The 72089-nt window shown below is 43.7% G+C and overlaps 1 protein-coding gene across 2 annotated transcripts; it reads left to right on the top strand.

Annotated features, from left to right (window-relative positions):
• The first annotated feature begins 16235 nt into the window (after window positions 1-16235).
• On the top strand, window positions 16236-68005 carry LOC147457879 (SWI/SNF complex component SNF12 homolog). 2 transcript variants are annotated; one of them, XR_015188158.1, is made up of 3 exons: window positions 16236-17840; window positions 67382-67521; window positions 67621-68005. XR_015188158.1 is itself a non-coding variant. In XM_086512656.1 (2 exons), the coding sequence occupies exons 1-2, from the start codon at window positions 16387-16389 to the stop codon at window positions 67455-67457; spliced, it is 1530 nt and encodes a 509-aa protein (XP_086368782.1). In that variant the 5' UTR covers window positions 16236-16386; the 3' UTR covers window positions 67458-68005. The 2 variants fall into 2 exon arrangements, 1 of the variants encoding a protein (XP_086368782.1); XM_086512656.1 differs by having other exon boundaries at window positions 67382-68005.
• Window positions 68006-72089: the final 4084 nt, after the last annotated feature.

The raw sequence follows: 72089 nt of genomic DNA, 5'->3' as shown, positions 1-72089 counted from the left end.
CGACGTGCAATGGTTCAAGATAATCATGGAGGGTCACAACGCTACTATGCGTAGAGGAGAGTCTGGTTTTCTTGAGGTGGATTCTACTAAGAAATGGACTGAACTAAGAGACACTTTCGTACTACTAGAGCATTGTGAACAAGTAAGTATGTAAATAGTTAACATCCCCCTTTTACAAGTTATGTGCTAAAAAGCTCTCATGTAAGTTATGTGGCTCTGGCAGGTAATATTTCATCCTACAAAGTCTACATCAAACTGGTGGTACGTCATAAAGGTGACTATTTTGCAAACAATGCGTCTTGTGGGTGACTATTTTGGGTCTATTATCTTCCCTTGCACTTTTTTTAAAAAGTGAATCAAGTACAATATGGTTGATGGGTGGCAGGGCATTCAATGCCCTGTCACCAAAAAAAAAATTCTCTCGGGCGTCGCTATAACCGTCGCTATTTATGGCTCTGTAGCGTCGCTATGAGCGTCGCTATAGACTTTTGTGTAAACGTCGCTATAAGCGTCGCTATGACCGTCGCTATGAGCATCTCTATGAGCGTCTCTATATAGCGACGCATATAGCGACGCTCTCGTAGCGACGGTTTTAGCGACGCCGGGGGTTATAAAAACCCAGTGTATTTCCATCGCTAACAGCGTCACAAGAGCACACAACCTCTTGTAGTGCATGTTGATTGCTGGCAAGCACTTGGAAGAAATTTCAGCTTTGAAGTCAAAGATGGCAAAATCGTTTGACATGAAAGACATGGGTGAGGCAAGTCATATACTTGGTATGTGCATTGAGAGAGACAGATCAAAGAAGTTGATTTGGTTATCTCAAACAGAGTATATTGACAAGGTTTTGCGACGTTTCAATATGGAGAAGGGAAAGGCATTGAGTGTTCCATTGCCACCATATGTGAAACTTAGCAAACAAGATTGTCCTTTGTCTGAGGAAGAAAAGACTGAAATGGATAAGATTCCATATGCGTCTACAGTGGGTAGTTTGATGTATGCAATGATTGCTACTCGCCCAGACATTGCATTTGCAGTGGGAGTAGTAAGTCGATACATGTCAAACCCAGGCAAGAAACATTGGGAGGCAGTGAAAGGAATATTGAGATACCTGAAAGCTACAAAGAGTATGCGTATATGCTATGGGAGTCAGGAGCTAAGTGTAAAGGGTTTTACAGACTCAGATTATGCAGGTGACTTAGACAACCGAAGGTCTACGTCAGGGTATGTCTTTACATTGGCTGGTGGAGCAGTATCATGGCGTTCTAGATTACAAGATTGTGTTACTCAGTCTACTACAAAGGCTGAATATGTTGCAGCATCAGAGGCATGCAAAGAATCAATTTGGCTTAATCGACTAGTAACAGATTTGGGAATCAAAGAAGAGATGCCTGTGTTATATTGTGATAGTCAAAGTGCTATACAATTGGCTCGCAATCCAGTTTATCACTCAAAGACAAAGCATGTGGATGTGAAGTATCATTTCATCAGGGAAATGCTCGAGGATAAGAAACTTCAGCTTGTCAAAGTTCACACCACAGAAAATCCTGCTGATCTACTTACAAAATTAAAGGACTTCCCTCAGAGAGCTTTGCGCATTTTCTCAAGCAGTTAGGTGTAGGGTAGTACATCACTTCTCTACATCTCTTGTATATTAGCTTGTATACTAGATTCTCTCACACTTAAAGTACCACATTGGACTTTAAGTGGGAGGTTGTTGGGGTATAAAGCCCAATGTGGTCGCCCAGGTAAGTGGGCGGGCCGCCAGGTATGTACACATATTCTTTGCAAAAACCTAATAAGAACTCACTATGCTCTACACATTACAGTAGAGCGAGTTCACCATATCGTCGTGCTCTTCTTCTCGCACTCTCTCTCGCGTCGCACTTCCGCTCGTACTCCTTCAATATCCACTACCACGCGTGGATGAGTTGTTCAACAAGCTCACTCATGCTCGTATTTTTACAAAGATAGACTTGCGGTCGGGCTATCACCAAGTACGTATTCAACTTGCTGATATACCCAAAATTGCATTTTGAACAAGGTTTGGACATTACGAGTTTTTGGTTATACCTTTTGGGTTAACCAATGCGCCCGCAACATTCATGACACTCATGGATAGTGTCTTGAGACCATACTTGGGCAAATTTGTTATCGTTTTTCTCGATGACATTCTCGTATATAGTGCTTCTGAGGAAGAGCACTTACAACATCTGAGGCAGGTGTTTGAATTGTTACGAACCAATCAATTCTATGCCAAAGAATCCAAGTGTGATTTTCTCAAGGAGGAAATTCCCTATCTTGGGCATGTTATCTCTACTGGGCTGCACATGGATCAATCCAAAGTGGATGCCATTCGACGGAGGTGGCCTTCTCCTAAAAATCTAGAAGAGTTACATTTTTTTTTGGGATTTGCAGGTTTTTATCGAAGGTGTTTATCGAAGGGCCGCTCAACAACATAGTTTTGATACACTCAAGGATTCATTAGCTACATCTCCTATTCTAGCTATTGTGGATTCTTTGAAGCCATTCATTTTGGAAACGGATGCCAAAAACCATGCTATTGGAGCAGTCCTTCTACAGGAGGGGAGGCCAATTGCATTTGAAAGCAAGAAGTTGTTGGAATTAAGGTTGTTGAGAAACGCACACAACTTGGAGAAGACGAAGGAAGCTCAAGGCACACAATGGAAAGTGTGTTACTTAGTATGCAATGGAAAGATAGATAGCCCTAGAGTGATGGGCGTATATACAATGCAGGGGGGGGAAAAACCTCCTAAAGAAGGAAAAAATGCCCCAATGGTCCTAATGTGTTCACACACATCACTACCACATGTATATGGTAACAAATCCCCCCTAGAGTGATACGGTGAACGAGAGCTGGCACATGAGTAAAGGGAAGTGCCATGCCCTAAGGACATGATCAGTCCACAAAGGGGAGTAAGCCCAAAGCTTTGTGGAAAGCTTCAAGCTTCTCACGAGACAATGCCTTTGTGAAAAGATCTGCAAGGTTGTCCTGTGTTGGCACATAAGCCAAGCTAATCTCTCATGTTGAGAGCCTCTCCCTAACATAGTGGTAATGCACCTCAATGTGCTTTGTGCGAGCATGAAAAACTGGGTTCCTCGCAACTGCCAATGCGCTCTAACTCTCAGTGTAGATAGTGTTGGCAGTGTCCTGTCCAACACCCAAATAGGCCTATAAGACGTCTGAGCCATACACACTCAACCGTAGCTGTGAAGATTGCCCTGTACTTAGCCTCACAACTCAAAGTGGCCACAATAGGTTGCTTCTTTGCTCAACCATGATATACATGAACTGCCAAGCATGAAACAAAAACCACTTGTGGACACTCGCGTGTCAAAACAGCCAGCCCAATCTGAGTCCGAAAAAGCATGTAAGTCTGGTAGCAATGACCCCCCCTTGGAATAAAACAAGCCAAGATGTAAAGTGCCACTAAGGTAGCGGAAAATCCTCTTGACAACCTGCTAATGCTTAGACCCTGGGCTATGCATAAATCTGCTGACCTGTGAGACTGCAAAGTGAATATCTGGCCTCATGTTGCATACATAAATGAGGCAGCCAACAGCAGTTTGGTAAAGAGTGACATCAACAGGATCGCCAACATCATGTAGACTCAACTTCAAACCTGTTTCCATGGGAGTGGCAATAGGTTTGCAATCCTCAAGTCCAAACTTACATAGCAATGTCTCTATGTAACTTTTTTGACACAAGGCAATACCACCATCACACTGCTTAAACTGTATACCCAAGTAATGATGAACAGCCCCAAATCTTTCATCTTGAGTAGCACTCAAATTAGCCTTAAATTCAGCAATATGTCTCTCATTTGATCAAGTGATCAGAAAATCATCGACATAAAGAACCACAATGAGAAGTACATCACCTTCACGCTTTACATACAATGTGCTTTCTATTGGATTGTTACGAAAGCCTCGTTTAAGCAAATGAGTGTCAGCTTTCTCATACCAAGCACGAGGAGATTGCTTCAACCCATACAAAGCCTTCTTACATCTGCACAGTTTGTCCTCTTGTCCTTTTATGACAAAACCACGAGGCTGCGTTACATAAACTTCCTCAAATATGTCACCATTCAAGAAAGCAGTAACAATGTCTGATGGATGTACATCCCAACCAAAATGAGCTGCCAATGCACATAGAAAACGCACCGTAGTCATACGACAAGTGGGAGAAAAATTCTCTTCATAATCTATGCCTTTTTGTTGTGCATAACCCTTTGCAACAAGTCGAGCCTTATGGCGATCAATCTCACCATCCGGCTTGCGTTTCAACTTGTAAACCTACTTCGTACCAATGGACTTTTTGCCAAGAGGCAAATCACATAAAATCCATGTGTCATTTTCTATAAGTGCATCATATTCTGATTGCATGGCAGCCATCCAATTTTCTGAATTATGTGCTTCATCAAAAGATAGAGGCTCCTCAACATCATGTAAGCTAGACACAGCCAAAGCATAACAATCTGATGCATAAGATGCATGGCGAGAGCCTGAACGAGTACGACTAGACAAAGGTGCATCCAATTTACTATCATGCAAAGTGTGCACCAGCCATTTTGGCATACCTCTAACCTGCTCATTTTCAGCCCTTTCCTCATCAAGTACATCATGTACATCTGCATCAGTAATAGGCTGATCTATAACATTTTCAAAAACCCCCATAGGTTGTACATTTGCCTCATTGGAACTTACATTTGTATTTCCACCACTAAAAAAAGGCAACAAAGTGCCATAAATGCCATATGAGCTTACATTGATGTCTCTAGTACATGACATCAAGGGCTGAACAGAATCTTCCACAAACACTACATCCCGTGAAAACAGAATACGCTTTGTTTGCGGATGATATAACCTGTAACCTTTGCTTTCATTACTATAACCAACAAAAATACATTTGACAGCCTTATCATCCAATTTTCTGCGTTGTGTTTGTGGCACCAAAGCATATGCCAAACAGCCAAAAACACGCATGTGCTCAATAGAAGGCTTTCTATCATGCCATGCTTCATATGGAGTAATAGACTGCAAAGCTTTCGTAGGACACCTGTAAAGTACATAAGTGGCACACATGATGGCCTCAAACCAAAAAGAATGCGGAAAAGCTTGACTTTTGACCATACATCGTGCCATTTCCGTCAATGACCTGTTTTTCCTCTAAGCAACACCACTTTGCTGAGGTGTATAAGGCACTGTACATTGGTGTTTTATCCCACTACTAGCCAGAAATGCATTAAATTCATGAGACATATACTCCCCCCCTCGATCGGAACGAAGGGTGCCCATAGTACATTTCGAGACATTTTCAGCCATAGCCAGAAATTGTTTGAAGCACATAAAACTTCGGACTTCGCTTTAAGGGGAAATACCCATGCATGCCTGGAGTAATCATCAATGAAAGTCACGAAGTAAAGGTGATTGCCCAAGGACGGAGTTTGCGTGGGCCCACAAACATCACTATGCACAAGGTGCAACCTGCATGTGACCCGACCTAAACCATCCTTTGGAAACTTAGAACGCTGCATCTTACCCAAAATACAGCCTTCACAAACATGTTTGACAGGTGCTTCAAGAGGCGGCAAAGAAGCAACCATATCAGATTTCAGCAAACACAGCAAACTGGCAAAATTCACATTACCAAAACGTGCATGCCAAAGTTTTGCATCTAAAATAGCCCTTGAATCTGCAACAGCATTTGCAAAATTTTATCCACACTTGTCATACAAAGTGAGCTTATACAGCCCACGACACAAAAGGCCAGATGCAACAATTTCATCACCAAAACTGAGATCATGAACTGTACATCTGTCATCCACAAATTTGACTACAAGTCCAAGTCTAGCAAGTGCGGATACAGACAAGAGATTCTTCTTGATCCCAGGTACATAAAGTGCATCAACAAGTGTGAAGGAACTACCATTTGCAGCAGTAAGTAGAATCTTTCCAACTCCCTGAACCGGATAAGAGGCATTGTTGGCACAAGTGACTGAATTCCCATGAGGGACATACTCGAGAGAGGTAAACAATTCACGATGTGAGGTAATGTGCTTTGTAGCACCACTGTCGAAATACCACACATGTGAATATGCAGCAACTGTCAAGCATGCATCATGGACAGCAGGATTGTAAGTGCACTCTGCGCTAAAAGCCCATTCTGCATCAACAGCAACACAGTCTCCTTTCACAGAAGACTCAACAATGGTTGCATTTGTAGTGGAACCAACATTTGCAGTGGAACCACCCTCTTTCTTCTTAGCCTCTTTGGCCTTCAACTTAGGACACGACTTGATCAAGTGATTATTAGGTTTACAATAATGGCAATGCATCTTCTTTTTGCCCTTATCACCAGAATTGCCAGACAAAGTGCTGCCAGCAGAAGCATTGGGAACAGAAATTTTGCCACTCGCAGCAGTACCATAAGAAGTGGTTGCATTGTTGTTACCACCCTTTCTTTGAGAAGCAATAATAGCCTGTTCAACTGCACACTTTCTAGTCCTATTTTTTCTGGAAAGTGACTCTTGCAACAGCAATGTGCATAATGCATCAAACTTGACAACTTCTGGATTTCCTTGGGTCATAAGTCTCCAAGTACTAGCAAAAGTCTGGTAAGAATCTGGTAAGGCATCAAGAACAATCTGCACAAGGGAACTGTTTGAAATGACTTCACCTGCAGAAATAAGCTGCTCATTGATATCCTTGACACTAGCAAGGAAAGTGTCCATAGCATCTTCCTTGACATGCATAATCTTCCGACTCCAGCTCTTTACGTAGTAAAGCAATTTTAGCCTCATTGCGACTTGCATAAAGACCTGCTAGAATATCCCAAGCCTGGTTTGCAGATTTTGCTGAACAAATGTGAGGAACAATGGTGCGCTTCACAGACAACGCAATCAATGCATGAGCCTACGCATCCTTTACATCCCAACGAGCTCTTCTGCCGTAGGCAAAACAACTCTAACAACAATCCTTGCAGCAAGACCTGCAACTTCCTCACATCGCCTACATCCTCAGAACGAGGATGTACATCAATGCCCTACACAATGTTCCAGACGCCCTTTGACACAAGAACATGTTGCATCATATAAGCCCACATAGGGTAGTTGTCCCCATCCAACCTGTCCTCAACAGCAAACATCTTGAACACATCTGTGTTGTTGTCAGCCATGGTAAATGCTGCACCTGATGTGAAAACTGCCTAAAAATAGGAGAAACAGAGCGGGAACAACACGTGCTATATAGCAAAAACCGTAGAAGACTGTAAGGCACCTGTTGTGCAAAAATTGGCACTGACAGAATTTCTGCACAAAATGATGAAATTGCCTGTGTAGAACTGTCTGTAGTGGAAATGAAGGCCGAAATGAGCCCGAATCAGAAATCTGAGCAGACTAAGCTCTACGAGCTTACCCGAAATATTTGTCGACCTGCGAACGCTTGCCAAACCTCACTGTAATCGGAGAAAGTGAGCAAGCGTGTGCTGGAGCAGTTGGCAACTAAGCCCGGGAGGACGTAACCTGCTCTGATACCACTTGTTGGAACTAGGGTTGCAGAGAAATGTACACAGCTTGGAGAAGACGAAGGAAGCTCAAGGCACACAATAGAGAGTGTGTTACTTAGTATGCAATGGAAAGATAGATAGCCTTGGAGTGATGGGCGTATATACAATGCACGGGGGGAAAAACCTCCTAAAGAGGGAAAAAATGCCCTGGCGGTCCTAATGTGTTTACACACATCACTACCACATGTATATGGTAACAGAAGCTTGATTCAGCACAACAAAATTATTCTGCTCATGAACGCAAACTCTACGCAATAGTGTCTGCCTTAAGGACATGGCGACATTATTTGTACGGTGCTCTGTTTGAGATTGTATTTGACCATGAAAGCATAAAATGGTTTATACAACAAACAAACTTGAAGGGTCGAAAGGCCAGGTGGGTTGAGATCCTTCAGGAGTATGACACAAAGCTCCGGTATTGTAAAGGACGATACAATGTGGTGGCTGATGCTTTTAGTCATATGCCTGAGATCAATTCCCGTTTGTTCACTTAACTTCGCGGTCAATTTTGGGTTTCTTTGAAGGGCAAATATAAGCATGATGACGCATACTTCAAAGTGTGGAGCCATGTGCAAATGAGGGATCCTTCTCATTTCAATGTTGGTAGTGTGTTGTTAACCTTCACAAACAGTTCTCCTCTGTCGAGTGATGAAGTGCAGCAATGGAAGAATTTTTTCATCGATAATGGGAACCTACTCCACAAGGGGAGAGTTTGTGTACCGACGGACACGGACATTCGATGCCAAATTCTTTATGAATGTCATGACAGTCCAAGTGCAGGGCACCCGGGTATTAAAAAGACTTAAGCTCTCGTACGACGACAGTTTTACTGCCAAGTTTACATGGCTTTGTTCAAGATTATGTCTTGCATTGCCAAAAATGTCAAGTTAACAAAGCAGAGCGCCTGAAGGCAGGAGGACTCTTACACCCTTTAGAGATTCCCAATGGAAAATGGCAAAGTATCTCTATGGATTTTATTGTGGATTTACCAACCGTTGTACGAGGTCAGGACTCAGTATGGGTGGTCGCAGACCGGTTGACTAAACTATGCAAGTTTATCCCAACCAAGTCGGCCATAAAGACTCCAAAATTAGCTAAGTTATTTGTGGACAATCTGTACAAGTTGTATGGCTTGCCAAGTAACATTGTGAGTGATCGTGATCCCATGTTTAACAGTCATTTTTGGAGATCTGTGTTTAAATGATTTGGTACACAACTCAACCTAAGTACAACAGATCATCTAGAAACGGATGGTCAAACTGAACGAGTTAACCAAGTGCTAGAGGATATGTTATGCGCATACATTAGCAAAAAACAAACAGACTGGGAAGAGTATCTACCTCTTCTTGAGTTTGCTTACAATAGTGCTAAGCCTGTCACGACTGGATTTAGTCATTTCATGCTCATGTATGGTTTTCAACCTAGGTCACCCTTTACGGTGGGGTTGGCACCCAAAAAACTCCAGCAGGTTAAAGATTTTCTCCAAGACCATATAGATATGTTGAAACTCACTCGCCAAAATGTCCGGCAAGCGCAGGATCGATATAAAAAGTATGCTGATGAGAGACGTCGACAAGTTACCTTTGAGGAAGGGAAAGAAGTGCTTTTGCGTGTGCCAGAGCATTCGGAAAGTCTGAAGACTGGGCCAACACCTAAATTGTCTCCAAGATTTGTGGACCTTTCAAGATACTCAAGCGAGTTGGTGATCGTGCCTACAAACTCTTGTTACCGACACACTCTCGTGTCCATCCAGTGTTTCATGTAAGCCATTTACGTAAATGATTACATGGGGACGACAATGTCATTGACCAACAAATTCTGGTCAATTTTGTTCAACCTTCTACCCCATCGCATGAACCTGAGAAAATTCTTGACTATCATGATTTACGTACGTGTCATCATGTACGTTGCCAAGCTTTAATCAAGTGGAAAGATTGACCTGAAGAAGGTGCCACTTAGGAAAACATTAGTGTTCTTAAGAAGAAGTTTCCCACTTTTGTTTTCGAGGACGAAAACACTAGGGGGGAGTAATGTCATGCAAAGGGCATACCCAGGGGAGGTCATGGACCCGGGCCAGTAGATGGCCGACTGCCAGTGTGGAACAAGGGATTCGATAGCCAAGGGTTATATAAGGGAGGTTGGGCGGTGAATTCAGCCATGGTAATTCCATGGGCTTCTCAATAATGCACATGCCGTAGAGTGTAAGATGCACCACTAGGCAAAGACAAACAAACATCTCTTGCACCCTCTATGTCACATGTTGAACCATCAACAAGTCGCACACAACCAAGTCTCCCACTAGAAAAAGTGCTAAACCACTCACTACATGGTGTGACGTGGAAAGCAACATCGCTATCTAGTAACCAATGTGGAGAAAGTGTGTTATCCATAGGCATATCTGCAAGAGGTACACTCGAGGCAAGCATAACGTCATCTTCAGTGACATAGACTGTCACTCGAACTACCTATGTAACCTGTGTCAAAGTCGTACCTGCATCACACATACATCTTCACTGTTGTCTCATACGTCTGAAACAACTGCGTCTAATGTGCTCTGTGTGACCGCAATGCCAACAACGCAAGTATCGGCAAGAACGAGACCGCCGTCCCTCAAAAGTCACCGTAGTGGACTCTACACTGTCCCACATATCTACAACCATAAGTGAATGGCTAAGAAACCAAAGTATGGCGAGAAAAATCTGGCAGAGTTTCCCTTGTAAATTGAGCAAAACCTCAAGTACAATCATGCCAAACCGGCAACAAAGTGGGAGGTAACTCGACCACTACACAATGATAAAAAACATGACCAAACGCATCAAAATTGACGCTCATATATGCATAAACCAACTCCACAATCTACACCTCTGCAAGCATAAACTGGGATAATCTGCTCAAATCGAGCATAAAGCGCATAACCGTATACGCAAGTCGAGAGCAAACTAGCTCAAAACACATCTCACTGCCTACAAAAATGTGAGAAAACCTGTGAAACTTGTGACTGCCTGACTATAGCCACACAAGCATACACAAATCCTCACTCTTGAGAGAGTGGGTACATGAACACCAAAGTGTGTCCAAACTGACAAAACCTGTCAAAATCTGTCAAAGTGAGAGTAAACATGTCAAAGTGGGAGTCTATCTCGACCACTAAACCATCAGAGAGGAAACTGCGAATACGCATAAACCATGGCGAGAATCTGGAAAAAATCCGGCAGAGTTTCTCCTAAAAACTGAGCAAAAACTCACCAAATACGCATGAAATAGACACTCAGTGTTTCAGTAGCAAAATCCACAAATGGCATACATAGCAGTGTCAAAATCGTGGCAAAATACCTCACTCGTGACCAAGTGGCTCAATGGATGTATACTTGTCCAAAAACACATGTAAACTTGCGAACCTGCTACGTGTGAGCTATTGGCTAGCTCAAAATCTATCCTTATAATGCATACATAGCTTGGGACTGTACCTAAACGTGCAAAAATTTCTCTCTAGTGCTCCACACAAGCTACACTGCAACCTAGAGCAAAACCATTGGAAAACTGACAACTACTACCTCATCGGTCGATAAACACATCGATCGAAAAAACCTGCCAAGAGCTGAGTGCGCTCTAGGAAACACCTGCTTCGGAATGAGCCGTCAAAGCCGTATCAACCGTCGAAGGCGAAAACTGGAGAAAACCGTCGAAGTCGAAAAGCCGCGCATGATCTTCAGAGCCGTCTTTCGCCGTCGAGCGAAAGTGCCAATGCTATGGACGCATGTGCTCGAAGTCGAGAAAATGCTCGATATCGACTTTCATTGTCTCGCCGGGAAAAAGTGCGCTAGTTGAATAGCCGCAAATCGGTGTCAAAATCAATGCATCGAGCTGTAAATGCGAAGCCGTAGAAGCAACGCCGAGACACAGAGAAAAAACGCCTAGATAGGTGTTGAAATCGATGCCAAATTCGAAGAGAAAAACGTTGTTGAAAGATGTAGGGGCAATGTCAGGGAAAGCCCGGGCTTACTTGTCCGTGGCGCCACACGTCTATTTGTATTTGTGTGTACGCTTGCTTCGGGAGCATACACGTCTGCTCTCATTGCCGCGGCCAAAAATACTTCGAAGTTCAAAGCTCGCTCTCTTTCTCTTTCTTTTCGTGCTCGATGACGGTGAGAGAATCTCTCTCTCTCTCTCTCTACCACGTGAATGCACCCTTGCACACAAAGGTAGATAAAAAATTCCAATTCTCTTCCTATGTTCCGTGTTGAATCTTGCTGCTGGGAGGCAACATGTGCGTGTGTATGTGTGTCTACACATACACAAGCTTGCATTTGCAATGCTTAATTGCTTATGGTTTGATTTTCCAAAGCCTGCATACGATTTGCTTCCTTCTTCCCTTGCTACATAGAACCTTTGAATCTATATTTTATATATACTATATATAATGCGCTTTAAACTTTCAAGGAAGGAGAGGGCCTCCTTGTGTCACTCTTTAGTTCACTTTTAAAAAAACCTTACAAAACATCTAATCAAAAATGCAAAAGTTAAGGGTAAGATTGTAAGAAATGATAGCCAACCTTACAAAACATCTAATCTAAAATGCAAAAGTAAAGTGTAAGATTGTTAGAAATGGCAGCATTAGCCTTTGCATAATGTAAGAAATGACAAGCTTTTTCAAATGTAAAGTCAAAATATTTTCTATTCTATATAGAATGAATGTTCTAGTTTGATTGCTCGTGACAAAAAAGGGATAATTTTAGTGGAGGCTTTGCTACTTAATGTGAATTTACTTTTTGAGGATATAACAAAAAGGGAGAACTTTAGTGGAGATTTTTCTATTTAATGAAAATTTAATTTTTGAAGATATATTTGGCTTTATATTTTCAAGAAGCTTATTTCAAAACCAAATATTGATATTTTTTAGAAATTTTTGGAAGTGTATTTCTTTAAAGAGCTTGAGAAAAAGAAAAAAACTCACGACCATCGGCTTGGGGCTGTCTTGCTTTGAGAACATGCATGACATGTAAATATCGGGGTCGTTATCCACTTTATTGAGAGAGAGAGAGAGAGAGAGAGAGAGAGAGAGAGAGAGAGACCACGGCATTGCCTGTGTGTGTGCCATTTATACTTTTCATTTCAAAAACATGAGAAAAAGGAGTTTGCTTCTCTTTTTGTAATGTCCACTTGGGATCGTCACTTCAACTAGAGCGGCAATTTGTCAAATACTATGCCACGATGACAAGTCGTTTGTGTATGCACACATGAGCTCCAGGTAAACTGCTCTCCACCGAACATGTGTGTGTGTGTGTGTGTGTGTGTGAGAGAGAGAGAGAGAGAGAGAGAGAGAGAGAGAGAGAGAGAGAGAGAGGTTTTGGGAGGGGGGGGGAGGCACGAGGGGAGCATAAAAATTTTGAATGGCATAGTTACTATATTGGACCAATAGGAAGATGCCTCAAGACCTATGTGTGTGTATGTGTGTGTGTGTACATACATATATATGTATATGTGTGTGTACGTACTATGTGTACATATAGATATATATGTACACACACACACAAACACATATGTATGGATGTGTGCATGTGTGTGTGTGTGTGTGTGTGTGTCTCCCTTGATTAGGTTAGGTCCCCCCCCCCCCGCCCCGACTCTCTCTCCCTCTCTCTCAAACCCTCCATAACCTTTTGGCACCTGCCCTTTTGTAGCCAAAATGGCCTTCACTTTGTTGATGTATCTAGAATGCACATCTCCCATCCATTAAGATGCACACTAGAAGTACTAATAATCTCTAAAATCTCCAATTTTAGAGAATTTTTTTGAATATTTTTACATGCTTTACTTTCTATTATCTCGGTTTGAGACCAATTAAATTAAACTCTCAACCCCTAAGCTCAGGTAAAACCTTCTTCAAACACTACTCGCAAGAAGCCATCGTGTTGCATAGCTTAAATCACACACACACACACACACACACACACACACACACACAATGTTCACCGAAATAAATAATTGAGTGACAAATACTATCAAATGAGATTTGAGAGGGAGAGAGATAATGGAGAGAAAGAGAGAGAGAAGAAGAAGAAGAAGAAGACAAGAGACCTAAAAAATATAGCCAACGAGTCTTGATTCTGGAACGCAAGTGCTTACATGCTTGCATACTTCTCAAGGAGGGAGAGGGGGTGGGATTTTTAATATTGTAGAAACAAACACAATGATCTCTATATATATGTTTATATGTGTGTGTATATATATACATACATGTATGTGTGTGTATTTACACACACACACACACACACACACACACACACACACATATATATATATATATATATATATATATATATATATATATAGAGAGCGAGAGAGAGAGAGAGAGAGAGAGAGAGAGAGAGAGAGAGAGAGAGAGCTTTCTACTCTTAGAATAGACACAATGTTTACTTTGCCGCAGCAACACACGGGTCACATACTAGTATTAAACAGAGCACTGGAAATTTCGCCAAAATGCAAGTTGCTACCCCTTTGCTTGGTTGTGCTCACGACTCCAAGATGCTGCACACTTTCCCCCTCTTAGCTAAGCCTTGAATGCCTAGTAGGGCTGCCAATTTCTTTTTGGGATGATTTCTCTTTGTGTCGACTTGCGGATCTTGGCTTTTGGTCGGCGGTGTTAATTGCTTGACAACTACTCCCAATCTAACTAGCTTGGAGTCGATTTTGCTACTAATTTTTTCTTTATTAGCCAAGACTTTGCTTGCCGACTTGACTTCCCCCAATACCAAGCTTTTCCTTGCCTAATTTGTTGTAGAGTGCTCGCTTGCAATTTGTCTACTACCGAGACAATTTTGGGCTGCTATTGAGTGTGTGTGGGCACACACACAACCTCCCATGCCTAAGTTGCTTGCTCAAGTCCCCTGCTACCGACTCTACCCCAATTTTGTTGCCCCAAACCTTGATTGCAATTCTCCTGCTCTGCTGCTGCTGCAGCCCGATTCGGCTGAGCCTTGCCTTGCACACAAGCCTTCAAGGCTTTCTTCTACTTGCAATTTCTCGACTGGATTGCATTCCTGCTCGAATTTCCTTGCCTTGAAGCTCCAAATGCTTTCCTTGCTCTGTGAGGGTTTTTTCCATTTCTCTGCAGATCCAATTTCTATAGAGATGCCAAAGCTTGTTCAAGCTTCCAAAAAGCTTACCCAAGAGAGGCTGCGTGTGCTAGGGTGCCGAGATCCGCGATCTCGCCCGATCCATACTCGATCCGCCCCGAATCACTCTGATCCGGTGCCGCAAAGCGCCGTACTCCGTTGCCGCCAAAAGACCACCGCCACCGCCTAGCCGTAGCTTTGATACCACTTGCGAGTGCGTGCGTGCGGGAAAGGGGAGAAGCACAAGCCGACGTGGGTGGAGCAGCCTCAGGAAGAAGATGGTGAGGAGCTCCTTATTCTCATGTATATGAAGAATAAGGGTATGTACACATGTAGACGGGCGGCGGGGCACTGGATGTCCGAGCGGGCAAAAGACGGAGCCCTTTTACCCCAACAATACTTATGTATGGTTTTTAATTTTCTTTAGGGCACAACCATGCGAGCACATAATGCAAATTTTAATTGTTATCAACATTAGCTAACTCCCAAATTTTCCAATTTTGCCCGGTTTGAAGAGCTGAGAAACTCTATAAAGACTCTTGGATGATCCTATGACACGAACTCAGATAAACTACTAGCTGTTCATTGGTACGTAGCACATTCAACGATCATTTATAAGGGCACCAAGAGTGCATCCTCACAAATTCTTACTAAGAATTTGTGAAAATGATATGCAAACATAAGACTCTTTCTCAAAAGTCTTTTTTTCATCATAATATCATTACAAGCACAAACTATGAATAGGTTTAAGGTCACCAAAATGTTGCACATGAGTCCTTGATCGACATAGCCCTATTTGCAACATAGATAAACCCAAAAAGTGCATTGAAGAAGGCTCTTTCAAGCGATGTCAACGTTTTTGCCTCCGCTAGAGAATGCGAGTTTTTTTGACAAGAAGGCATGGTTGCTTTAGGCACGACTCTTGAAGCAAATGGTAGTGTGTGAGGTTTGGACCAATGGCTTTGCTAATCATTGTGCTCCATGAAAGCTTTACTAAACCAAGAAGCCAAGTTGCCTTTGTATGTCTATTGGGGGAGGATTAGTCTTATTGTTAAACCTAGTGGTGCTTTTACCCTACCATGTCTAGATATTTACATGAGGGGATCAATGGATGGGAACTCCACGTGCGGTCCTCGAGGTAATCTTTGCCGTAGATGGCTTGTTAAAACTAAACCCGGGCAGGCCCCTGTCTAGGTTTAGTTTTATGTCAGTCCATGTTTATCGTTTATAACATTAAGTAAAATGACAATCCTTTCACATGCACGCGAACGAGCGACGTGGTTAGCCCAAACCTCAAAAGGTGTTGTGGCATTAGGTCGTGGGTTCTAGTCCATGTTCCTCAACAAAGCCACCATCTTTTTTGGGGGGCCTGTCCACCTCGGAATACCTGTCGGTCCCCCTCCACCGTCGATCCCCGTCCGAGTGTTACTTAGTGCCATGGCTCAAGAGGACCATTCCCAAGTAAACATGGCACACCACTTTAACATAGTTTAACGTAGCTACTAGCCACTAAGGTCCCAATACGTGATGTAAGTAGTAGTATGTGGCTTTAATATTTCGTTTCGCCTTCTGCTTAAAACCTGTCGTCGCAGGTACAATGTCAAGCAGGCGATCAAACGGACGATGCGTTTAGGGTTTGCAGACTGGTAATGGAACAAAATTATTCAGCTTGACTCGAGTAGTACGATGATGGCATCTTCGCTACAAATGCAACAACAACATCAGCAGCAGCAGCAGCAGTTACAACAACAGCAACAGCAACAGCAACAGCAACAGCCACAGCCACAGCAGCAGCAGCCGCCATTACAGCTGCAACCTCAGCAATATCCCTCACCTTCCCAAGGTACGCCGCCCCAGCCTTCCACAGGAGTAGGGACTCCAGGAACTTTAAAACGTGGTTTACAGCCTAAACTCCCGCCACCTCGTGTGCCACTGCAGCCTAATCCTGCACCCACTGGCTCCCTTCCAACTGGTGCCCCCCCCCAATCTTCCTTCAAGAGCGCAGAGCTTACCCCTGCGGCACGGCGAAAAGCCCCCAACAACAAACGCAGGGCGCCCGAGAAGCAACTTCCTGACCGTGTTGCAGCTCTCCTCCCAGAATCTGCCCTTTACTCTCAGCTCCTCGAATTTGAAGCCCGTGTTGATGCCACTCTAGCCCGCAAGAAAATAGACATTCAAGAGGCCATAAAAAACCCACCCAGAGTCCAGAGGACTCTTCGCATTTATGTCTTCAACACTTTTACTAACCAGAATACTAACCCTAGTCCCAGTCAGGGAGAGGCCCCTTCATGGACATTAAGAATTATAGGCAGGATTCTTGAAGATGGCATTGATCCAGATGTGCAGGCGGCCTCTAAGCCAAATCCATCCATGCCCAAGTTCTCTTCTTTCTTTCGTCGCATTACTGTTCAGCTGGATCCTACCCTCTATCCCGAAAACCCTCAGATTGTGTGGGATGGAGCACGAGCATCTGCACATGTTGAAGGGTTTGAGATTAAGCGGAAGGGTGACAAGGAGTTCACAGCAACCATAAGGCTGGAAATGAACTATTCTCCTGAGAAATACAAGCTTTCTCCTGCTCTGACTGACCTTCTTCGCATCGAAGTGGATACAAGACCACGCATTATTGCAGCTCTTTGGCAGTATATCAAAGTGAAAAAGCTACAGGATGCTGCAGATCCATCTATGATCATTTGTGACCCACCTTTGCAAAGGATATTTGGAGAAGAAAGATTCAAGATCTCCTTGGTCTCTCAGAAGCTGAGCCAGCATCTGCAGCCTCCTCAACCCATTCATCTGGAGCATAATGTTAAGGTGTCGGGTCACAGTCCAGCAGGTAAGGCTTGCTATGATGTTGCAGTGGACGTGCCTATCCCCTTGCAAAAGGAGATGAATGCATTCCTAGCAAACCTAGAGAGGCATAAGGACATTGATATGTATGATGAGACTATACGCACAGCCATAAAGAAAATTCACGAGCATCGTCGCAGAAGAGCTTTCTTTCTTGGTTTCAGTCAGTCTCCTGTAGACTTCATCAACACTTTAATAGCCTCACAGAGTAGAGATTTAAAGGTTGTTGCAGGTGAGGCCAGCCGCAATGCCGAGCGGGAGCGCCGTTCAGACTTTTACAACCAGCCATGGTATCAACCTGAATCTTTTGTAGAAAAATAAAAGTTCATGGATAAGGAAGACTGTCAAAGCTTTTTTTGTCTTAGTGTTGAGTTCTTTTCAGTTTCTAGATTTGTACTATTTATAACCTTTTAAGCAGTGATCAGGTTTTTCTTTGGGTATTGGTTTTGTTGGAGTTTCAGTGGTGGCTCTGGTTTCTTCTAGGAGTAGATTAGGGAGTGAAGGCTGTTTTGCGGGCTGTAGCCTGTGCTGGGCCTAATATGAGGTAGACATACTCGCACAAGCCGGTTGAGCCATGCCCAGCGGCTAGGGATAGTGTGATGATCCGATACCTGCATAGACTGATGATGTGGAATTATACTGATGTTGACATGGCATTGTCGACGGATTGTTGACATTGCATGTATGGACGATGAAGTTGCAACATGTATGGACCTTATGATGTGGCTTCTTCACGATGTGGCAGTGTGCTGACATGGCAGCCAGCCACACCCACATGTTTTTCCCCAAGTTGGCTTTATTTTTAATACATAAATTGCTTTCGCCACTGAAGTTACATATAGCAAAGTTTTTCAAGTTGCGTTTTGGGCTCTAGCCTCTAGGAGGTATAAGGTGGCTAGGCAGCTAGTTTTAACTATATAATATATTATGTGAGTGGGCTCGCAGGGATTGTAAAAATAGGTGCTCCTTTAATAAAACACAAATACCGCTAAGAGTGCTTGACTTGTGGGCCTATCTGTCCACGAAAGGAATTCTCTTTCTATGGTCTTGGGCATAGTTGTAACTATATATTGTAAGTGTCTCAGAGAGTGATTGTTAAAATAGGTGCTCCTTTAATAAAACACAAATATCGCCAAGGGTCCTTGACTTGTGGGCTTGTCTCTCTATGATCTTGGGTATAGGTCTCTACAGAATTGAGGTCGTGTTTCAAGTTCAAGTTCTCTGTTTCTGTACGATTGAGGTGAGTTTCTAGAAAATTTTTAGATATGCATTGCCTTTCACATGGTGCCAACCGGCTGAGGACGGAATCAGAGCACCTCAGTTTTCTTGTTCTCATGGGAAGAGTGATCTCTGATGGAGGCCCATCTAATTTGACTTCTACAGAGGGCACTTGAGGATTTCCTCAAAGTCCTCTAAATGATTAGGTTTGCGTGATAATCTCCATATTCAAAATGTCACAAAGTGATGACGTGGCATGACCCCCGGGACAGAGGATGCTGATGTGGATAGCAGTACTGATTTTTGCAGATTGCACAGACATGCTGGCGTGGCAGCAGTTTGGACCTCCGCTTTTTGGGTTGACATGCCACGTGGTAGGCTGTATGGATTTCCGCGATTTTAGTTGGTTGCTTTTTGGGCCAATAGCTTTTGAGTTGGCAGCTTTTCATGTGATTGCTTTTGATTTTAAGGCCAAGGGCCTTTAAATATGAACCTAGGCCACTCTTCCCCTTAGTTAGCTGACGAGCTTCTGAGCAGAGAGGGCCCGCAGGAGTTATAACTTTACTGAAGCATTAAGATAAAAATAAATACCGAAAGGAGCTCGAGATTTTAGGGCCAATACCTCTGGGCACGAAATTACACCGGGTTGTATTGACTCTATTTTCTTTGAAGTGTGATAAAGTTGTGAAGTATATTAAGTGATTCTCTCGTGTGTCGTATCAGATTAACGGCTTGGGGTGCCTAAGTCTATAACAGTGGTATCAGAGCTGCGGGCGTGTGCTTTTCTCAAAGCATATTGGTCCTCCAAAGTTTACTGGAAATTCCATTAAAGAATCTTCGCGTCCCGACCCGGGTCTTATTAGCCACTATAACCCTTACTTCATCGCGTATCGGGCACGCTCCCGTCTTCATCGCTCTATATTACAAGGCATAAGCCATAAAGAATGTCACAAACCAATGACGTGGCATGACCACCCGGATAGGACCTGAGGACATGTACGAAATCTCAAAAATTGTGCTAACTGTTGATGTGGCAGATTGTAGGGATTTCCGCGAATTGCACTAAGAATTGATGACGTGGCTGACTGTACGGATTTCCACAAATTGATGACGTGGCAGACTATGGATTTCCACAAATTGCGATGATTGCTTTTGGCAGTTGCTTTTGGGACCAATTGCTCTCGGGACCAATTTGCTTTTGAGTTTTAATTGCTTTTGGGGCATCCCTTGTAAGAATAAATGGACCCTTTGGGGCCTCACTCTACAGAGTATCTGGATGCAGAGTCTTAGAGCAGAGGTCCCGCGGGTGTTGTACTTTGCTCAAGCATTAATATAAAAATAAATACCGGAAGGGGCGCCAAAGTTTGCGGCCAATACCTATGGGCATGGAACTACGTCGGATTGTGTCGATTAAATCGAACTGTGATTTAAAGTTAAGTATTTTAAGGGATTCTCTTTTATTAGCCACTCCCACCCTTCATCGCGCATCGAGCGTGCTCCCGTCTTCATTGCTCTGTCTTACAAGGCATATGTCACGAGGACGTGGCAATTGCTAACCTTAGTTGTTGGTTTCTTCCAATGATTTTTGTTTAATTTTTGAGACCCTCTTTTTGAAGTTGCAAATGGTCGGACATTGTATGGCCAATGTGAATGATAGTTTCATCCGCAAAAGGGAAGGTGGTCGGCACTGGAACTTGTATAGTAAAAGGATGTCTAGACTCTATGCTCAAATCAAGATCATGTAGGTCCCCCTGTTGCACTTAGCAAGCTGGTGGATACTAGGAACTCAATAAAGGCATAGTGCCGAGGTTGGGTCACCAAAGGAAAGTACCAGATAGCTGGGCTACATTGCATTTTTGGATGCGGTCCCAGTGGGGATAGATGACTAGTGGGAATCCAACGGAAGCATCCCCTAAAATTTAGGGAACTGTTATTTTGGACTATAAAATTTGTTCGCGTCATTACCTCCGGAATGACAAGGGCAACATTTTAGAATTCTGTTGCAAAGTCAATTGGGCAACCAGTCGGGAGATTTTTAAGTGGCAAGTGTCACAAATGGGTGACCTGGCATGGCTTGGCTATGGGCAGTAGATACACACCCTGGCTGGCCGGAAAACAGTCCCAAAAATTACGCTGCAGGGCTGACGTGGCAGTGTACGGACCTCCGTGATTTGCGACGCATATTGCGGTAGGCTGCTGACGTAGTAGTGTACGGACCTCCTTGATTTGCGGCACATATTGCGGCAGGTTGCTGACGTGGCTGAGCGTACGGAATTCCGCTTTTTGCGCTGAGTCTGTACGGAAAAGCAAGCTGAAAATCACGCAAGGCTTATTGGAAGCTTTTTGGGCATTGCTTTATTTCTGAAGAGCTTTTTATTGAGAGCTTTTGGGGCTCTGCTTTTGGGCATCCCTTATAACCTTCAAATAAGTGGGTTGGGCTCTCAAAACTCTGAGCATCTGGACGCAGAGTCTGAGAGTGAGACCCCTCCCACTCCCTTGTACTTTGAGCATAGATTAATACGAAAAGAAATACCGATGTTAGGTTAAGCGGAAATGAATGTTGAACTTTGCTCAAGATGAGTGCTCCGAACTGTGCTCAAGGTTCCTTTTACTTTCGGAAGGTAGAGCCTTCTGTTCCTTTAGTGAGAGAGTGCAATAGACACAAACAAAGTGAATGGACACTGTGAATGAAGGTGCTGAGATTGAGAGATAGAGAGAGAAGAGAATACGACACCGGGAAGTTGTCAAACCCTCCTCCAAGGGCCCCACTCTCGATGGCGAGAGTGGTCCACTATTGATTGCACAATCTGGTACAATATGCTGATGCAAATCTAAGTGATGCTATGCCGATGTCGACGGGTGGACGACGAGGACGATGCTAAGGCTGAAAACTGAGTCTGACGGCTGAAAATCGATGGATTTGATGGCTATTTTGGACGGCTATCGATGGCTGAAATCGCTGTCCAAATGGGGCTGGAAACGTTGGCTAAGGGTTGCTGAAAACGTTGATTATGGGTTGCTGAAACGCTGGTATGCTGAGGCTGAAAACGCTGGTTTTCTGAAGTTGAAAACGTTGGTCTACTGAAGCTGAAAACGCTACTAATGTGTTGGCGTTTTGGTTGAAGAAAACACTGGGAATCTGCTCGGGGTTCTTGTTGAGGAAATGCCAAGGCTGAAGGTTTGAAAACGCTGATGCTTGCTGGAGAGAAAACGCCAGCTTGGTTGGGGAGGTCTTGCTTGAGAAGGGTCTTCAGAGGCCTGTTGCACTTGAGTGCTTGATGCTCTCCTTCTTCTTCTGCTAGATAGTGCTAGCCTTGGGTTGCTTATATATTATCTTAGCAAAATTGCCCTACCTAGTTTCCAACAAAAGTCACTTAATAAATAAGTGAAAAATGTCAAAAAATAGGGAAAATAGGTTTAAATGCACTGGAAAATTCCCTTGATGGATTCTGATGAGAATGCTGATGATCATGCTGTGTGCAACCGGAGAATATGCATCTAATCTAAGTGACTAGTCATGCACGGTCTGCGAATAGACTCACAAAAGTGCCAGATCACTTCCTATTCTAGACTGAGTTGACGGAACTGAACCCTGGTCATGCTGTAGCTTGTCCACGGACACATAGGGTTGGATGTGTCACATGACAACCGAAAGGGGCGCCAATCTTTGGGGTCAATATCTCTAGGCACGGAACTCGGCCGGGCCGTGTCGAATCAATTGTGAACTGTAAACTGTTTTGAAGTGAATCTCTGCTGTGTCGCGGTTAAATCTTGACTTTGAGTATCCAAGTTTGTTACAGTGGTATCAGAGCACGGCCGATTTCTCTTCTACCGGGAAATCCGATCCTTTTCTCGCGACACTTATGGATTCAAACAGAGATCAATCGACTTCCTCTGCATCTGGGGATGCGTGAAGAGATCACGAAGAAGATTCTCACGAGGAGTACGGCCCCCCTTGGCCTACTTAGGCGGAGATTGAAGAGATGGAGCGTCGGTTGACGATGCGACAAAGATGATCAATCTTGCGAAGGACCCGAAATTTGCCAAATTTTTGACTTAAGACATCCTTCGATGAAGTGCACTCTCAATGGCGTAAGGCCACAAAACCACCCCTCAAAACGGCACTCAAGAAACCTCCTACTTCGAGGATGTTTACAGAGCAAGAATCAGAAGAGGTGGTTGATACACGAATTACCCAGCTTTTTGATGCGAACAACAAAGCCAAAAAGCATGACAAAGAGCAGAGGAAAGGAACTGACTTCCCGGGTTATTTGGGTCGTCAATCTACTTTTGCTCGGTAAGAAAGCAGAAAAAGCATGTCAGATTTGAAGGAGTATCCACTTCTTCTTCTTCTTCTTCTTCTTCTTCTTCTTGTGACAGTTCTTCTAGCTCTTCTGACTCGAGCGAAGAAGACAGGAAAGATAAAAAGCGAAGCAAAAAGCAAAGCTTCGGAAAGGGCTCCTAAGTTTCGCCCAGTTTCTTACAGCTCTAAAGAGGACCTTCAGATAGTTCGGGACTTCAATGATCACAGATTTTATGCAAAGAAGAAGAATTTCTATAAAGCCAATCAGTATGACTTTCTCGAGGATAAAAGCAAGAAAGTTTAAGAATTTAAAGAAGGTGGACAGTCAATTAAATTTGACACTTTTTCTGGATTCTGAGATGCTTCGAGGGCTTTGGCCTTTATACAGCAGTTTGATATAGCTTTCTCTGGTGGGCATTACTCAGAGCACTCCAAGATTCAGAGGGCTACCTCTTACTTCAAGGGGAATGTTCGAACATGGTGGTCCACTCTTCTACTGAACAAGAAAGCGCCAATTAAATGGCTGAAATTTAAAAGGCTTTTTGTTTCTTCTTGGTTGACTCGGGACTCGGGAGTACGAACGCGACATACGACCTGCTTGGAACCATCTCCGGATGACCAAGAAAGATACTTTGGACGCATATTGCGAGAGATTTTGGAGCTCTTTTCTACCCGCTTCTTCATTTAAGAAGATCTCGTTTAAAGAACAGTTTGAGCGGTTTAGCTGCGGACTTCCTACGGAGATCCGAGATCACTGCTTAGAGCATAGAGCAAAAGTCAGATTCTATTCAAGACCTGATGAGTCATGCGAAACGGGGCTTTGTCATACACTCAGGTAGTTTGACGTACCCCACATAAGAGATCATGACTCAGAAAACAGAACAGACTTCTAAAACTGAAAGTAGAAAGAAGAAGAGTCCCCAAGATCAAAAAGATAAGGATGCATGACCCCGGCTCACTCTTCGGGAGAGAGCCAACTACATCAAAGAGGGGAAGTGTTTTACATGCGGGGAACCTGGGCATATCTCCGCGAAGTGCCCTAAAACAGAAAGAACAAGATGAAGAAAGGCTAGAAAATTCGAAAGTAGCTGAGGAACGTGGACGAAAAGGCAAGATGAAAGTAGGATTGGTTTCAGATTGACCCAAGCACGATTGATGAGAGTACATAACTTTGCCGAGCTTGGGGCAAAGTGAAAGATCAAGAAGACCTGATTTTCTTTGATGGAGGAGCCAAGGCCAACTTCATTTCACCTGAATTGGTGGCGCGGCTCGAGATTACACCCGATCGGATGGGACCACAAGCAGAGGCAGCTGTAGCGGCACCCGACAGGGACGTAGCCATTACACCTGTCATTGGCAAACTTTGGTTGCATTGTCGGGAGTATTTGGGGCACGAGGACTTCTACATAATACCCTTGGGAGGTTGTGATGTCCTCCTAGGAATTCCGTGGCACCATAAGAACAACGCCGTGGTCGACTATCGAGCGAGAAAAGCGACTTTGACTACAGAAAAGGGCCGAACCATTGTACTTGATGTAAAACTTAAGGGTGAGTCTGTCCCTATTGTATCGGCTTTGGCCGTTTCAAAATTAATGGAATCCAGTCTCTTTGTTTACTTGATCTTTTTGAAAGAGTTGAATGATGATCATAGGACAAATATGTCTGATCTAGGAAGAACGCCAAGATTTTCTCCACACTCATGCCGATTGCTTTTTTGAGGGCCTGCTAGGCGAGTTGCCACCAGCTCGTCCTAAGGATCTTGAAGAATGTGCATTGACTACAGAGCTCTCAATAAAATCACCATCAAGAATAGATTTTCGATTCCTAGGATCGATGATATTCTAGACTGACTATAGGGATCCTCTTGTCTCAGCAGGATCGATTTGAAGAGCGGATATCATTAGATCCGAATCTCGCCTGGAGATGTCTACAAGACAGCTTTTCGGACGGCCTTCGGTTTATTCGAGTTTTTGGTGATGCCTTTTGGGCTTACCAATGCGCACCATCGACCTTTAACCGAATGATGGATAGGATTTTGAGAGAGTACAGATCTTTTGTGGACACTTTCTTTGATGACATTATTGTCTTCTCCAAGGATGAGGCAGAACATAGAGAACATCTGCTATAGGTCTTTTAGGCATTGCGGGATCACAAGTCGGTGATCAATGCAAAGAAGAGTGAATTTTTTAAGAAAGGCAGAATTGGCTCGTGAACGCGAAGAAAGAAAAACAGAACGGGATCGCGAGCACAAAGAAAGAATGGCAGCCATAGAGCGTGTGCGCGAGCAAGCGTGCTTGGCGGCCGTAAAGAATGGCAGCCTAAGAGCGTGAGCACGAGCAAGCGCGCTTGGCGGCCGCAAAAAGAATAGCCGAATTGGATCGTGAGCGCGAAGAAAGACTGTTAGAGCGTGAAGTGTAGAGAGGCCAACACATGCAAAAGTTGGTCGCACTATTTTCTAATGTGCAGGCGAAGATTGAAAAGAATCAGGAGAAGGAGTCTCTCTTAGTCTCTTCTTCTCCAAAGCACGACACACATGGTTTGCATGATAATGATAAGCATGATGACTTGCATGATCAAGATGTGATTATTCACGAGCATGATGATTTGCAAGAAGAAACTGTGATTGTTCACATGGATGATGGATTAGTTGATACTTTGTCTAGTGAAACTAACCTCATTGCAGATTCAATCAATCACGAAGAACCGATCGTGGCTCTCTAGTCGAGGTCCAAAGAACCCCCACATGAAGTATTCTGTGTTCGAATGATTAGTCAACAAGCATTGTTCGAGTGTTTCATTCGTGATGCTTTTCTGTATTTTAGTCACCGTCCTTATGTGATCCCTTTTGATAGGCATGACATATTGTATGATGAGCATGATTCACTCATGAATGAGCACGGATGTATGCGGATTACTCATGAAAAGATGAAATGTTTGCATTCAAGGAATTCACATTCCATGTCTCTTCCCTGGCATGACACAATATCAGAAAAAGCACAAGAAGGATTGAGCATCACGCATCGGCATTTCCATGGTGATTTGCCATAGTTGATAGATTTAGATAAAAAAGACCAGTTTTGAATCCATTGTTTGCGTGTGTTTGATGAACGGTTTGGCACTCTGTCTCTATGTTCATCTACATTGCATGCATAATCTTTTAGGAAGACTAGAATTTGTCTTTAGGAGTTCAAGGTATTTTTACCCATTGGAAGTTTGTAATCCTCACGAAAGCTTCTTTGAAATTAGCATCTTGCTCTCGGAACGTTTCTTCAGGAAGGAATAGCTTATCTTCTTCTGATCGTGATGCTCTTAGAAAATTTCATTGTGATTTTGTAATTTCTTATGTAGTGCTCTAATAACTTTGTTGTTACGTGCAAAAAGTTCTATTTAGAATGCTTGTTAGGTGAAGTAAACTCTCATACTTACAATGATTGTGATCTTCCAATGCAAGAGGTTATCTTGAAACATCAAGACTTTTGTAAGTCTTTTGGTTTCAAGTGCCAGCCTAAATCACCTTTTTTATATACCGTTTGGAAGTTCCACAAGAACCCTATGAAGCTTAGATTTATAGCTGCTTCTTGTAACACCTCTTTAATCGAGGTTTCCAAATGGCTTAGTTATTGTTTCAAAGCCATTTTACCTAGCGTAAATGGATTGTGGAAAAATATGCTAAAGGAAGCAGATGTACCTACTGATTCAAGTTGGATTTTAAATGATTCAGTAGGTGTGATTCCTGTTTTAAAGTTTTTGAACTCTTCAAGAAGCCTTAAGGAGAAATCTTCTCCTTTATGTCTCCAAACTTTTGACTTTACAACGCTATACACGAAGCTAAATTTGGAGGACCTTAAATTTAGAGTCAAGTCTCTTATTTCAAAAGTTTTTGCATACAAGCTTGAGAAGGATAGGTACAAGGCATTGCTAGTAGAAAAGTCAGCCTTGAACTTCACTTCTTATGGCTGAAAAATAAGAATGTAGATGTAGACAAAGGAAGAAAGAGATTCACTAGGATTGTAGATGACATTGACATCATATCTTGGTTAGATTTTCTTTTGGACAATTTATATATAACCACCAGCGATTCTTTTCAAGCAAACAATTGGTATCCCTATGGGTACCAATTGTGCTGTTTTTCTTGCTCATTTCTATCTTTTTACTTATGAGTTTGATTTTATGGAGCGTCTTGTCCTTGCTAACACTTGCCCAATAATTTTTGCACTAGTTATGCAATGTAAGATGCTTTGTAGATGATCTTTTTGTCCCTCACTTTCCTTCTTTTCAAGATTTTATGTACTTGAATTCGAGTTCTTTAGGCGGAGGAATTTATCCCAAGCAGTTTCGTGAACTTAACTGTACCACAAATAGTGATTGTTGTGCCTTTTTAGACCTTAAGATTTTTCAGACTCCCTTGGGATTAGAACCAGAATATGCCAATCTAAAAATCATCCGTATGCCTCACATTTCTTCGAACATTACTCTTTTAGCTAAGTACGGTGTCATTTGCTCTCAACTATTTAGATTTTCTCGGCTTTGTTCTAGTAAATCTACTTTTGTCGTTCAATCTTGCCATCTTATTTCTTTACTAGTTGAAAAAGGATACTCATTCAAAAGAATCATGAAAAACATTCGTTCATTTTTGCATCGTAGTAAGTTTATTTTTAATGTTTCTTCCTTTGGAATATTCAAGATAATCAGTAAATTCAATAGAAGTGGGGAGCTAAAAAGCCCACTTATTGTTTGACTTAATAACACCTTATCTTGTTGTTTTGATCTTTAGCGCTTCTAGTAGTTTTAATATAGCTTGACAAATGCTTGCCTTTATCATGGCTGAGTATGCCCATCACCTCCGGAGGGTGATAGAAACTCAGCTCGTTGGTTTTGTAGAGTACGTTCAAAGCATGAATGACCTCTATATAAACCTGCACCTACTCTTGGGCACTGACGACGTGAGTAGGGATGTCATAGCTGTTGTCCAAGCTATGCATGATAAAGGTGATAATCTTAATCTTCCTGTTTGGACAAGCAGCGAAGTTGAGATCACATATTGTCAAGTTTGGTTCTTTGCTCTTGGTAGGTTTGTAGTAGTATTCATTTTTCGATTTCGTATTTAGCTTACCGGAGGACTTAAGAATGTGTTTCGTTAGAAGTTGTTGTGTGAAGTTTGTTTTTTAGGATTAAGTTTTTAAGATGTCTTATCCTTTTTTTTTTGCTTGAAGTTGAGTACTTCGTTCTTTTAGGCCAAGAACGTTGCGTCAACTTATTTTACACATGCCTTTTCTAAAAACAAATTTAAGGTAATAATGTTTTGTTTTATCTAGTTTTGTTTCGTAGCAAACGAAGTGATTTAGTTTGTTTGTTTGTTTGTTTCTGTTTTTCTTTTCTTTTCTTGTGCCCCTTGCTTTTATAGTTTTAATGAGTGCTTTATTCCCTCTTATAATTCGTGAGTTTAGACTATTCTGAACTTATGAAGGTATACAGTCACTTTACATGGAATGGGTATGTTCATGTTTTTGTGTTAAAAGTGGTTACAGGAATTTTCATCCTCTGAGATTCTTGAAGAAGGTAGACGCATGACTATAGACAAAGGAGAACGTAGAATGGCGTCTCTGGTCACGAATGAGCTCAGACCCTTTGAGCTCAAACCCTAAACCAGGAGAACGTGGAATGGCGTCTCTGCTCGCGAATGAGCTCAGACCCTTTAAACTCAACTTCTCTTCCCTAAATCAAATTTTCATACAATTTTTCCCCAAAGGTTCAGGGGCTTGGATACATGGTAATGTGTACATTCCGCAACGCCGGTTGGGCGAAGCCAGGACAATTGCTTTGAAGACCCTCGCCTGAACGTTGGGGTCCATCTCAAATAAAAGCCTACCGGTAATTGTTGGAGGTGACTTCAACATGAAGACGGGCACTGAAGAAGTGGCTACTGAGATGCGGAAGAGGATTCGAGAGCTTGAAGGGTCGAGGCTGGAACCTCACGTACCATTCCAGGTGGGGGAAGGGGTGGTATTGGTGAATCCACTTGAGCTATTGTCATCGATGACACAATGTTTTCCGACCATCTAGGTATCATTTCTACGGAGAACATACGGAGAACAAATAGGCATCTGGTAGATCATCGTCTACCCTTTAGGTGATTCTCCTGAAACAATCCTTGACAAATGATCTGCTCGTTGATGTGTAGTGCCCTTTTTTACAACCACAGTGAAATCAAATTCGTGAAGAATGATGAACCATCTCACTATTCTCCTTGTGCTGCATGGCTTGTTGACCAAATATAACAAAGCTTGGTGGTCCACAAAGAACACAAACTTGTTGGCTAATAGGTAATGTCTATACTTTTTAACGGCATAGATTATTCCTAATCCTCCTCTTTTGGTGGTGGTGTAGTTCTTTTCTGCCATGTTCAATTGTCGGCTAGCATAAGAAATAGGAAATCAATTTTCCCATCTCTTGGTTGAGCTAGTATTGTGTCAATCCCCAAGAAGGGCGATTTGACCAACAATGATAACTATCGCGGGATCGCGTTAATGTCCGTTGCCATGAAAATCCTCACTACGGTCGTGATTAGGCGGATCACTAAGATACTTGAAAAGAGGAACTTCTTCAACCCTGGCCAAGCAGGATTCCGTACTTATGAGGAATACATAGGGCAAGTTGCATGTCTGAAGGAGATCGTGAAACTCCGTCGTAAGAATGGGAAACCAACCCATGCGGCCTACATTGATTTCAAGAAGGCGTGCGACACAGTACCGCACGAGGCGTTGCTCCTAAAGCTCGCTGCGGTTGGCCTGCAAGATCGAGCACTTAGATTTTTCTAAGCACTCTTTTGGTCCACCTTCGTTAAAGTCCGACACGTGTATCAACTGTCGGATTCGATTCTGGTGCAACGGGGAGTCCGCCAAGGATTCCCAGGATCACCCTGTCTATTCAATATACATATCAACGATATTTTAGACGCAGATGGGGAAACATGGGGCCTGGAAGTACCTAACCTCCTCAAGAGAATTAAAGGACACCTTTTTGCTGACGACCTGGTTCTACTTGTTGACTCTCCTAAAAGCCTACAAACGAGCCTTGACAAGGTAAGTGAATGGGCAAAGACCTGGGGCATGACCTTTGGAATTAATAAATGCATGGTCAGATGGTCACGGTGTTCCACGGAGACCTGCAGGATCCTCATTGCAGGATCTCTCTATGAGGATCTTTATTCTGGGTGGTGAGATGGTTGCAGTAGGTGAAACGTACAAATACCTTGGCATCGATGTAGACTCGACCTTTTCCATTGAACGCATCGTCAAGGACGAGCGGACAAGGGGAGGAAAGCCTATTCGCATGTCAGCACCTGCTGGCAAACCGAGCCATCCCAATATGGTCTTGACTGACTGTTTTTAAGGCGTGCGTGTATCCAGTGATTTGTTATGGCGCGGAAATTATGGGTGCCCACGATCATCGTGTCCTTCACTCTCTGCAGCGCCTCGTCGCCATCGGGATGCGAATGTTACTCGGAAAGGGAGCAAGGTCAACCTCTGTAGGGACGGCAACTCTCCATCACGAGTTTAACATACCACCCGTACCTGCCTTTTGTGGGGGACAACTAGCAAGGGCTTTTGACAAGTACAGCTTGGTTTCATCTACCTGGATAGGCTCCTTGGTAATCAAGAAGCCTAAGAACCAATCGTTCAAGAAGTGGACTTGGACGACAAAAACCCAAAATTGGATGAATAAATATATCCCAGCGGCTGACTTTAGCTTAGTTCGCTACCACCATGGGACAAGTGGGACGAGAGGCATTCGTGCGTGGCGTTGGAGCCCTATAAGACGGCCGACTTTGAACTAACTCGTGGATACTTGCTGCAGCTCAATAGGAGCACTATAGTGAATAGGAAAGAGGAGAGAATGCTGGCTCTCGCGAGAGTAGGTGGGCTCAAACTGGCTGACAATTATATGCACGGACACAGCATTTGTACGTTGTGCTCCCAGTTAGAGGGTCGTTCGCTTTCGCATTTGCTGATGAATTGTTCGGCGGTTGATGACTCTAGGGGGCGTTGGCTAAACCGATTCAACTCCACCTTCAACGCTATCGACCCTTCGTTGGACCCTGACTAAAGGACCGTTATCCTCCTTGGTGGGGAGGCTCGCGGGAAGCGGATGCCCTTCTGGGTACGCCGTGATCCGCACTCGAGGGACGGAAGCACAGGGCACGTGCTTGTGGCGCAGCTCCTCGGTGAAGTTATACCCCAGTACTTGGGTGCTTTGCATAGGCGGATGGGGAGATAATACTCCCCTTCCTATGCTGTTATTTTGAATCCGATCCCTTTCGGGGGAAATGACGTAATTCTCCCAAAGCGAAGCCAGATGAGCTACAAGAGCGTCCAAGTACCATCCCCCCCTCGGGAGGGTCAACTTCACCCAAAAGGGGTTGGCAGGTGCAAAAGGGAGACACCACCAACCTCAGCGGACGCCACCTGTGAGCCGACGCCCTTCCAAGCGGGTATGGCATTTCCTAGGGGAAAACCGTCCGGTTACAAAGGCAATTTAGTGAGGTGAGCGATAAGTTACCTGGAGGAGCCAACTCCAAAGGGAAGACCGAAGCAAGTCCCACATTACCTGGGCCTCTGAACAAAGGTACTTGGTCGCCGTCACGCCCATATCAAGTTGGCGAAATGGGTCTCTCAAGGGAATAGTCATGTGTAATAGACTTGGACACTCCAAGCCAAGAATCAATCACCACAGCACCAAATAACCACTTCAAAACAATTCACAGATCACAGTAGATTTGCACTGGCCCGACGGAGTTCCGTGCCTAGAGATATTGGCCCCAAAGACTGGCGCCCCTTCAGTATTTCTTTATGTATTAAAATCAATGTCAGAATACAAAGAGCGGTTAGGGTTTAACTCTCAGACTCTGCGTCCAAATGCTCTGAGAAGTGAGGCTCTGACCGCGAATATAAAGATTACAAGGGATGCCCAAAAGCAGAGCTCAAAAGCTTTCAGTTCAAAAGCAGTCTCTCTCTCTCTCAAGAGAGAAAGCAAAATAAAGCAAATTCTCTCTCTCTCTCTCTCTCTCTCTCTCTCTCTCTCTCTCTCTCTCTCAATTTCCCTTGCGTAGCCAAAAGCATGCCAAAAATTGCGTCGCTTGCTTTTTTGGTCAAACCCGCAAATTCCGCAAATTCCGTACACTGCTGCCACGTGACATTGGCGCCTGCTTTTAGGGTTCCAACCACTTAGGGTTTGAGCTATCAGTTAGGGTTAGGGTTTCCAAAAATTAGGGTTTCTACTTTCGGTAGCCACGTCATCACTTTGTGACATATCCCCCTCTTGAAAGCATTGTAATCGACCGCGATTATGCCTGCAAAACCGATAGAAGCCATAAACCGTCTTAGCAGACACCGAGTTTTAGTACGTAGGAACACATACTAGCACATGTACCAAATCGACAGTCACATCAGAGGACATCATAGGACATCACATGAAATTCAACATTCATATCTTAGACCATGATTTATCGGCAATGTAGCTAGTAATCTCATCTAGATCCAATCGGGACCTCATCTATATCTGATTGACTAACCCCTATTCCAACCATGTCTATTCGAGATCAATTAGACCAAAATGTTGCAGTCATTTTGTCTATCAATTCTTGCACTTAAAAGAAGTCCAGAACAAATCAGTGTCATAATCAGGAATTCCATTTCATTAAAGTCAACAGCAGAATATTGTCAGCTTTCAGTATCCCTGAAGCTCAAAGAGACTTCAGTGACTCTAGTATCTAAATCAAGGCATCTGTTGACATAGGAGCGGAGTGACTCCCCTCTTGTGTATCCCACTGCACGAGATCTCCGGCCAAGCTGAATTCTGGGTTCCGTTTGGAGTAGATTATGCTAAACCAAAAGTATCGAGGTAAAGTTTCACAATCTGAAAAGTATCTGCTAGGTCCTCCTCCTCCATCCACTTCGCATTCAATGCAGGATAGTTCTTGAACTTAACCAAGAACCGCCTTCGGACTTTACCTTTATTCTTTGTATCCTTATGTGCCAAAATCTGTTCAAGAACAAGGATCTCCTCGTTTTCTTCCACCTCGGGTTGCTCATCAGGCTCCCCATCCTCAGGCACATCACCCTTAAAAGGTTTCAAGAGACTCACATGGAATGCATTTTTGAATCCTCCAAGTATCAGGCAGTTTCAATCAGAAGGAGACATCATTTATCTTTTCAGTGATCTGGAAAGGTCCGTAGTATCGCATACTAAGCTTTGGAAAAAGCCTCTCCTTTCCCTTTTTCTTTTGTAGGCGTGCCTTCTCAAAATGTAAAAGCACCCAATCATCCTCCTTCAATTTCAAGTCGCGACGATGGCGATCCGCTGCCTTTTTCTGTCGTTCTTGAGACTTCTGCAAAGTCTCGCGAACCTTGGCAAAAGTCGTATCCAAATCTCGCGTATATTCATCCGCTTCAAAGATCTTACCTTTCATGCTCAGGGAGGGTGGAACCTTCGCAGCACCTTCAACAATCTCAAATGGCGCCTTCCCCGTCGAAGAGTGTACCATGTTATTGTAGGCAAATTCGACCAAAGGTAAGTACTTTTCCCATTGAGTCTTTTGATCAGAGATATAAGACTTCAATAAATCTAGAACCACTGAATTTGCAATCTCAGATCGCCCATCAATCTGCGGGTGGAACGATGACGAGAACTGCAACCGCGTGTCAATGTTCTCCCGAATTGCCTTCTAAAACAAACTCGTAAATTTGGGGTCCCTGTCGGAGACAATTGTCTTAGGCATGCCATGTAATCCGAACATCTGGGCCACAAATAGTCTCGCTAAGCGATCCTGCTTGACTGTTTTCTTCACTGGAATGAAATGAGCATGTTTGCTAAATTTGTCAATAATAGTTTAGATACCATTGTGACCACTTTGTGTTCTCGTGAGATCAAAAATGAAATCCATCGCAATACTTTCCCAGGGGCGGTTGGGTATGGATAAAGGCTGTAACAATCCCTATGCCTTATGCCTGTCAAACTTGACCTTCTGGCATACTAAGCAACTGCGCACAAACTCTTCCACATCCTTTTTGAGTCTCGGCCAAAAGAAGCATCTTTCTACCCCCTTCATGGTGGTAGCAATGCCGCGATAACCCATAAAAGGTGGACAGTGGCATTCAGTCATAACCTTTTCCCTCAACGGCTGTGTAATGCACAACATTGTCTTTTTCATCAAGTAGCCTTCCCGAAAGGAGTATCCAGCTACTGTCTCCCCATCTCGTATCCGTGTGAAAATATATGCAAAATCTGTATCTCTGGCATACTGATCGACCATATCCTCGAAGCTCCTATGATGTATCACGGAAATAGGCAGAACCAACGGTTTCCGAGACAAAGCATCTGCCACCACATTCTTCTGTCCCTGCACATGAACAATCTAGAAGTGAAACTGTGACAAGATGTTCGCCCACCGCATCTGCTTTTCTGAAAGCTGCTTCCGTGACAAGAAGTATCGCAAACTCTGATGGTCTGTAAAGACAGTAAAATCCGCTTCGAGTAGGTAATGCCGCCACTGAGTAAGAGCATGGATAACCGCCAAAAGCTCTTTCTCATAAATCTGTGCTGTCATCTCCGCCCTAGAGAACAATCGGCTCTCGTAAGCAATGACATGGCCTTCTTGCATCAAGACCGCACCCAGACTACGACCAGAAGCATCACAATATACTTCGAATGACTTCTGCAAGTCTGACAAAGTCAAAACTAGTCCCGTAGTCAATTTCTCTTTCAATGTCTGAAAGGCAGTAACCTCTGTGGATCGAAAGGGACTCCTTTCTGTGTCAAGACATGCAAAGGGGAAGCAACCTCTGCAAACTTTCGTATGAACCGCTTGTAGTACGAACACAGTCCCAAGAAGCTTCTAACTTCATGGACATTCTTCAAATCGGGCCAATTACGGATATTCTCTATCTTGGCCGGGTCCATTTGCACTCTTGTTGCTGCTGAGCCAATGTGTCCCAAAAAGTGTATCTCTGGTAGGAAAAATTCACTTTTCTTTGCATTAATCACTAACTTGTGATCTCGTAATGCCTGAAAGACCTGAAGCAGATGATCTTTGTGTTTTGCTTCATTCTTGGAGAAAACAATGATGTCGTCAAAGAAAGTGCCAACAAATAGCCTGTACTCTTGAAAAATCATGTCCGTCATCCGGTTAAATGTCGCAGGAGCATTGGTTAAGTCAAAAGGCATCACCAAAAACTCAAATAACCCAAAAGTCGTCCGAAAAGCTGTCTTGCAGACGTCTCCCGGCGCGACTCGGATATGATGATATCCACTGTTCAAGTCAATCCTGCTAAAGCACGAGGATCCTTGTAACCTGTCGAGTATATCATCGATCCTAGGAATCGGAAATCTGTTCTTGATGGTGATTTTGTTGAGAGCTCTATAATCAATGCACATTCTCCAAGATCGGTCTTTCTTCAAAACCAACAACACTGGAGAGCAATACAGTGAAGTACTAGGTTGGACAAGACCCTTTTCCAAGAGGTCTTTCACTTGGTTTATAATCTCTTCATTCTGTGCTTGGCTCACACGGGAAGGTGGACGGTTCAGTGCTGTGCTTTCAGGTATCAGATCAATGGTATGATCTTTAGGACGAGCAGGTGGTAACTCTCCTGGTAGGCCCTTTGACAAGCAATCGGCGTGAGAGTGGAGAAAATCTTGGCGTTCTTTATCAAGTTTCGACATATTTGTCCTATCCTTATCGTTCAATTCTTTCCTAAAGATCGAGTAAACAAACAGACTGGATTTCATTAATTTTGAAATGGCCGAAGCCGATACAATAGGGACAGACTCGCCCTTCAGTTTAATATCAAGTACAATTGTTCGCTGTAACAGACTTGGACACTCCAAGTCAAGAATCAACCGCGACAGCACCAAATAACCACTTCAAAACAATTCACAGATCACAATATATTTGCATTGGCTCGGCGGAGATCCGTGCCTAGAGATATTGGCCCCAAAGACTGGCGCCCCTTTCGGTATTTCTTTTTATATTAATCAGATCAAAGTACAAGAGAGTGGCTAGGGTTTCACTCTCAGACTATGCCTCCAGATGCTCTGAGAAGTGAAGCCCTCCCCACTTATTTAAAAGTACAAGGGATGCCCAAAAGCAGAGCCCCAAAAAGCTTCAAAATCAAAAGCATCTACTCTCTCTCTCTCTCTCTCTCTCTCTCTCTCTCTCTCAGAGTCTAATTAATAAGCAAGTTCTCCCCCTCTCTCTTGCTATTGACGTAGAAAAAGCAAGAAAACTGCCAACCCAAAATCCGTTGCAATTTCCGCCGCAAATTACGGAAATCCGTATTGTTGCTCCCACGTGGCACCCCTGACAGAAATTAGGGTAGGGTTTCAACCGGAATTTAGGTTTTGTTGCAAATTAGGGTTTCTGGCAGTTTTTAGGGTTTGCAAGGATTTTAGGGTTTCTCCATAGCCACGTCATCACTTTGTGACATACCAGGCCACTGCGACATAAGGTCATGGAAGAGAGTCATGTCCCACCGTATGCAGGGCATCGTGGCATTGATGCAACAGTTAAAGCGGTAGAGACGTTCTTCTATTGGCCTACCTTGAGGAGAGATGTGGATGCCTTTGTGCGAGCATGCATAGTTTGCCAAAAGGTCAAGTTTGACAGGCAAAAGGCACCAGGGTACCACTGCCGATTCCGGATAAGCCATGGGAAAGCATTGCTATGGACTTTATCTTTGATCTTCTAAGGACACCAACAGGGAATGATGGTATATGGACCATTATCTGCAGGTTTAGGAAGTAGGCCCATTTTATCCCTGTCAGGAAGAAGATAAAATCTGATCAGATGGCACGCTTGTTCATGTACAATGTGTTTAAGTACCATGGTATGCCACAATCGATTATCAGTGATCGTGATCCTCGCATGACCAGTTTGTTCTAGAGAGGATTGTTTGAGAACATGGGTACTACGCTCAAGTTCTCGTCTTCGTTTCATCCACAAACTGATGGACAGTCAGAAGAGGCCAATTCTACTGTCTTAGATCTGCTGAAATGCTATGTGTCAGATAATAAGGGCAAGTGGGAACAGTATTTGCCTATGCTTGAGTATGCGTACAATAATACGGTGCATTCGTCTACTGGCAAAGTACCTTTTGAAATTGTTGAAGGCGGCAAAAAGGTTCCTCCCATTTTGCACACAAAGGACAAGATCTTTGAGGCAGATCTATATGTTGAGAACATGGATGAGATGTATAAGAAGATTAAAGTTGCCTTGGAGAAGACTCAGGCAAAATAGAAAAAGGCTTCTGATCGTCACAGTCGTGAATTGCTACTATCACATGATGATTGGGTTCTCTTAAGGTTCGAAAAGGCAAGGTTAAAGAAGATGAAGAGCAAGGAACGGCTGTTTCCTAAGCTCAGCATGCGTTACTATGGGCCTTTTCAAGTGCTTGACAAGATCAGCGATGTGGCTTACAGGTTGAAATTGCCTGATGCATGGAAGATTCATAATGCGTTTCACGTGAGTCTTCTAAGACCCTTCGTGGGTGATGTGCCAGAAGATATGCCAGTTGAGAATCAACCAGAAGTTGAGGAACTTGATGAAATCCTGGTACCTGAGCAAGTTTTGGCACATAAGGACAGAAAAGTTAAAGGACAAGTTGCAAGACGCTATTTGGTGAAGTTCAAGAACTATCCACCTATGGATGCAAAGTGGATGGAAGAGCATGAACTGTCAGAGTCACCAAATGTATTGCAGCTTTACCTTGAAGCCTTTGGGTTACAGCCTACTTATGTCCCAACCCAACGTTTGCTAAGGAGGGGTAATGATAGAGCTAGTACATCAAATGTACATATGAATTCAGTGCCATAGATGGAAATGGCAAAAGTATGAAGGCCTTATTAAGTCATTTGTATCTATCTTGCGGATACATGCGATGATAAAAGAGTGTTAATAGCACAAGATCATCAGTGCCGTGTATTTATGGTATGCAATCGAGGACGTTTGCGATTTCAAGAGGGGGGTATGTCACGAGGACGTGGCAGTTATTAACCATGTCGCAGAGATGTGGCAACTGCTAACCTTGGTTGTTGGTTTCTTTCCAATGGGGTTTATTTTATTTGTTTTGAGACCCTCTTTTTGAAGTAGCAAACGGTCGGACATTGTATGGCCAATGTGAACGGTAGATTCACCCGCAGACGGGAAGTGGTCGGCACTGGAATTCGTATGGTAAGAGGATGTCTAGGCTCAGAGCAAGATCATATAGGTCCCCCCGTCGCACTTAGCAAGTTGGTGGATACTAGGAAGTGAACTCAATTAAGGCGTAAAGTCAAGGTGGGACTACCAACAAAAAGTATCCGACAGTTGGGCCACATTGCACTTTTGGACGCGGTCCCAATGAGGATAGATGGTCAGAAGACCAGTGGGAGCCCAACGGAAGCATCTCCTAAAATTTAGGGAACTGCTATTTTGGGCCGTGAAATGTGTTCGCGTCATTACCTCCGGTATGACTAGGGGAACACTTTATAACTCTGCCGCGAAGTCAACTGACGCGTCGGTTGGGATATTTTTAAGCGGCGAACCCGAAACGGGAAAATGCTTGTAAATGCGCCAAGTGTCACAGTTTCATGCACTTTCCTCTTGCAGAAGAAGTGGCGCTGAATTTTATGTTGGGAGAGGCCTCATTTCAGCTTTTGTCACAGGTTAAGAGCTATGGAGTGCTTCCTTTCCCTCTCATGTACAATGTGGTGCTAGGAGTGATGCCCTGCACACTACACACTGCTCTCTCTCTCCCCTACGTGCAGTTATGTGATGCCCCACAAGAGGGCTCCTCATTTGACTGATGTACAGTTGTGTGGGTTCATGCTTTTGTGCTGAGGCAAGAGCCTCCTTGAGCAGGAACAGGGGTAGGTAGTTGCTGCTCCAAAGCAGGCACTGGTGAGGGTCATAACCTCATCATACAGGTGCAAAATCAGCGCTGTGTATGCGCTGTAAATTCACTGTTTTTCAGCCATACGGACGCCAGGACCATTGGGAATCGTGCCACATTGGCAGAGGACAGTTAGGGGACAGTTTGGGGTTGAAAACAGGGCAAAAACCAGTAAATACAGCGTGCTGAATTTACTGTTTTTGGGCAGGAAACAGAGGGTATACAACAGTGCAAGCGAGTTCCAGTAGGGGAATTGGTTTCGCGCAAGTTTTGGGGTTGTTATGTTGCCGAAATTTGGCCAAATCAAATGGTATCTAGGTGGATACACGTGAAGGATTCCCAGGACCTTACCTTGCAATTTACCCTCCTAAAGAATAAAGAAATACCGAAAGGGGCGCCAATTTTGGGGCCTACAGGTTGTCGGTGTGTGCTCGGAGCATTCTAGCTTCCGAGCCGTGTGTGTGATTAAGTGTTAATTCCCATTACAGGTTCTCTTTGCAAAATGCTCTGTGTGTGTGTATAAAGTAAAGAATTTCGGGTGAAAGCCAACGCCTACCGCCATACGGGCCGGTTTCACATGTCATGTAATCTGAAAATCTGGGCCACAAACAGTCTTGCTAAATGATCAGGCTTGACTGTTTTCTTCACTGGAATGAAATGAGCCTGTTTGCTAAATCTGTCAATAACAGTCCAGATACCATCGTGACCACTTTGTGTTCTCGGGAGATCAAAAATGAAATCCATCGCTATACTTTCCCAGGGGCAGGTGGGTATGGGTAAAGGCTGTAACAATCCTTGTGCCTTATGCCTGTCAAACTTGACCTTCTAGCATACCAAGCAACTGCGCACAAACTCTTTCACATCCTTCTTGAGTCTCGGCCAAAAGAAGTATCTCTCTACCCCTTTCATGGTGGTAGCAATGCCGCCGTGACCTGTAAAAGGTGGACAGTGGCATTCAGTCATAACCTTTTCTCTCAACAGCTGTGTAACGCACAACATTGTCTTTTTCATCAAGTAGCCTTCCCGAAAGGAGTATCCAGCTACTGTCTCCCCATCCTGTATCCGTGTGAAAATATCTGCAGAATCTGTATCTGTGGCATACTGATCGACCATATCCTCGAAAATCCTATGATGTATCGCGGAAATAGCTAGAACCAACGGTTTCCGAGACAAAGCATCTGCCACCACATTCTTCTGTCCCTGCACATAGACAATCTGGAAGTGGAACTGTGACAAGATGTTCGCCCACCGCATCTGCTTTTCCGAAAGCTGCTTCTGTGACAAGAAGTAGCGCAAACTCTGATGGTCTGTAAAGACAGTAAAATCCGCTCCGAGTAGGTAATGCCGCCACTGAGTAAGAGCATGGATAACCGCCAAAAGCTCTTTCTCATAAATCTGTGCTGTCATCTCCGGCCTAGAGAACATGCCTAGAGAACAAACGGCTCTTGTAAGCTATGACATGGCCTTGCATCAAGACCGCACCCAGACTACGACCACAAGCATGACAATATACTTCAAATGACTTCTGCAAGTCCGGTTGAAACAAACGAGAAGACAGGATCTCCCGGTCACACGGACCGCCTACAGATGCGCGTCGGACAAACCACCGGACCATAGCCACCATCTGGCAGCTCCCCCGTGCTGGGGCCAGCGTCCGAGGACATAGGCGTGCACCTGTAAGACCGAGCGTCCCATACCACCCGGCCTCACTTCCTCGAGGTGACCTCGCGCACTCCTAGCCTCGGGGGCTAAATAATGGCCAGCCACACTGGCCGTGTTCACGCTACGTCTGCCCGGACACTGGACGCCTATCCCGACGGCATCTGGGCTAGATCCCCTCTCCTGTGAGAGCGGGACATGACATACTTCCCCCCTTAAGAACCATTGATGTCCTCATCAATGAAGTGGGGATACTGAGCCTTCAAAGCTCTAACCCAAGTAGCAAACCTTTCAGATTGACCCTTCCATTTAATAAAGTACTCGTCATAAGCCTTGTGGCGAGAATGACGTGTACGATGATCCAAAACTGCTTCTGGTTCTCAAGGAATATACTCAGTTTGCATATCTTGCCATACATTTTCCTCGATAGGCACCACAACGTCGGCTTCGCCCAATTTCACTTTAAGGCGGCTGACATGAAAGACTTGATGTATACTAACATCCGAAGGAAGAGCCAGTTTGTAGGCAACTTGGCCAATTTTCTTTGTGATCAAGAACGGACCACAATATCTAGCTGAAAGCTTATAATGCTTTCCTGTTCGCATAGTCTTGGAATCCTTGGGTATCTTTAGATAAACCCATTGTCCCACATCTAGAGTCCTTGGAGACCTCTTTTGATTAGCATAAGTAGTGACTCGATCACGAGCCGTTCTTATGCTATCCTTGGCCAATTCGAGCTTTCCTGCATGTCATACAGGAAATCATGAGCTTGGCGTTCCTTGACTTTCTCTAAGCCAATGGCAATTGGGGATTTAGGCTCAAATCCATACATCAGCATGAACGGGCTAAATCCAGTAGCAGAATGCTTGCTACTATTATAGGCAAACTCTAAGTGTGGGAGATACCTTTCCCAATCAGATTGCCTGTGAGAGACATAGGCTCGCAACATGTCCTCTAAGGTCTGATTCATCCTCTCAGTTTGTCCGTTGGACTCTGGATGGTCAGAAGACGACATACTCAGCTTCGTCTGAAGATGAGCGAACACATCTCGCCAAAATCGGCCAGTGAACTTAGTATCTCGATCACTGACGATGTCCTCTGGGAGACCATACAACTTATAAAGCTGATCGACAAATAAAACCGCCAACTCATGGCTTTTTACTGTCGACTTCGTTGGTATAAACTTCGCCATTTTTGTGAGTCTATCGACCACAACCCAAATAGCGTCATTGCCCCGACTAGTATTTGGCAAACCAACGATGAAGTCCATGGAAATACTTTGCCACTTGGCATCTGGAATTTCCAATGGGTGTAGCAGGCCAGCTTTCCTAAGGCGCTCTGCCTTATTGACTTGACACTGAGCGCATCTCTTCACATAGCTCTCTATGTAAGAGCGCATCCTTGGCCAATAGAAATATCGCATCGTGGCATTCGCACAAAATCCTTTGTCGAATCTCATCGATTTTCGACACGCAGACTTTACCATTTCTGAACGATAGTCCACGTCTAGTGGAATATTGTTGCTGTCTCGTCTCTCCAGCACGACTCACTTGGGTCTCCAAACCACCCAAGCCTGTATGCGAGTCATGCCCCGCTTCGACCTCGTTCCATATCTTGCCAAAATGGCCATCAGAACGACATAGCCCTCGGAGAGAGAGATAGAAATCCGTTGAGATTTCAACCATAGACAAGGCATTGACCTCAGGAATCCTGCTGAGCGCATCGGCAACTCGATTGCTGGATCCTTTTCTATAACGGATCCCAAAGTCAAACTCTTGCATAAGCTCAACCCATCTAGCCTTCCGGCCTCTGAGATCACCCTAATCACAGATATAGCGCAAGGAATGATGATCTGTCCATGCAATGAACGTAGAGCCATACAAGTAGTGCCGCCATTTTCTCAGGGCATGGACTACGGCGTAAAGCTCCTTTTCATACGTTGGATAACTCATCTCAGCGTCAGAAAGCTTCTTACTTTCAAACGCAACTGGACGTCCATCCTGGTATAATGCCGCACCAATAGCATAATCGCTAGCATCCGTTTCAACCACAAACGGTTTGCTAGGATCCACAATCTGCAATATTGGCGCAGTAGTCAGTCACCAAGTGCTTTAGTGTCCGAAAGCTGTCGTCGAGACGCTCATTCCAGACAACAGGTGTAACAGACTTGGACACTCCAAGTCAAGAATCAATTGCGACAGCACCAAATAACCACTTCAAAACAATTCACAGATCACAATAGATTTGCACTGGCCCGGCGGAGTTCCGTGCCTAGAGATATTGGCCCCAAAGACTGACGCCCCTTTCGGTTTTTCTTTTTATATTAATCAATCATCAAAGTACAAGAGAGCGGTTAGGGTTTCACTCTTAGACTCTGCGTCCAGATGCTCTGAGAAGTGAGGCCCTCACCACTAATTTAAAGGTCACAAGGGATGCCCAAAAGCAGAGCCCCAAAAGCTTTTAAAATCAAAAGCATCAGTTCTCTCTCTCTCTTAGAGAGTCTTTTCTCTTTTTTTTATAAAAAAAAAGCAAAAGCAAAATTCGCGTCGCTCATCATTTTCCAAAAAAATAAATAAATAAATTTTTTTTTTTAATAATCCGCCTCCGCGATTTCCAGAATTTAGGGTTTTGGGCAAAAATTAGGGTTTGCAGGAATTTTAGGGTTTTTGGCAGAAATTAGGGTTTTTGCTGTCCGCCACGTCATCACTTTGTGACAACAGGGGGATTACCTTTACGACGAGGACCCGAAGTCTTCGGCCCTTTGACCCCTCCTTTTAAAAGTTGCGTAAGCGGAGCAGCAACTTTAGAGTAATCCTTGATAAACTTGTGAAAGAATCCAGTAAAGCCTAAAAAGGACTTTACTTGGCGTACATTCTTCAGAATGGGCCAATTTCGCACTTTATCTAACTTTTCAGGGTCGATGCGAATTCCATTGCGAGTAATGATGTGACCCAAGTACAGAAGCTCTTTCTTAAAGAATTCACACTTAGAAGCCTTAGCGTAAAGCTTCTCAATTCTCAATACATTGAGAACAGTACGTATATACACTAGGTGCTCAGATAAACTTCGGCTGTAGATCAAGATATCATCGAGAAATACAACAACGAAGTTGCCTGAAAATGGTCTTAGCAGATCATTCATCATCTGCTGAAACCATTCATCATCGGCTGTAGATCAAGATATCATCGAGAAATACAACAACGAAGTTGCCTAAAAATGGTCTTAGCAGATCATTCATCATCTGCTGAAACGTAGCTAGAGCATTGGTCAAACCAAAAGGCAAGACCAAAAACTCGTAGTGACCATAACGCGTATGGAAGCCTGTCTTAGGAACATCTTCCAGTTTGATCCGTATCTGATGATAGCCTGATCGCAAGTCTATCTTCGTAAAATACAACGCTCCATGGAGCCAATCTATCAGATCGTCCATGCCCGGGAGCGAATACTTGTTCTTGATAGGGAGCTTATTCAACCCCTTGTAATCCACGCAGAAGCGCATAGTGTTATCCTTCTTTCGAGAAAGTAGCACTGGCGCTCCCCACGGGGATTTGCTAGGCCGAACAAAACCCCTGTCGAGATAATCCTTCAGCTGTTGCGCTGAATCTCGTTCTCCTCGGTTTTACTAAACCGATAGGGTTGCTTTGAGAAGGGCTGACTACCAGCCACCAACTCAATGCCATGATCTACTCCTCTCGAAGGCGGCAAGCCAGGAGGTAGATCATCAGGAAAAACATCCTTGAAATCAGTCATGATTTCTCGGATAAGGTTGGATTCGTCGGAATCCCCAAGTTCAATAGAAGAACATGAAACATTTTTACGAAATTCAGTGACAGAAGTACCAAGCACTAATGAATCAAACCAAGTAGATGGTACACATTGATAAAAGTCAACATCAGAAGACTTTATTTCTTTATACATTCCAAAGCAGTAACAACTGGTATTGCAAAACCATTATTTACAGACTTCTGATTACAAAGCGACACAGATACATGAGGCATGTTCTGCTTAACAAAAACAAGAGAGTGATGTACATAGTCTATATACAATGAGTCTTGTTTATCATAAAACCATGGAATTCCTAAAATAACATCTGCTCTATCCAAGCGCATGATGTGGAAATCCAGGTTCTCTTTGTAATCAGCCAGCTCGAGCGACAAGTCTGGAACCATCCGATTCCATACATCCGTATCCACGCCACGAGCCATCTTCACGCGATACTCATGGTCACTGCCCTGCGTTCGCAGATTTAGTTTCTGCACCAATTTTGCATCCACAAAATTGTGTGAGCTTCCATTATCAAGGAGTACGGTCACATCGTGACCATTGATCTTCCCGGGGAAACGGAGAACATCGTGCTTACCAAACACTTTGGTGCTAAAAGTACAATTTGTGCATGAATTGTGCTAAATGATGGATTTCAACTTGAACAACATCAGAGTTACCTGCGATCTCGTGAATCTGAACCGAAGGACGGCCTTGCGGTTTCTGCGTCTTTTTCTTCTTGGGGCAATGCTTGATTTGGTGACCCGTCTGGCCACATCCGAAGCAAGCCCCCTTCTTCACTGCATCAGCAACTGAAGCATTCTTGGCTTTCTTCTTTTCCTGAGAAGATCTCGGTGGTGATTTGGACTTATGCTGGAATCGGGGTCGCTTCCTCGAAGCACCCTCACTGGATTGATGGTCTGCAGTTCTTTGCTTCTCATAATTCGCTCCATTTATCAAATGGAACGTCCTGGCCTTGGCCACTGCATCCTCGACATCAATCGGGGCTTTGTCTTTGATTAAGGCCCAACGGTAATCTTCATGTAACCCCAACAAGTACACGTGCACGGCGTGAGTGGAATCCACCTTGCAAAAGGTGAGCGCCTCTTTGAAAGCTGTCGTATACTTATCAAAAAAGAGAGTTTTCATCGAAAGACTCTGCAGTTTGGCATAAGCTTTCAAAGGGTCCATTTTAGCGAAATCCTTCTTGAATTTCATGCAAAAATCAGCCACGTCGTAGGCTTTTCTGTCATATCATGCCACTAGGTAAGCGCCTTATTGCGTAGATAGAGAGGAATCGTCTGAATCCTCCGTTCATCATGCTGCCCATGGAGATCAAAGTATGTGGTCCACTGACTGGTGTAGCCAGTTATTTACAGCCAATTCTGTACACTCCTTCTCTTCACCTGAGAAATTTGTAGTTTTATACGGAATTGTGGCAGTCGGACCACCCTGCGAACGCCCAAAAGCAGCAATCTGCGTCCGCAAATGCTGGAGATGGGTTTCGCCCTCGTTAATACGTGCAGTCGTCGACTGAGCCATATTTTTGAGAGTAGAGAGGCGAGAACTAAGCCCTTGCACGACCCCTTCGAGAGAGGCCAGGCGAATGTTCGTCTGAACGTTCGCGTTTTCCAGAGCAGTAACACGTTGGTCGAAGCTCTGGAAAGTAGTTGTAATCCATGTGTAGAGAGCATGGGTGAATGGGATTTGGATGTTACCTGAGTCAAAGTTTGAAGAGCTCTACGCGTCGGCGTGAGAGTCGAAACGCGAGCAGGTGATGGCGGGAGTGCGGGAGCGCGAGCAGGTGAGAGAGAGTAGGCTTTGGAGAGGAGCAGGAGAAGGAAATGGGAAGTTTCTGTAAGCTTTGTAACTTTGTGTAAGTGAGTTTTTAATAAATTGCAGGTTTCAAACCAATACTTTAAAAAAGATCAAAGTGTCCTAGCCCTTTTTAAAATAAAAGAGGCCACTTAAATAAAGTCCTAAGTGGGTTTAAAAAAAAACCAACGCATGGAGAGAGGTAGCGTTAAAAAAACTCAACGCTAGGAGGAATCTGTTGCGGACGCGTGGAGAGAGGAAGGATCTCTAAGGCTTGTGGCCGCTTGTGACTAACACACGAAGGAGCCTGCCCGCTTGTGCAATCCACGCGAGAGAGGCCACGCTGGCTCTCTCTCTCTCTCCTTGCGCAAATTGTCTCTCTCTCTCTCTTGCAACGTTCCCTGCAAACTGAAGGAAACAGACACAGAGAGGTCTCTCTCTCTCTCTCTCTCTCTCTCTCTCTCTCTCTCTCTCTCTCTCTATGCTTCGCACAGAGAGACTTACAGAGAGAGGAATTGACACAGAGATGAATTGCTGAATTTTAATCCAAAACAGCAAATTAATGAGTAATATATTGATTTTCATCGAAAAACCAGTAAAATCAATTAGTAATACTGTGATTTTCCGGATTTCCACCTGCTAGGCTGCTGAATTTTATAAAAAATCAGCGAGCAACTCATTAAATTCCACCTGCACACAAGCTTATGATAAGAAAATAATCAGTTAAACAATTAATTCATCAAAAATGACATAAAACAGTGATTATCCGACTCGAACCAGTCTGTAAGTGTGCACTCGGTCCTTCGTGCAGCCAAGCCGGCTCTGATACCATGAAACAAATGAGGAGACAGGATCTCCCGGCCACACGGACCGCCTACAGATGCGCGTCGGACGAACCACCCGACCATAGCCACCATCCGGCAGCTCCCCTATGCTGGGGCTAACGTCCGAGGACATAGGCGTGCACTTGTAAGACCGAGCGTCCCATGCCACCCGGCCTCACCTCCTCGAGGTGACCTCGCGCACTCCTAGCCTCGCGGGCTAACCACTGGCACTCTGCCAGTGGGGTCGATAACTGTAAATGAGGCCTTGGCCTCCTTTTTATAATAATGGCGGGCCACACTGGCCGGGTTCACACTACGTCCGCCCGGACACTGGACGCCCATCTCGACGGCATCTGGGCTAGCTCCCCTCTCCTGTGAGTGGGACATAACACCGGCAAAGTCAAAATAGGTTCTGTAGTCAATTTCTCTTTCAATGTCTAAAAGGCAGTAACCTCTGTGGGTCCCCACGAGAAAGGTACTCCTTTCTGTGTCAAGATATGCAAAGGGGAAGCGACCTCTGCAAACTTTCGTATGAACCACCTGTAGTACGAACACAGTCCCGAGAAGCTTCTAACTTCATGGATATTCCTCAAGTCGGGCCAATCACGGATAGTCTCTATCTTGGCCGGATCCATTTGCACTCCTGCTGTTGACACAATGTGTCCCAAAAAGTGTATCTCTGGTAGGAAAAATTCACTTTTCTTTGCGTTAATCACTAACTTGTGATCTCGTAATGCCTGAAAGACGTGAAGCAGATGATCTCTGTGTTCTGTCTCATTCTTGGAGAAAACAATGATGTCGTCAAAGAAAGTGCCAACAAGTAGCCTGTACTCTCGAAAAAATCCTGTCCATCATCCGGTTAAATGTCGCAGGAGCTTTGGTTAAGCCAAAAGGCATCACCAAAAACTCAAATAACCCAAAAGTCGTCCGAAAGACTGTCTTGTAGACGTTTCGCGGCGCGATTCGGATATGATGATATCCATTCTTCAAGTCAATCCTGCTAAAGCACGAGGATCCTTGTAACTTGTCGAGTATATCATCGATCCTAGGAATCGGAAATCTGTTCTTGATGGTGATTTCGTTGAGAGTGCTATAATCGATACACATTCTCCAAGATCCGTCTTTCTTTAAATCCAACAACAGTGGAGAGCAATATGGTGAAGTACTATGTTGGACAAGACCCTTTTCCAAGAGGTCTTTCACTAGGTTCATAATCTTTTCATTCTGTACTCGGCTCACACGGTAAGGTGGCCGGGTCGGTGGCGTGCTTCCAGGTATCAGATCAATGGTTTGATCTTCAGGCCCTCTGAAAAGCAATCGGCATGAGTGTGGAGAAAAATCTTGGCGTTCTTTTGATCAGGTCAAAACATATTCAACCTTTATCCATCGTTCAGTTCTCTTCCAAAAGAATGAGTAGGAAACTGAAGTTCATCAAGTACAATCTCTAAGCCCTTCATTTATCAAAGTCGCTTTCTCGGCCCGGTAGTCAACCACGACGTAGTTCTTGTGGTACCAAGGGATCGTGAGTAGAACGTCACTCGCGTGCCCTGAACACCCCTGTCATTACAAACGAAGTTTGCCAATGCTCGGTGTAATGGCAACATCCCATCTGGGTGCCAAGCGAAATACCTCCGCCTGTGGCGTCAGTCTGTCGGGCGTAATTCCAAATTGAGCCGCCAATTCCAAGTGAAAAGAAGTTGGCCTTGGCTCCTTCAAAAGAGCTTCCTGATCCTTCACTTTGCCCCAAAAGCGGCAAAGTTTGTACTTTCATTCATTAGATTCGATGCAGATCCCACGCCATGTGGTACCAGTTCTGCTTTTCTATCTGCCTTTCTTGCCACGTTCCTCAGCTGCTCTCGAACTCTCAGGCCTGTCGTCGTCTTTATCATTCTGTTCTTTCTGTGCCTTTTTAGGGCACTTTGCGGAGATATGTCCATGTTCCCCGCATCCAAAGCACTTCCCCTCTTTGATGAAGCGAGCTCTCTCCTCAAGAGTAAGCTTGGGTCGTGCATCCTTTTTCTCTGGGTTGCTCTTTTTCTTTCTACTTTCATTCCTTTGAAGTCTGTTCGGCTCGTTGTGTCATGGCATCATCTGTGGGGTAGGTCAGACTGCCAGAGTGAATGGCAAAGCCCCGCTTCGCATGACTCATCAACTCCTGAATAGAAGCTGACTTCTGTTCCAAACAGTGATCTCGGATCTCTGTAGGTAGACCCAAGGTAAACTGCTCAATCTGTTCTCTGAACGAGATCTTCTTGAATGAAGAGGCGGGTAGAAAAGAGGTCCAGAATCTTTCATAGTAAGCATTGATTGTATCTTTCTTGGTCATCCGAAGATGGTTCCAAGCAGCTTGTATATCTCGTTCATATTCTTGCGTGAACCAAGAAGAAATAAAAAGCTTCTTAGATTTCAGCCATTTAACTGGCGCACTCTTGTTTAAAAGAAGCGTGGACCATCAAGTACGAGCATTCTCCTTAAAGTAAGAGGCAGCTCTCCGAATCTTGGAGTGCTCTGAATAGCGTCCTCCCGCGAAAGCGATGTTAAACTGCTGTATAAAAGACAAAGCCTTCGAAGCATCTGAGTATCCTGAAAAAGTATCAAACTTGATCGAGTGGCCACCTTCCTTAAACTTTTGGACTTTCTTGCTTTCATCTTCGAGAAAGTCATACTGGTTAGGTTTGTAAAAATTCTTCTTGTTCGCATAAAAGTTTCCGTCATCGGAATTTGAGCTGTCTGTAGATGAGTCCTTAGTAGAACTGTCAGTCTCTGGGTGAGATGTAGCTTTCTTTGCCTTTTTCTTGCCCTTTCCGAAGCTTTGTTTCTTGCTTCGCTTTTTTCCTTTTCTGTCTTCTTCACTCGAATCTGAAGAGCTAGAAGAACTGTCAGATTAAGAAGAAGAAGAAGAAGAAGAAGAACTGGGTACTCCTTCAAATTGAACACGCTACTTCCGTTTCTTTGCCTTGTCAAAAGTCGACTGACGACCCAAATATCCCGAGAAGTCAGTGCTTTTCTTCTGCTTTTTGCCGTGTTTGTTGGCTTTCTTTTGCGCGTCAAAAAGCTGAGCAGTCCGCGCATCAACGACCTCTTCTAATTCCTTCTCTGAATATTTCTTGTGAGCAGAAGGTTTCTTGAGAGTGGGTGTAGTGGTTTTTTGCCACTGCTCATGCACTTCTTGAAAAGAAGTCTCGCTCATATATTTTGCAAATTTTGGGTCCTTCGCAAAATTGAGCATCATCTTCGTTGCATCATCAATCAATTTACGACTCTCCATCTCTCGCTGCTCCGCCGGAGTAGGCCTAGGCGGGCCATACTCCGTGCCGGAATCTTCGTTGTGATCCCTGCCCGCATCTCCAGATGCAGAGGGAGTCGACTGATCATTGTCTGAAGCCATAGGTGTCGCGGAAAAAAAAATTCGGGATCGGATTTCCCGTAGAAGAGAAATCGGCCGTGCTTTGATACCACTGTAACAGACTTGGACACTCAAGTCAAGAATCAACCGCGACAGCACCAAATAACCACTTCAAAACAATTCACAGATCACAATAGATTTGCACTGGCCCGGCGGAGTTCCGTGCCTAGAGATATTGGCCCCAAAGACTGGCGCCCCTTTCGGTATTTCTTTTTATATTAATCAGATCAAAGTACAAGAGAGTGGCTAGGGTTTCACTCTCAGACTCTGCGTCCAGATGCTCTGAGAAGTGAAGCCCTCCCCACTTATTTAAAAGTACAAGGGATGCCCAAAAGCAGAGCCCCAAAAAGCTTCAAAATCAAAAGCATCTGCTCTCTCTCTCTCTCTCTCTCTCTCTCTCTCTCTCTCTCTCTCTCTCTCTCTCTCTCTCTCTCTCTCTCTCTCAGAGTCTAATTAAAAAGCGAGTTACTTTTTCTCCCTCTCTCTCTTGCTATTCGCGTAGAAAAAGCAAGAAAACTGCCAGCGCAAAATCTGCCGCAATTTCCCCCGCAAATTACGGAAATCCGTACTGCTGGTGCCACGTGGCACCTCCGGCAGAAATTAGGGTTTGCTGACAGAAATTAGGGTTTCAGCCAGAATTTAGGGTTTGCTGCAAATTAGGGTTTTTGGCAGTTTTTTAGGGTTTGCAGGAGTTTTAGGGTTTCAGCCTGAAATTAGGGTTTCTTCGTAGCCACGTCATCACTTTGTGACATCTGCCCTTTTCTGTAGTCAAAGTCGCTTTTCTTGCCCGATAATCGACCACGGCGTTGTTCTTGTGGTACCAGGGAATCCCCAAGAGAACATCACAACCCTCCAAAGGCATTATGAAGAAGTCCTCATGCCCCAAATAGCCTTGACAATGCAACTGAAGTTTGCCAATGACAGGTGTAATGGCTACGTCCCTGTCGGGTGTCGCTAGAACTGCCTCCGCAAGTGGTCCCATCGGATCGGGAGTGATCTTGAGCCGCGCCGCCAATTCTGGTGAAATGAAGTTTGCCTTGGCTCCTCCATCAAAGAAGATGAGGGCCTCTTGATCTTTCACTTTGCCGCAAGCTCGGCAAAGTTTTGTACTCTCGTCCATGGTGTCGGGATCGGTACCCACACAATCTGGAACCAGTCCTGTTTTTATCTTACCTTTTCGTCCACGTTCCTCAGCTGCTCTCGAACTCTCAGGCCTGTCGTCGTCCTTATCATTCTGCTCTTTCTGTGCCTTTTTAGGGCACTATGCGGAGATGTGTCCATGTTCCCCGCATCCAAAGCACTTCCCCTCCTTGATGAATCGAGCTCGCTCCTGAGGAGTAAGCTTGGGTCGTGCATCCTTTTTCTCTGGGTTGCTCTTTTCTTTCTACTTTCATTCCCAGAAGTCTGTTCGGCTCGTTGTGTCATGGCCTCATCTGTGGGGTAGGTCAGACGGCCAGAGTGAATGGCAAAGCCCCGCTTCGCATGAGTCATCAACTCCTGAATAGAAGCTGACTTCTGCTCCAAGCAGTGATCTCGGATCTTTGTAGGTAGACCCAAGGTGAACCGCTCAATCTGTTCTCTGAACGAGATCTTCCTGAATGAAGAGGCGGGTAGAAAAGAGCTCTATAATCTTTCACAATAATCATTGATTGTATCTTTCTTGGTGATCTAAAGATGGTTCCAAGCAGCTCGTATATCTCGTTCATATTCTTGCGTCAACCAAGAAGAAATAAAAAGCTTCTTAAATTTCAGTCATTTAACTGGCGCACTCTTGTTTAAAAGAAGCGTGGACCACAAGTACGAGCATTCCCCTTAAAGTAAGAGGCAGCTCTCCGAATCTTGGAGTGCTCTGGATAGCGTCCTCATGCGAAAGCGATATCAAACTGTTGTATAAAAGACAAAGCCTTCGAAGCATATGAGTATCGTGAAAAAGTATCAAACTTGATCGAGTGGCCACCTTCCTTAAACTCTCGGACTTTCTTGCTTTTATCTTTGAGAAAGTCATAGTGGTTGGCTTTGTCAAAATTCTTCTTGTTCGCATAAAAGTTTCCGTCATCCGAATCTGAGCTGTTTGTAGACAAGTCCTTAGTAGAACTGTCAGTCTCTAGGCGAGATTTAGGCTTCTTTGCCTTTTTCTTGCTCTTTCCGAAGCTTTGTTTCTTGCTTCGCTTTTTACCTTTTCTGTCTTCTTCGCTCGAATATGAAGAGCTAGAAGAACTGTCAGAAGAAGAAGAAGAAGAAGAAGAAGAAGAAGAAGAAGAAGAAGAACTGGGTACTCCTTTAAATCGAACATGCTTCTTCTGTTTCTTTGCCTTGTCAAATGTCGACTAACGACCCAAATAACCCGGGAAGTCAGTGCCTTTCTGCTTTTTGCCGTGCTTTTTGACTTTCTTTTGCGCGTCAAAAAGCTGAGCAATCTGTGCATCAAGCACCTCTTGTAATTCCTTCTTTGAATATTGTTTGTGATCTGAAGGTTTCTTGAGAGCGGGTTTCAGGGGTGGTGTAGTGGTTTTCTGCCACTCCGCATGCACTTCCTTAAAAGAAGTCTCGCTCATATATTTTGCCAATTTCGGATCCTTTGCAAAACTGAGCATCATCTTTGTTGCATCGCCGATCAATTGACGACGCTTCATCTCTCTTTGCTCCGCTTGAGTGGGCTGAGGCGGGCCTTACTCTCTGCCGGAATCTTCGTTGTGATCCATGTCCGCATCTCCAGATGTAGAGGGAGTCGACTGATCTTTGCGTGAAGCCATAGGTGCCACAGAAAAAAAATTGGGTATCGGATTTTCCATAGAAGAGAAATCGGCCGCGCTCTGATACCACTGTAACAGACTTGGACACTCCAAATCAAGAATTAATCACCATAGCACAAAATAACCACTTCAAAACAATTCACAGATCACAGTAGGTTTGCACTGGCCCGACGGAGTTCTGTGCCTAGAGATATTGGCCCCAAAGACTGGCGCCCCTTTTGGTATTTCTTTATGTATTAAAATCAATGTCAGAGTACAAAGAGCGGTTAGGGTTTCACTCTCAAACTCTGCGTCCAGATGCTCTGAGAAGTGAGGCCCTTACCGTGAATATAAAGATTACAAAGGATGCCCAAGAGCAAAGCCCAAAAGCTTTCATTTCAAAAGCAGTCTCTCTCTCTCTCAAGAGAGCAAGCAAAATAAAGCAAATTCTCTCTCTCTCTCTCTCTCTCTCTCTCTCTCTCTCTCTCTCTCTCTCAGTTTCCCTTGCGTAGCGAAAAGCATGCCAAAATTTGCTTTTTTTGTCCAATCCCGCAAATTCCGGATATTCAGGATACTGCTGCCAAGTGGCATTGGTGCTTGCTTTTAGGGTTTCCAGCCACTTAGGGTTCCAGCCAGCAGGTAGGGTTAGGGTTTCCAAAAATTCGGGTTTTTTTTTGCAGAAATTAGGGTTTGCAGGATTTTTAGGGTTTCTGGCAGAAATTAGGGTTTCTCTGTCAGCAGGCACGTCATCACTTTGTGACATCATGGCCCTAATATTGTAGTAGTTCTGGCCTCTCGTAGTCCAAAGGAAACTAGTGACAAAAGCGTCTGCCTTAGGATTCTGGGTGCATAGTTCTGGTTGTTCTTCTTGTGCAATTTTCTGGTGTATGAGGAGAGTGGCCGGGAGTGCCCTACCCGACTCCTGAAACAACACAAAAAAACTCTAGACAAAGTTGCAGAATGAAAGGAGCCACATATGACTTTGTGTCGCTGTTGGCGCGGCCCAAAGAAGCAAGCGTTGCAGACCTTTATGAAGTTCAAGTATCGCATGACCCACGCATCAGAGTGGGCCGGCGAAGAGTCCGTTCCAGGATTCCAGACGCTGTTGGCGATCTCCCTCGACGCCATATAGTTCGGTACCAGTACCTCACTTTGAAAAGGAGGGGATGTCACGTGCACATCTAACCCTATGTGTACGTAGACAAGCTACTTCATGACATGGGTTGGGTTGGGTTCAGTTCAGTACACTTAGATTAGGAAGTGTTCTGGCACTTTTGTGAGTCTGTTTGCAAACCGTGCATGTCCAGACACTTCAGAGTAGATGCATATCCTCTAGTTGCACATGGCATGACCATCAGATTTCAATCAGGACCCATCGGGGGCATTTTTACAGTGCATAGACCTATTTTCCCTATTTCAGCCATTTTTCACTTATTATTTTTAAGTGACTTTTGTTGGGAATTGGGTAGGAAAATTTGACTAAGCCAATATATAAAGAAACCTAGTGCTAGCACTTTCTAGCAGAAGAGGCAGTAGGGACCAGACATCCAACAGACACCTTCTTAGCAAGACCTTCCACGGCGGTAAACCTAGCGTTTTCAGCCTACAGACAGCCTGGCGTTTTTGCATCAATCCAACCCCTGGCGTTTTTTCATTGCAGTTCAGCCCTGGCGACAGCAAGACACAGCAGAACCATAGCATTTTTGCATCAGCACAGAATCAGCCCTAGCGTTTTTGATCAGCAGGACCACTTAGCGTTTTGCAGATCCTTTGCGACAAAACACCCAGAAGCATCAGCGTTTTCAGTTTTCAGCATCATCAAGACACCGCAGGACAGCCCCGAACTTTGCAGATCTCACCTTCCCGCAACAGATCCTCGCCACACGGTCAGATCCAGCGAAGCTTGCAGATTCAGCCCGGAAAACGCAGATTTCAGCATCTGCTTTTTCAGCGTGTCGTCGTCGCATCGTCGTCATCGCCGTCGTCACCAACATAGAGTCAGAATTCAGCAGATAAAGATTTGCAGATTTCAGCCATTAGCATTTTCAGATTTCAGCCGGTCTCGTCGTCGTCCTCATCGTCGTCGACATCGTCGGCAAGTCCATTGCATTGTAGAGATTTGTGCAATTAATAGTAGACCGCTCTCGCCATAGAGAATGGGGCCTTCGGAGGAGGGTTTGACAACATTCTGTTGTCGTATTCTTCTCTCTCTATCTCTTAATCTCAGTACCTTCATTCAGTGTTTACCACTTTGTTTTGTGATCATTTGCACTCTCTCACTAAAGGAATGGAAGGCTCTCCCTTTCGTAAGTAATAGTTGTGAGAGGCCTACCTGCTTATTTAAGGATTACAAGGGATGCTAAAAGTAGAGCCCCAAAAGTTGGTAAACTCAAAAGCTTGTTCTCTCTCTCTCTCTCTCTCTCTCTCTCTCTCTCTCTCACTGGCTCTCTTTCTCATGAGTGAATAAAACAAGGGAAAATAAAATCTCTCTCTCTCTCCCATTGCATAGCCAAAAGCAATGCCCAAAAGCTGCCGTTAATTGCCCATGCAAAAGCTGCCGGAAAATCTGTCGCGATTTGCGGGCTGCCACGTCAGCACTCGTACGGAATTGCCACGTCAGCAGTACGACAATTTTTCTGCAGTCAACCAGCCACGTCAGCATTTAACCGCATTTTCTGAGGGTCCATTGCTTGTGTATGTATTGGGCAGCCACGTCACCAGTTTGTGACACGGGGTAAAGTTAGGGATCAAACGGCACTCATCTTCTTTGATCCAGGTGCCGAAGCAAACTTTATCTCACCAGAGTTAGCTATGAAGCTTGGCATTAGAGCTAAAGAAATGGGGTACACAACAAAGGCAGGGTTGGCATGTCCTGGCCACTCAGAGTGTGTTACTCCCATTATTGGAAAACTGCGTCTGCATATTCAGTCGTATGTGGACACAGAAGAGTTCTATATCATGCCATTGGAAGGGTGCGACACGCTACTTTGAATTTCGTAGATGTTCAGAGTACATGGCTTGTGGGACGCCTCGGCAAGACGATTACCCTTCAGCATAGGGGCAACACTCATGTTTTGGATGTAAAGCTCAAAGGGGAGTCTGCCCCTATTGTATTCGCTTCCGCTATCACTTCTGTAATAAAGAATCATCTTTCTGTGTACTTGATTTTTGCACGTGATGTCTCAGATAATTGTCAGTCAAATTTATCTGTGTTAGATAAAGAAAGGTCAGCATTTTTGCGAGAGTTTCGTGATTGTTTCTCTGATTCATTACCGTCGCAATTGTCACCAGAGAGACCTAAGGACCATCGGATAGATTTGGTGTGAGGGTGAAGCCCACGAAATAGACCTCCCTACAGGGTTAGCACGGCGCACAGAAAGAGATTATGGGCCAGGTTGAGGAGTTATTAGAGAAGGGGCTGATTCAGCCTAGTTCTTTACCCTTTTACTCCCCAATGCTCCTAGTGCAGAAAAAGGATGGCTCATGGCGCATGTGTATTGATTACCGTGCGTTGAATAAGAATACCTTCAAGAATAGGTTTCCTATTATTAGGATTGATGATATTCTTGATCGTTTAGAGGGTGCTGCAATTTTCAGCAAGATAGACCTTAAGAGTGGGTACCATCCGATTCGTATAAGGCTAGAGGATGTGTACAAGACTGCGTTTAGAACGACATTTGGTCTTTATGAGTTTCTAGTGATGCCGTTTGGGCTAACAAATGCTCTTGCCATGTTCAACAGAATGATGGACTCGATTTTTCACTCGCGTCAACAGTTTGTTGGGACGTTCTTCGATCACATGATAGTCTATTCGAAGAATGAAGAGGAGCATATGCGTCACTTGACCATTGTGTTCGAAGAGCTGCGCAGTCTCACAGGCTACTTGTGAACCCTAAGAAAAGTGAATTCTTCCTGGAAGAGATCCACTTTCTTGGCCACATAGTCTCAAAGGATGGTGTCAGAATGGATTCCGCAAAGGTCGAAGCTATTAAGACATGGCCAGACTTGAAGACTATGCACGATGTCAGAAGCTTCTTGGGATTGTGTTCCTACTATAGAAGGAATTTTGTAGAGATAGCATCACCTCTTCACGCTTTGCAAAAGAAAGAGGTCACTTTCAGATGGACCCAAAAAGAGATTTCAGCTTTTAGTCTTGTAAAGGAAAAGTTGACTTCTGATCGAGTTATTGTTTTGTAAGACCTCAGGAAGTCATTTATGGTCCAGTGTGATGCGTGTGGCAGTAGCATCGGAGCAGTGCCAATGCAAGATGGACGGGTAATAGCTTATGAAAGCCGAATTTTGCAAGGGCCAGAGAGGACTATGCAAGTTTATCAGAAAGAGCTCTTGGTCGTGATTCATGCACTTTCTAGTTGGAAGCACTACCTTTTAGGTGCTGATTTTGTTGTCCAGATAGACCATCATACCTTGCGATACTTCTTGACACAGTCAAAGTTTTCCGAAAAGCATATGCGATGGGCAAACATTCTTTCTATGTTCCACTTCCAGATTATGCATGTGGAAGGTAAGAGGAATGTTGTGGCTGATGCGTTATCAAGGAAGCCACAAATTTCAGATGTGTCAATTACTTATCATCATGAGTTAGATGACATGAAGGAACAATATGCTACTGATGAAGATTTTGCAAGCATCTTTGAATAGTTGCAAGAGGGGCAACATCATGAGCACTACCTCCTCAGAGATGGTTTTATGATGATGCATGGCAGACTTTGTGTCACTAGGCCATTGCGACATAAGGTCATGGAAGAGAGTCATGTCCCACTGTATGCAGGGCATTGTGGTATGGATGCGTCAGTTAAAGCGGTAGAGACATTCTTCTATTGGCCTACCTTGAGGGAAGATGTGGATGCCTTTGTGAGAGCATGGATAATTTGCCAAAAGTCAAGTTTGACAGGCAAAAGGCACCGAGGCTGTTACAACCACTGCCGATTCCTGATAAGCCATGGGAAAGCATTGCTATGGATTTATCTTTGATCTTCCAAGAACGCCGACAGGGAATGATGGTATATGGACCATTATTTGCAGGTTCAGCAAGTAGGCCCATTTTATCCCTGTTAGGAAGAAGATAGAATCTGATCAGATGGAACGCTTGTTTCTGTACAATGTGTTTTAAGTACCATGGTATGCCACAGTTAATTGTCAGTGATCGTGATCCTCGCATGACCAGTTTGTTCTAAAGAGGATTGTTTGAGAACATGGGCACTATGCTCAAGTTCTCGTCTTCGTTTTATCCACAAATTGACGGATAGTCAGAAGAGGCTAATTCTACTATCTTAGATCTGTTGAAATGCTATGTGTCAGATAAAAAGGGCAAGTGGGAACAGTATTTCCCTATGCTTGAGTATGCGTACAATAATACGGTGCATTCATGAACTGGCAAAGCACCTTTTAAGATTGTTGAAGGCGGCAAAAAAGTTCCTCCCATTTTGCATACAAAGGACAAGATCTTTAAGGCAGATCGATATGTTGAGAACATGGATGAAATGTATAAGAAAATTAAAGTTGCCTTGGGCAAAGTAGAAAAAGGGTGCTGATTGTCACCGTCGTGAATTGTTGTTATCACCTGGTGATTGGATTCTGTTAAGGTTCGAAAAGGCAAGGTTAAAGAAGATGAAGGGCAAGGAACGACTGTTTTCTAAGCTCAATATGTGTTACTATAGGTCTTTTCAAGTGCTTACAGGCTGAAATTGCCTGATGCCTGGAAGATTCATGATGCGTTCCATGTGAGTCTTCTAAGACCCTTCGTGGGTAATGTGCCAGAAGGTATGCCAGATGAGGATCAACCAGAAGTTGAGGAACCCGATGAGATCCTGGTACCTGAGCAAGTTTTGGCACATAAGGACAGAAAAGTTAAAGAACAAGTTGCAAGACGCTACTTGGTGAAGTTCAAGAACTATCCGCCTATGGATGCAAAGTGGATGGAAGGGCATGAACTGTCAGAGTCACCAAATGTATTGCAGCTTTACCTTGAAGCCTTTGGGTTACAACCTACTTATGCCCCAACCCAACGTGTGCAAAGGAGGGGTAATGATAGGGCTAGCACACCAAATGTACATATGAGTTCAGTGTAATAGATGGAAATGACAAAAGTATGAAGGTCTCATTAAGTCATTTTGTATCTATGTGTTACGACCTTTCTTGCGGATACATGCGATGATAAAAGAGTGCTAATAGCACAAGATCATCAGTGGCGTGTATTTATGGTATGCAATCGAGGACGTTTGCGATTTCAAGAGGGGGGTATGTCACGAGGACGTGGCAAGTGTTAACTATGTCACGAGGACGTGGCAACTGCTAACCTTAGTTGTTGGTTTCTTTCTAATGATTTTTGTTTTATTGTTGGGACCCTCTTTTTGAAATTGCAAATGGTCGGACATTGTATGGCCAATGTGAACGGTAGTTTCACCCGCAGACGGAAAGTTGGTCGGCACTGGAATTCGTACAGTAAGAGGATGTGTAGACTTAGTTCAAGATCATGTAGGTCCCCCCGTTGCACTTAGCAAGTTGGTGGATACTAGGAAGTGAACTCAATAAAGGCATTAAGTCAAGGTGGGACCACCAAAGGAAAATACCCGACAGTTGGGCCACATTGCATTTTTGGATGCGGTCCCAATGGGGATAGCTGGTCAGAAGACCAATGGGAGCCAAACGGAAGCATCTCCTAAAAATTAGGGAACTGCCATTTTGGGCCATGAAATGTGTTTGTCTCATTACATTTTAGAACTTTGTCGCCAAGTCAACTGGGCAACCAGTCGGGAGATTTTTAGGCGGCAACCCCGAAACGGGAAAATGCTTGTAATCGTGCCAAGTGGCACATTTCTGTGCACTTTCCTCTCGCAGAAAAATGGGCGCTGAATCTTGTAGCTGAAAGGGCTCATTTGTGAAACGGGTCACAGGTTAAGAGCTATGGAGTGCTTCCTTTCCACTCTATGTACAATGTGGTGCTAGGAGTCACTGCTCTCCCTCCCCCCTACGTGTAGTTATGTGATGCCCCACAAGAGGGCTCTTCATTTGACTGATGTACAACTGTGTGGTTTCATGCTTTTGTGCTGAGGCAAGAGCCTCCTTGAGCAGGATTCGGAGTAGCTAAGTGCTACTCTAAAAGCAAGCACTGGTGAAGGTGATAACCTCACCGTACAGGTGCGTTTCCAGTGCTGATTATGCACTGTATTTTGACTGTTTTTCAGCCATATGGACGCCAGAACCATTAGGAATAGTCTCCCAATGACAGAGGACAGTTCGGGGACTGTTTAGGGCTGAAAACAGGGCAAAAACCAGTAAATACAGCGAGCTGAATTTACTGTTTTTGGGCAGAAATCAGAGGGTGCTAGTGGAAGTGGGTTCCAGCAGGGGAATAGGTTTTGCCAAGTTTTGGGGTTGTTATGTTGCCGAAATTTGGCCAACACAGGTGGTATCTAGGTGGATACAGGTAAAGAATTCCCAGGACTCTACTTTGTAATTTACCCTCTCAAAGGATAAAGAAATACCGAAATGGGTGCCAATTTTGGGGCCTACAGGTTGTCGACGTCTTCTCGGAGCATTCTAGCTTCTGAGCCATGTGTGTGCGTAAGTGTTAATTCCCATCGTAGGTTCCTTTTGCAAAGTACTCTCTCTCTCTCTCTCTCTCTCTCTCTCTCTCTTTGTGTATCTAAAGTAAAGTAAAGAATTTCGGGTGAAAGCCAAAGCCTACCGCCCCACGGGCCGTTTCAAGGTTCCATTGCCGAGATATCAATCACTTTTTCCTCAAAGAGTGAGCCTCGGTTGTTTTGGGTAAAGACACAGAGTATGGGAACGCGGGATTACACTATGGCCGACAAAGGAAAGGGCATTATGTAAGAAGATTCCTCTTTGAGATGCTCGATTAACTAATCCTTATTGCAATCATGTCTATAGAGATTTATGCTTTTGATTTTGGGGCCAATGGCCTTTAAATATGAGCCCTAGGCCACTCTTTCCCTCAGTTAGCTGACGAGCTTTTGAGCGGAGAGGGCTTGCGGGAGTTGGAACGTTGCTCAAGCATTACTATAAAAAATAAACACAGAAAGGGGCTCCTGATTTTGGGGCCAATACCTTTGGGCATCGAACTACACTGGGCCGTGTCGATTATTTTCTTTAAAGTGTTATAAAGTTGTGAAGTATTTCAAGTGATTCTCTCATGTGTCGTATTAGATTAACGATTTGGGGTGCCCAAGTCTAACACAAAATTGTCACGATATTTTGGCATGAACTTTGTTGCGATTGCGCAACCGTCTTCTATTAAGATTGCTCTCACAATTGGTGCTACTGCTCTACCACTACTACCCAACTACAAACACATGAAAGTGCCTTTTCCTCTTATGTATTCGGGATAGTATGCATATTATCATCCCTACATGCTCCTTGGATTGAAATATATAAAAAATGGAGGCGTTACATTCAAGTCTGACACTCTCTTAGGCGTAAAGGATTGTCCCAAAACCTAATAGTTTCTTTGGCATTTGATGATGTTTTCAACTCCTTTTTGTGTATTTCTATATATACGGCCTCGTTCTGAGGGTTGGGGAGCATATGTTTGTACCTAGTTCTACACCCACTATTGGGCACTGACGACGTTAGTGGGGATGTCGTGGTATTTAGGCAATTCTATGCATGATGGAGCTGATGGTTATATTGTCTTGTGGGTGACTACCATGGGTCTATACCTTGCACTTTCCTTCAAGGGTGAATCTGGGCTTATCCTGGATTCATCTAGGTATATATATATTGATAGATCATAATAAATATCAATGCTTACATGAATTTATTCCCTTAATAAATCATGCTAACTAGCTCGGATAACTAAGGTATTTTTCAAGACTTGAACTTACCTAGTCCGTTGAAATATAAATCACAAGATGCAACCAGTCCAACAATTTAAACTAAATTTGATCGCTTGGAGTTGCAAGTGTCAACACTTGTACAACCATCAAGAATCATGAAGTATCAAAAACATCATTTTTTCTCCTTTTATATTGATATGAGTTGTTGGGTTTACAATAATTTCCCATGAGAAAACTTAATAGAGATTTTAACCATAGCTGTGATATGTCCTAGTATTCTTGTAGATTAGGCCATGCGTGCAGAAAACAATACACGAGGGGCATTTGGAGGTAGCCAAATTATAATTCTTTCCTCAAACGTTGATCAAGTGTGATCGTGCACATTGCACTTAAGCCACGTGGACAAGCTACTGCTACAAGTTAGCGGTAGTCTTAGGGTGGGTTCAAACAAGCCCGCCGGCAATTCTCGCCTTTTTTCCTTCCTCCGCTTTCCTTGTTCACACAGAACGGAGGCAATATGATATTTTTAAAAAGTGCACAGTCATGTCAACCAATGGTAGCGGCGTAGTGGTAAGGCTCGTCACTCGTAGCGTGTGCGCCTGTGCTCAAGGCCCGCTGTTGCTAAATTGGCTTTATCTTACAGAAAAATAATTTTGAATGAAATATTGGATTTTTAAGTGAGAGGGTTTTCTCGCTTTGGACATCAAGAAAAATGATATCAAGTGAATTATTGGAAATATAGGTGAGGGTTTTTCTCACTGGAAACATCCGAGTACATATATTTCTGGTGTGTCATTGAGAGTAATGACGGGAGCTTTGTGAAAGGGAATATCAGTAAGTCCACCTCTCTCTCTCTCTCTCTCTCTCTCTCTCTCTCTCTCTCTCTCTCTCTCTCTTTCTTTCAGAGCAGCAGAAACAAGAAACGCTAGGTGAAAGGAGGTGCTGCTGCGAATTTCAGCTATGAAGATGAAGCCGCCAGTGATGCCCATGGCTGCCCCAATTTGTACCAGATGCTGCCAAGACCCAGTGCGCGAGTTCCATTGCGAATTACTTACGGAGAGAGTTTCCATTGCGACAAGCTGCTGTTTTTCTCTGTTTTCAGCCCATAAACGTTGTAGATGGGGCTGATTTACGAGAAAGAACCCGATAACACACCTCTTTTGTGTGTAGGATTTGAAGAGACGTTTCTCTGTGGTGCAGAGATCTTTGTCGGGGAATCGCTTTTCGAGAACCGAGTTGCGTTTTGAGTGTCGGGACTTGGTAGGTAACGATTTCCATGTTATGATCTCTGAGTATTTGTTTGTAGGTGTACTTCCTCTTCGTGAGGGAGTAGGAGCAGACGAAGACATAAGCCTCTGCAAGAGAAAAGCGTTCTGAGGAACTAGAGCTTGATCAGCGTGAGGGTTTTGCACCCTGAGCTTGGGAGTAGATCCATGGATCAGAGAGAGGTAGTCTCTCGAGTTGTGATCCAGAAGTTGAGATTCCCAAGGAAAGGACTTCGTGTTCAGGAAAGCAAAGTTGTTTTGCAAGAAGAGGACTCTGGGAATAGAGTTGGAAAAGAGTTGCAGGGATACCATGCCCTGGATCTGGAAGGTGAGATCCAGACGCGAGAATCTTGGTTCTTGAGGATTCGGAATAAGGAACATAAGTTCCTTGGAATAGGGTTTTGCCCTAGGAATAGGAAGCCGAGGCTTCCAGGAACCATCAAGTCTTATTCGTTCTAAGTGATGAATTCTATTTATATGAGTATATTTTATATTGTTATGCGCTCCCGTTTGTGACACCCCTTGTCCGTATTTTATGCTGAAAAGTGAGCGATACTTTCATTCTTCCCGCGGGGGGGGGGGGGGGGGGGGGGGGAGGTTCCTTGGAGAACTGCTTCCGTTTTGTTGCCCAATCTCAAGCCGCCAAGGGGGATGCTCGCACCTGCCCCTCTTTCTACCGCCGCCCGTCTGAACCTGGCCTTAGTTAGGGATCTAGTATGGCACCTTTGTGAGCCTCTCAGAAGACCTGCATGCCCAGACAAGTCAATAGTTGCATAGCTTAACTTGCACAATACATCATAAAGTCATATAGGCATGTGAACAGCCTCTAGAGTCACTTTGATTAATCTATGGAAAAATTACCAAAATACCCTTAGAATTTGTGAAAATTCTCAAAATACCCCTCAAATTTCAAAGATTCCCAATATACCCTTGCATCATTTTGGGATGGATTTACCCCAATTTTTGCATAGTCTAATGTTCATGGGGATGGAGATCTATCTTTTAGCGTCTCAAACAAAATTATTTTCGAATGAGTAAAAAATGACTATAAGTTGGAACGGTCCCCTTCTGACGAGGCCCAAGGGACACAAGGTTATAAAAAATACAGCCAAGAAGATAAAATCGTGCAAGAAGTGTTGATGTGGCAGTTGTACGGACGTTTCACAAAATGGCTGGCATGTGTTGACGTTGCACAACGTACGGATTTCCGCGTTTTTCACTGGTAGCTTTTGGGCCAAGAGGCTTTTGAGTTTGAAGCTTTCATGTATTGCTTTTGTGAGAGGCCATGGGCCTTAAAATATGTAAGAAGAGGGCCCCTTGCACTCAGACTTGATGACAAGCAATTGAGCAGAGAGGACCCCCAGACTTTATACTTTGCTCAAGCATTAATATAAAAATAAATACCGAAAGGGCTGTCAGACTTAGGGGCCAATATCTCTGGGCACGGAGCTACTCCGGGCCTGTCGACTCTATTTAATTGTGATAAAGTTTGTGAAGTGTTTTTACTGATTCTATGGTGTGTCGTATGAGATTAACAATGACTTGGGGTGTCTAAGTCTGTTAGAGTGGTATTAGAGCTTCAAGCGTGTGCTTTTCTGAAAGCGCATCAGTCCTACCAGAGAGCAGATAGAGCAAGACGACGCTAAGGGATTTCACATAATTTTTGATTAAAGAATCTTCGTGTCCTGAGTGCGGATTTAGTAGCCACTCCCACCCTTCATCGCGCATCAGGCGCTCTCCCGTCTTCATCGCTCTGTCTTACAGGGCGTAAGCCGTAAGGAATTCAAGACCACTTGCAAGAGAAAAAGGAGTTTCGTTGTTTTGACGCTTTTTCTGTGTTGCACAGACCTTTAAAAAGCTCTTCGACGGTTGAGAATTTGGATATGCGATAGAAGGCAAAGTTGATCCTCTCAACAAGCTCTCCACATTGACGTGAACAGATTTTATATTTAACAACTTTTGGAAAATTAAGGTATCTGCAAAATATTTCAATATGTAGGGAATTAATGATTTTGGAAGATCTTGTTATTTGTTTACAGATAATAGGTAATATGAGCTAGGAACTCGCATTTGTAAGCATTGGGAAGCATGGAGTTGGACCTCCACTCTTTTGCAACTAGGTGAGCCATCTCCTTGAAATTTTCCGTGTTTTGCAGGTGAAATCGAGGATGAGATGGTGAGGAATTTGCATATGAATGCAATTGGGAGCAATGTCGGCTCAAGAATGAACTTGATCGCGGTTCAAGATATGAACCATGAATTTTGTTTGAAATTTGAACGAGTCAGGATGTCACAAGGTGGGCACCACGTGCCAATAGAAAAGAACAGACTGAACAACTTTAAGCACTTAAATAACAACTGAACTGAGAGAGAGAGAGAGACAACACGCGACACGGAGTGGCGGAATTCCACCCCAGAGAGTATTGGCCCCAAACCTTGGTGCCCCTTTTGGTATTTCTTTATATTGCATCAACACAATACAAGCCGGTATCCAGACTTTGCACCTTCTTCAGGAAGCATGCCAGAGAATGAGCCCTAGCCTCATATTTAAAGGCCCTTGGCTTGAAAACAGCCATAAGGCGCACTCTGTGTCTTCGGGATATCAAAAATGAAATCCATTGCAATACTTTCCCAGGGGCGTGTGGGAATGGGTAAAGGCTGTAGTAATCCCTGTGCCTGATGCCTGTCAAACTTGACCTTCTGGCATACTAAACAACTGCAAACAAATTCGTCCACATCTTTCTTGAGTCTCGGGCAAAAGAAGTAACGCTCCACAACTTTGAAGGTGGTGTCGATGCCGCGGTGACCCGTAAAAAGTGGACAATGGCACTCGGTCAAAACCTTTTCCCTCAACGGCTGTGTAACTCACAACATCGTTTTCTTCATGGTTTCAATCTTGGCCGAGTCCATCTTTACACCCGCTGAGCTCTTAAGCTCTTTGTAAAACCTATAGGGCAAGACTCTTTAAATATGAGCTTGTGGGGAGCCTCAGTCTCAGTTTTGTTTGTGGTAGTCGTATCTGTGAAGAGCAATTTATAAAGAAATACTGCTAGGGGCGCCTAGCTAGGGGCCATTGCATCCGGGAGTTGAACTCCACCACTTTGTGCTTGTTTGAGTTTGAAGATCTTTTAAGTTGAAGCGTTTGAAGTGCTAAAGTTGCCTCCAGTTGTTATTTTTTTGTCGCTTAATTGATTCTTCTGTCACCTTTTTAACCTGCTGCATTAAGTGGTGTTTATGTTTGTAAAATAACCGATTCTTGTGTGACGTGTAATGCTATCATTTGCTAGGCCCGAAAGAATATCTTGAGAGATGAATATGTCGAAGGTATTGGATGACACCCTGTCTGAGTGAAAAGCACAGCTCGTACACGGAGGGAATCTGAGATTGGCTCGCTCTCGAGAGCCTTTTACTGCTTCTGCTTCCCTAAAGAACAGATTAAGAGAGAGAACAAAAAGAGAGCTAAAACAGAGGGCATCTTCTGTCAAGAGTTGCAAGCAGAAATGTGACTCCTCAATCGAGATCACTTCTCATACTAACTGATTTATTGCGAAGTCTGTCTGCTGTATACAACCTCATCTACGATATTCATGGGCTAAATATAGAGGAAATTAGCATGTTATTATCACAGCTAGCCTGTATGATGCTCTGCAGCAAGAGGAAGATGGCTGAAAATCTGCATCAAACCAGGGGCTGTAAAGGTGTTTTCTGAGAGAGGGGACACTTTTGCATCTCTCAGGGCAGAGAGGGCGAGCGCCCCCCTTTTATGGGCTCAGAGAACGTCCTAAAAATAGGAGCGTCCTGGCTTTTACACCAAAAGAGAGGAGGGGCAATCAGCCTCCTGGCTGAGGGTAGGGGAACGAGAAAGAGAAGAGAGAGATGGAGAACTGCCCAAATAGTGTCTTTGTCTTCTAATATTGAATCTGCAGTTTTATGAATTTTGTTCAGTAGACTTCATTTCTGATGACATGTACCTTTGTAACTTGTTCAAGGAGCTATTATCAGATAATAGTGTGAGCAAACCTAGCCAATATTGTTGATCATCTGTAAAAATTCTGATGAGGGGTGTAAAAATTCAATGTGATAGCTTGTATTGATGTCTCTGCAGGGTTGAGGATGCAGTCATCAGATACTTGAATCGCCCACCACCAGCAGTTGGTTCGGATGCCCCCGGCAACACTTGAGATGTAAAATAAGGGTTTAAGTTGTCTTGGCTGCTGTTTAAGGAGGTGTTCCATATTTGCCTGGGTATGCCCTGCCTTTTTGCAACGTGGTTACAAGCTCAAACTGTCCTGCACTTGGTTAATGTCATCGTTTGTGTCTAAGTTTACACTGATTTTCCATCAGGAGAACAGTGACATGGGGGGTAGCTAACTTTTGCCATTTATGGATTCAAAGAGGCATGTCACAGACAAAGACATTACTATAAATGGTCATCTTTTCAAATCTGCATAGGCAGACCTTCAAGGGTTCTCGTCTCCTTTCCATTATGCTCCAAAGCTTGTATAGCAGATTGGCGGACTCTCTGGAGTTTTTGAAGTTCAGCCACTTGGTTTGAGGTATAGTGTAGGTCTGAAATATATAGCTTATGCTTGAAATTCAGGTGGAGATTGGTGCTGGTATTAAGTATTTTGCCATGTGAATGTTAGCTCAGTATTTTACAAGGAATTGCTCATGGCGCAAATTGTTAACCTTTTAAAAAGCTGCGATAGCAATCATTCTGGTTTTTACACACCTTCCTGGTTTTCCTCTTAACTTTTTTGGTGACCAGTGGGACCGCCTGGCTGCATTTAATGCTTATTTGCACCACAGGGGTGGTTTGTCTTAAGTTAGTTTTCTGCTCCTTGCTTTATTTTTCTTGAAGCTATATAATAGTGTGCTCATCTCACAAGAAGATTTTGACATTTTCTCAGGAAGGTAAATGGGTTCTTTCTCATTGTTTGCATGCACTGTTTAACATTACCAGCTTCCCCTTGGTGGTCCTGCCCCCAACCGCACCCAGCTAGGTATGCGTGCCTCCTTTACAGAAGCTCATGATGTTATGGTAAGTTACAATGTGAGACCTCATTTTGGCGGCAGTCTCTTGATATCTTCTTGACCAACTCTTTGTCTTTTACTACCCAAATTTCAGCAGTTGACAGACAAGGCTCTGTCATCACTATGCTGCCCTGTAGTCTCTACAACTATAACATGAGAATGTTCAGGCTGTGAGAATGTTTTGTTGGTATGAGCCTATTCGTGGGTGACTTTCCTGGGCAGGCCCTTAAACTGCAAGATGGCTTTTACTTTTTTCGTGTTATATACTCAGGCACTTCATTTTCAGGCACTTCATTCAGCTATTGGCAGAGCCTTGAATTTGAATTCACTTTTTGAAACCTGTGTGTTGAGTCATATTGGTTCATAAAAACATTTGTCACTGTAGTAACTTGTTTTGATTTGTTTTGGTTATGCATTCTGAATTGATTTGCATAGGTGTTACTGGATTTGCTGTATGCCCTTAATGGCACGGTTGTATCACTCAATATCAGATGCTTGTTCTCGTGTCTGACTTGCTCATGAGAAAATCTGTCTAAAGTGAACTTTTCTCAACTGCTTGATGACACCCTGTTTCAGCTCTGTTCTCCTTGAAAGTGTGGTAGCAACGATTTTGAACTCTCTCTCTCTCTCTCTCTCTCTCTCTGGACCCTTCCAATCAACATTTTCCGACTTGTCTTGGTTTGGTGCAAATAGTACACACTTGTATCACAAAAAGGTATGCCTCTGGACAGTGAATGCTATAAGCCAGCCATCTAGTTGGCTTTGCATGGTTTCATGCACTGTTTTTCATTTTCCATTTTCCATTTTCCATTCTACATTCCAATTTGTGTAATGGCTCAGTTTGGCAGTAACATGGCCTTTCTCCCTCGTTCTTTTTCTCCACATACGCATGGACCTTTTATATTTTACATCATAAGTAGCAAGCTGGCAAGTGACGGAAATCTCGAAAACATTGTGTGGGAGTAATGCCTTTGTTGGGGATGCACATGAAATGTTGTGGTGTTAAAGCTAGTGTGGCCATGACATATAGTTGGTGCGGGTAGTTTTGCGGTAGTTTGGATGTTGAACTGTTTTAAGGGTATGGTGGCTAGGAGATGAAACTTGTGCATGTGGCATTCGATTGTGACATCTATCTTTGACGCAACGCACCATGAGCTTTGCTATTGTCTGGGGGAATTTGAGCACCAAAGAACATGAGTATATTGAACATGTAGAGGGTAGAGGAATAAAAGGATTTGGGAACAAAGAGGCATGCCATATGTTCCCATTACCAGTTAATGAGACAAGCTGAATCTCTGCCTATTGGCAAATAGAGGGTAGTTGAAGAGGACTAGAATGTATTGTCGTAGGTCTTTAATTGCTGCTACTAGTGATTAGCCTTTGGATGATTCCCAACTATTGATGGTATAGTAGCAGGCTTTACAATTGAGTGCATATGGAGGTGATTTAACAGCCCTCAAGGGAAAATTGTGTTGATCTCATGCATTGAGTAAAGGTTCTTGAACCAAAAAACGATAGAACAGCTTCCACATGATATTTGTTGAAGGTGGAAACAGATTGTGGATACCTTTTTAGAGGGCACACACGCATGCACGTATCTTGCAACATATTTTGAAAACTTGACATTATTACACATTTAAACAAAGTTACACACGAATGTTTGCCTTAGCCATCCATTGGAAGAGTAGGCATGAAAATTGTTTTCTTTTATAAGAGCTTGGGATCATCATTTCTATGTGGGTGCTTGGCTGGATATGCCTTGGTATGAATATCCTTGTAGCTGTCTATACCTAATAGAATGACGTCTCCATTATTATCAGTCCTAATGGAATTGTCTCTTGTAGCTTGATGGTGTGATTGTCTATACCTAATAGAATGGCGTCTCCATTATTACCATTCCTAATGGAATTGTCTCTTGTAGCTTGATGATGTGATTGTCATCGACCTAATGTATGCTTGTTTTGATGAAACCATGTTGCAACTTTTTATAGTGTGTTTGGTTCATACTCCTTAATGGACATATGACATTGCTATGGAGATATGAAATTGCCCCAAGGATGTAAAACCAGTCCTTCGAGGGTTTGATTCAGTGTTCAGGAGATATGTGTCTCAGCTTAATATTGTGCCGTTTTCAATTTGAAAAATGTTGGTTGAGGGCAAGGGAAAAGGAGGAATTTTGCCTCAAAACAGAAAAAAATAGTATAAAAACCTGAGAAAGAAACCTTATTTTTCAAAAATTTCTCTTGGTAAATTCAAGGAAAGGAATTTTGTATGTTTGGAAAAATGATTTTTTCCAAACATTGGTTTGATTTGAGAGAGAGAGAGAGAGAGAAGAGCTAAGTTGAAGAAAGATATGGAGGAATTTTACATAAATTTGAGGATGAGGGAGGGAGATTTGTGCCACATTCCCATTTGATAAGCAAGAGAATGTGGTTGAAGGTGCAATCTGCTAACTCTTTTAATACAATTGTAACTTTTATTTGGCCATGTAGACCAGAGAGGGGAAAATGGATCGTTGAATGATGTATGACCCCTCCCCACGATACCCTCCTCCCTTATTTTTAAGCTTGGAAGATAAATTATTGGGGGACCTGTCCCTAACTTATACGCTTATGTAACTTATAAAAAAAATCCTTCCCTTGCACTTACGTGGTGCTCCTCTTGTATGAGCTGGACCAAGGAATTAAAGAGGAAAAAATGCTTGTTAAATTTGCTAGTAGGCTATATGTGATCCCGCCAAGCTTATGTGTACAGTAGGGTGAGAAAGCACCTCAAAATGGGTACTCAAAGCCTCTCCATGAGTTGTTGAGAGGTGATTGTATGCAAAGCTTATATTTTCTTGATATTTCATGGAAATTTTTCACAACTTCACAATAAAGATGCCACATTACTTAAGCAATTTCGATAAAAGCTAATCAACAACATCCAAATTTGTTTATGTCTCTTAAGTAAGTGGATTGAATCCTTATACATTGATTTAAGAATCCCATATAGATCAAAAGAAACACATACATTGCTTAGGAGATTGATTTGAAAAGGTCACAAAGCTAGATATGCAGATATACTTCCAACAATATGGTTGTATGATATTATATCACAAAGGACAATACAATTTTGTAATTGAGCATAAGGTAAATGCACATTCTTTCATAGAATCTAAGAGAGCGTTTGGAAGCACTCCACGGTACAAGCAAGCATGATCAATCATATACTAAGGTGTGGTCATGCAAGAATGAGGGATGCTTCTCACTCTAGAGAGATTGCACTAGAGGACTCTACATGGAGTTCCACCTTATTAGGTGATGAATTGCAATTGTGGATTTTTATTTATTTATTTTTTGTTAAAGATGGGATCTACTACAAATCATGACCATAGTTCTATTTAGGTAGTTGTATGCTGCTTCAACAAGATGTATAGGATAATTTCTAGTAAACCTATAGTGAAGGCTCCAGAAGTAGCAAGGCTATTCGTAAGGAATGTATATCAGCTGTATGCCTCCACAAGAAATGCAAGGCAAAACCAAAACCTTTAAAACAAGCCCATAAATGTGAAGTGAAAAACTCGGTCCAGTTGATATTGATCAATGAACTCTAGATCTTTTCCTATAAATAGGAAAAGTGAGTACGCTCCCATTGGTGGACTCATACTATTGAATCAATGGCAAATTGAGGTTTTTGTCAATATGAAACTTGTGAAAACTCAAGACAAATCCTTCTATGTTGCAAGTTGGTGGGATTAAGGTATCACCAAAATAGTTTTCTCCAATTAATCACACTCA

The sequence above is a fragment of the Adiantum capillus-veneris genome, chromosome 5 (assembly GCF_014529385.1).
Source record: "Adiantum capillus-veneris isolate H3 chromosome 5, ASM1452938v2, whole genome shotgun sequence".
NCBI lineage: Eukaryota > Viridiplantae > Streptophyta > Polypodiopsida > Polypodiales > Pteridaceae > Adiantum > Adiantum capillus-veneris.
The sequence above is the reverse complement of the archived record's forward strand: the minus strand, read 5'-3'. Positions and strand labels throughout refer to the sequence as shown.

Coding starts and splice junctions, on each gene's coding strand:
- LOC147457879 (XM_086512656.1), top strand. CDS start 16,387: ATGATGGCATCTTCGCTACAAATGCAACAACAACATCAGCAGCAGCAG. Junction 17,841..67,381: donor GACTTTTACAACCAGCCATG/GTATCAACCTGA, acceptor ATGTCTCTGCAG/GGTTGAGGATGCAGTCATCA.